The sequence below is a fragment of the Mercenaria mercenaria genome, chromosome 16 (genome assembly GCF_021730395.1).
Source record: "Mercenaria mercenaria strain notata chromosome 16, MADL_Memer_1, whole genome shotgun sequence".
NCBI lineage: Eukaryota > Metazoa > Mollusca > Bivalvia > Venerida > Veneridae > Mercenaria > Mercenaria mercenaria.
The window spans coordinates 32,465,543-32,537,631 of record NC_069376.1 but is presented as its reverse complement, the minus strand read 5'-3'; the positions used below and the strand labels follow the sequence as shown (position 1 = coordinate 32,537,631).

General features: G+C 35.1%; 3 protein-coding genes across 3 annotated transcripts; all 3 read right to left on the bottom strand.

The window, feature by feature from the left end:
* Positions 1–27,083: 27,083 nt before the first annotated feature.
* On the bottom strand, positions 27,084–36,053 carry LOC128549596 (lamin-A-like). Its single transcript, XM_053526604.1, has 5 exons — positions 35,896–36,053; positions 33,827–33,966; positions 32,578–32,679; positions 31,386–31,502; positions 27,084–27,487 (listed from the first exon to the last, which is right to left on the bottom strand). Exons 1-5 carry the CDS (start codon positions 35,942–35,944, stop codon positions 27,437–27,439), a joined length of 459 nt encoding a protein of 152 aa, XP_053382579.1. The 5' UTR covers positions 35,945–36,053; the 3' UTR covers positions 27,084–27,436.
* A 12,115-nt stretch (positions 36,054–48,168) lies between these two features.
* Positions 48,169–61,954, bottom strand: LOC128549291 (sterile alpha motif domain-containing protein 9-like). Its single transcript, XM_053525855.1, has 7 exons — positions 61,909–61,954; positions 61,448–61,652; positions 60,697–60,761; positions 55,092–59,461; positions 53,662–53,809; positions 53,240–53,473; positions 48,169–51,490 (listed from the first exon to the last, which is right to left on the bottom strand). The coding sequence occupies exons 1-7, from the start codon at positions 61,952–61,954 to the stop codon at positions 51,408–51,410; spliced, it is 5,151 nt and encodes a 1,716-aa protein (XP_053381830.1). The 3' UTR covers positions 48,169–51,407.
* An 8-nt stretch (positions 61,955–61,962) lies between these two features.
* Positions 61,963–64,079, bottom strand: LOC128549290 (uncharacterized). Its single transcript, XM_053525854.1, has 3 exons — positions 63,954–64,079; positions 62,493–63,119; positions 61,963–62,186 (listed from the first exon to the last, which is right to left on the bottom strand). The coding sequence occupies exons 2-3, from the start codon at positions 63,046–63,048 to the stop codon at positions 61,963–61,965; spliced, it is 780 nt and encodes a 259-aa protein (XP_053381829.1). The 5' UTR covers positions 63,049–63,119; positions 63,954–64,079.
* Between the last annotated feature and the right edge of the window lie 8,010 nt (positions 64,080–72,089).

The following is a 72,089-nucleotide window of genomic DNA, read 5'->3' as shown; positions in this document are numbered from 1 at the left end:
TGGCTTCCTGGCAGTATGGTTATTTTTTTGAATACTGTAAACCCGCTATAAGTAAATTTTAAGCTTCTAAAATAGCACATTTAATTTGATGGCTAAACCATACAATGTTCGGAGCCAAGGGCAATGAAAAATGTGAATACAGACCCAACCTGCTGGAGTTACTTCCAATGTCTACGAAGAAAATTTGTATATGAGAAATATGACAGAACAAACATAGGGACGGGAGCCAGTCTAAAGAATACGCACATGGGCAATGATTCAATTATAATGAAGTACTTTTCGTGTGACAGGAAAAAATCACCTCAGGGACACAACTCTTGCAACCCTGACAGCGCTTTAGCTCATGAGTTTCCTCCCATAGATAATTTGGTAGTTTAATTTGTTTTCCTATAATGCGTTTCTCTGGAATTGAAATTTTGAAAAAGCATTCAACTGATTGTAAAAGAATCTGTGTCTTGAAGTCGGTCAATGAAAATGCGCAACTGCAAAACAGCGGAGGCCTAATTCAGCAAAGAGTACTGAATAGTGACTAAGGTGGCAATGTACGGGAAAGATCTGTTTTTAAACGACGTTGTGCATTGATGGACTCCTTAGAAAAAATTCGAAAAAAGCCAGTTGTTCTGATAACTTATATTATAGCTTGGCCTTAGTAAAGGTATCAGATTACGATTTCGGATAATTCGTAAATGTTTGTTAAAAGCTTACTTCCGGGTTCGCCTCCTTTCTATGGTATACATATTATAGAGAAGGTATAAATCTTAATTATTTTAATTTCCTCACTTGATTATTGTACGGTTTAAGTTTGCAAGTGAGGAAATTTGTTGCGGATCTTCATCCAGTAGTAACTGCATAAGTACAAAAATGTTTCTGTACTAGAGATCCACGTAGCCTGGCTCCCTGGCTGTATGTTTTTTTTGTTTTAACATTATAAACCTTTTATAAGTAAATTTTAAGCCTCTAAAATAGACGATTTTATTTGATGGCTAAACCATACAATGTTCGGAGCCAGGAGGAATAAAATTTGTTAATACAGAAACAACCAGTCTATGAAGAAAATTTATATATAAGAAATATGACAAAACAAACATAGGGACGGGAGCCAGTCTAAAGAATACGCAATCGGCCTGTTATTACATGGATAGTGATTCAATAATAATGCTGCAACTGGCAAGAATCACCAGCGGAAAGAATGTCTGTTATCATCAGGGACACAACTCTTGCAACTCTTACAGCACTTAAGCTCATGAGCTTCCACCCATAGATAATTTGGTAGTTTAATAGTAATTAGTCTTTGTTTTCCCTATAATGCGTTTCTCTGGAATGGACATTTTGAAAACCTCTGACAAGCATTCAGCTGACTTTAACGGAATCTGTGTCTTGAAGTCGGTCAATGAAAATGCGCAACTGCAAATGTTAAAACAGCAGAGGCCTAATTCAGCAAAGAGTACTGAATAGTAGATAAGGTGGCAATAGGTGCGGGAAAGGTCTGTTTGCAAGACGTTGTGCATTGTTGGACTCCTTATTCCTAACCATTTCATTCTAGGCCAAATATGGAAACATTTTGGAATATTTGCTCTAATGTTCGCGGACAGAGTTTTCACTATTACTACAGAATCTCATAAATGGCAGATATTGGCAATGGATTTTAAGAAAACATACAAATACATAATTACTGTATGTTTATTTTTCTTATAGGTCGCTGTGTTTAGGTAAGCTCTATTGAATTTAAGGGAGACGGTTTCCGACCCGCTTGCGAAAAGTGCATAAACTGGCATTTTACCTGTACTACAATTAATCTGCGTTTAATTCACTGAACTTGGTCTGCATATTTGTATGATTGTTTTTTAAAAGGTACCGCTTGGCCTATTTTACTGGCCTACATATCTAAAAATAAAGACTTAGATGGACCTCTCTTAAGTTTGCTCAAATGTTTTCTGTTGGCCCCTTTTAGCGGCTGCCAGGGCCTAAAATAGTGGAAAAAAATAGTAGAACCCCCACCCCCCGAAAATCAACACATTTGCACACTTTGCACGAACCAGTTGATGGATTTTCACCAAACTTGGTGAATGAGCCTGTCTCACGTTTGCTCAGATGGTGGCTATCTATCCCTTTTAGGGGCCACCAGAGCTAAATATTTATATCAAAACTGTGAAAGACTTTTTCAAGAAAAGGTTGACTGATTCTTATTTAACAAAATTGTTGCTTTTAATGATACAAAGTGTCATAATATAATTATATTTAAGGTTGGCAGGTCAAGGTCAGGTGAGCGTCTCTATAGCCATTATGGCCCTCTTATTCTGTACGTTTAGCACACCTGAACACACAGTACTCAAGGTGAGCTATTGTGACGCGCTGTGTCCCTCATCCGTCGTTGTCGTCAACAATTTAACTGTTAACGAATAGTTTTTCATTTTCTATAGTATCTAAAAGCAAAGTTTTTAAACCTAAACAGTCTGTGTCCAAATAAAGCTACAGGGTTGGATGGGATCCCCTCTAGTTTTTAAAGGTTCCCGATGACCTTAAGTGTGCCCGAGTAGTCCCCTTATACAGAAGAATGACAAGACGGATGTTGGAAATTACCGCCTAGTCTCAACATTAAGTGTTGTCTCTAAAGTCATAGAGAGGGTTATTTATGATTAATTAGAGGAATACCTCATCAAAAATACGCTCTTGTATGAGTTTCAGTCAGGTTTCCGGCATGGGTTTTCCACCGATATTTGTCTTGTTCATCTCACGGATTATATCCGTTTTCAAATGGACAAAGGTTATCTGGTTGGCATGGTTCTTTTGGATGTCCAAAAGACATTTGATAAGTTAATCATTCCATTCTCGTAATGAAAATGAAAGGTATAGGTCTTTCTGAAACTTCCCTGCAATGGTTTTCTTCTTATCTGTCGACAGACACCAACTAGTGGAGCACTCAAGTGTTCTGTCCTCAACAGCCTATGTATCCTGTGGTGCCCCCAAAGGGTTCAATTTTAGGCCCTTTGCTTTTTTTTATTTACGTGAATGACTTTGTCTGCCGATATAAAAGAACGAACTTTTACTTTATGCGGATGTTTTTCAGCAATCCTTTTCTCGGCCAAAAACAAGCGAGACATCGAAGAGATTCTGAGTCATGATTTTGAATTTGTCAGTCAGTGGTTTTGTTTGTAATAAACTGTCTTTTGCATTTTTGGCAAAAACAGAATCTATTTTATCTGTGTCCCCAAAAAGGTTAATTATCCCAGTCTTTCTTGATTAAAAACTGCAATGGCCAAACAATCGAACCCAAAAAATCAGTTAAAAATCTTGGTCCCAAACCCCTTGATCAGTGTTTGTCCTTCAATTGCTATGGCTAGATCTGTAATCAAGAAATCCAGCGCTAGGTTACAATTCTTGTTCGTAAAAAAGAATTTCTCACCCGACACACAAAACAACTTTTAGTCTTTTCCCTTATACAGTTTTCATTTTTGACTATGCTTCATCTGTTTGGTTCAAAAGTTTAACTCAAGAGTTAAAACACAAGTTACAGGTCACTCAAAATAAGCTCATAAGATTTGTATTAAGTTCACACCCTAGGTCAACATATAGGTAAAGAGCATTTTTCAAATTTTAAACTGGTTACTTTTTCCCGATAGAGTGAACCAAATTACTCTTTGTCATGTTTTCAAAATTAAATTTTCAAACCTTGCTCCCTCATATATGAGCGATAATTTTACCCCTGTCAGTGCTGTCCATATTTACTTACTAGGTTCGGGGTTTAAGGTTGGTTCCAACTCTGACAGTCCATGTGAATTATAGTGTCAGATAGCAAGAGATATGCTATTCCTATTGTCAAAGGCTTTAGCAAAAAGTCTTTTGCCTATATGGGGTGCACCCTGTGGAACAGTTTGCCTCAATATATCAGGGATTCTAGAACTACCTTTTCTTTTAAATCCAGGGTCAAGGAACATTTTTTAAATTCTATTTAACTTTTACAACATGTGCTGTAATTTTCAGATAGATTGCTAGTCATAAAAAATGTTTGTTTTTTTCACATATGTTTTTAAACATTTTTGTATAGTCTAGTTAAAATTCTATTTCATTTTAATTTTTTCACGGCAATTTCAGAATAATTCTCATTCATGAGTCTTCCTATGTCACAAAAACACTACATCTCAAGGACCCACAATGGAAATATGAGTTTATTAAAACTCTTTTTTGTGTTACCCTTTGACATATAATGTGGTTTGACATGGCTATATTAATTCATACATTGTTTATTGTTTGTTGTATGTAGATTTTCTATTGATGTCATACTTGCCATGTAATTGGACATTTTGTGTTGAAATAAATCTATAAAACACTCTAGAGGCCATCAGTTGGTCGAAACTTAACAAAACTTGGTTAAAATGTTTTCACTAATAAATTTCGGAGCAAGTCGATAACGGATAAACGGGTTTTTAAATATTTAGGTCACTAGATCAGTCATAGAAAAAAAAATTTTTAACACACCAGATGCAAAATTTTTCCCTAAGTGATCTTCAAAAAAACGGGAAAAAGAATATTTGTCAAAAAGTTTTTCTCTACCATAATGACCGAAACCAAAATTATCTCATAAAAGTTTGAAGTTAAAAAACTTTGCAATATTTCAAATGTCCATTATATCTGAATTCTTAAAAACAAATACTTTTTGTAATATTTAAACAAAAAAACATATTTTATTACATTTGAAATGTTCATAGAAAAAGGATTTTTTATGATAAAGGAATATAACTCTTCTTACACGTGAAAAGCAGAAAAACATCAAAGGGAATAAATATATTGGTTTTTATTTTGGGGTATTTCATTTTCATACACAGTGATTTTGACTGTTACAAAATGGCCAGATATACTGTTCACTGTAAAATAAAACAATTGAATGGTCGTTTAGCTTGCAATTTACAAAACTGTAACAGACTGCACGTTTTAAAGGCCCTGACCGGGACCTGAACCCATTACTTCTACCAATTAAGGCGGACACTCTACAAGGATCTCTAACCTTTGCATTTCTATCGCCTTTTAGCAGTTTTGTCCATATTTTACAATTTGACAGGATTTTAAATTTGTTACAATTTTTCAGTTTAAAGGCTAAATACTCCCGCATCACGAAAATACATTCCCAATCGCTGTCAATCAGTATTATTTTATGGTGGGTTGATTTGTGCAATTTCATTTATCTAAGCGACACAAAAACAAACGTAGTTTTCCCGCCCCACCGAACTTCGTTTTCGCCAAAAGTCGCCCGCGAGGCCTTTCACCAAACGTGCCCTCCGAACGCCTTTAACGGGGGCCCTGAAAAACTTAGCCAAATTTCACACGTCGTTCTGCCAAACGTCCCACCTATGTCTCTCCGCCAAACGTCACCTCGTCGAACGTCGCTCTGCCAAACGCCACCCCGTCTAAACGGTGCTTGTAAGTCACACCGCGATAGTCATCCCGCCGAATGTCGTCCTGCCAAAACGTCGCTCCTTTTGTTTACTTGTCTCTATAGAATTGTTGTAAATTATATTATTTAATTTAATTATATTACATGAGATCGAAAACTAGGTCACTGTGTCAGAAAAGGCCTTCTTAACACTACAGAAGCCATATTTTCTACCTTATCTACATAAATATTTGACACAATGTTTGTCATTTGTGAATTCTAGGGTAAGAAAGAAACTGTGTCAACTGAGATCAAAAAACCGAGATCAATGTTTTCCAAATCATAGAAAAACCTTGTTTCCCATACTATGCTACGGATTTTCGTTATGCTCGCATGATCTGAAACGGGGATACGCGTTTAGTACGATGGAGAAAACGCGAAAATCACAAAATTTACGATAACGGAAACGTGACATCACGATGATGTAAACGCCATAACACAATAACAAAAACGCTTTTAATTACTAAAGTACGATGATGATAATGCGATATATTATCACGTTTTCACCATCATAAAAAATCGTAATATCCGTTTGCGTTATGTAGTATTGTGATTTCTCAATTTCTTTTATCGTATTATGGCGTTTCATCATTTGTACATCGCGTTATCATCATCGTACTGTCGCGTTTTATCACCATGGCACTGTGCGTTATCATCATCGTACTGTCGTTTTATCACAATTCCTATGTGTCAATTTTTTATTTTAAATGCCCAGTTATCTATCTACTTGAATACCATAAACCAGGGAAACTAGAGACGTGTTCCTTGGAACACTTGTGTCGCGTGCATTCGAGCAGCTGTCATAAAATGGTCATATCCAAGGAAAATGGTCATATCCAAGGTTCACATGTTTGACATTAGTGACCTTGACCTTAAGGCCGCATGGTTTGCTTGTGGGTTCTGCATATAGCCTTCAGGATGGAAGCTTGTCACCCAAGTTTCATGATAATCCTTCAAAGGGTTTATGAGAAATAGAGCTGACATGAAATCCAAAGGTTCAAACCTTTGACCTTCACCGATGACCTTGATCCTGAATGCCCGTAGTCAACGCACAACGTCTGCACTTTGTTTTGGAAAGGGGAATACATCAATCATTCATTGATGGAGCAGACATGACAGCAAAGGTTCGAACGTTTGACCTGGACTGGTGACTTTGAGCTGGTAAAATTTAGATGCTTCCTATAAAACGACATTGTGCAGCTTTTCGTACTTTTTCCACCCTAAAATCTATTCAGTTACTAACCATGTTATGAAATCTAAAACATTTCTTAAAAATAGTATAAACACAACACTTTCATATAATGTTAGTATTTTTATTTCAAATGTTAACTAATTATCATATCAACCTATTATTTTCACATAGATGAAATCACTATTTTTGCTTCAATCTGCCTGTTGGGTCCTTCAAAGGTTTTATAATTTGGACGCATCTATACAATTTATTTGAAAGATTTATCAATATTCACAACATTTTCAGGCGCTATTTATCATTTCGAATATTTATTCGTATTTTTACTCCGGAATTATCAATCGATCAGCTGTCGATCTTCATCAATATCCACTACCAAATAGTACGATGATGATAACACGATAGTACGGTGGTGATAACGCAACAGTACTATAGTGATGGTAATAATGCGACAGTACGATGGTGATAACGCGACAGTACGATGGTGATTTTATAACACGGCAGTACGATGGTGATAACGTGACAGTACGATGATATATAATGCGAGAGAACGGTGATGATAACGCGAGAGAAAGGTGATGATAACGCGACAGTACGATGGTGATAACGCGACATTACGATGATGATAACGCGATAGTGCGATGATGATCACACGATAGTACGATAATGAAATTAGGAAATCACGATATTACGATAGTGAAAATGCGATATCCCGATATTGAGATGGTAAAACGCGACAGTACGATGGTAAAAACATGTTAGTATATCGCTATATCATCATTGTAGTATCGTATTATCGCGTTTTCGTTATCGTAGTATCGCGATTACGTTATCTTATTTTCGTGATTTCGCGTTTTCACCATCGTTCTATCGTGTATCGCGTTTAAGATCAACACAATCAAAGACGATGGCCCTAACGGAAGTCCGTACTGTGAGCCACATTTTATACCCATCTTCATCAATTCATATCAGAATATTTGTTTTTGTAAAATCTAGATTTAAAACTCGATCATCTTGGTTAAAAATAATTAGAACGCTTAGTCAACACATAAAATTTGATTAACATGTTCTATCTTGATTACATAAAATTTAATCAGAATGTTGCAGGTTAAACTGGATACTAATGTGGTCATTTGGTATAAGAACCAAGTCAGGTTAGTTTTACATGGCCTTTATGACCATCTACATAAGTGTGGTAAAATATTGATAATAGTAATTCATGAAAATCTTAATAATTGCAGAACACAATGAAGCAGTCATTTTAAACACACATAACGTTTATTCTTTAATTTAATACATACAACATGATAACCAGTCCTGGGTTGGCTAACTCGAAACTTACGATATCGTTGAATTTACGAGGTTATTTACGACAGTGTTAAGGTAACACTAAGGTAAAGCTATTTCGATAACTCATAGCATACCTTTAATATCAACATCGTATGTTGAGCCTGACTTTACGATTACTGTAAATGTGATAAAAGTGCATAAAAATGAAACGGGAATTTTCACATTGTAATTGTCTTATCTTTAACGAAAAATTATATAACAACTTGTAATTATTTCCTTTATTTTTGTGTTGAATTTAGTTTAACTAAAGCAGTTAGAAAATACTTATTAAATTTTCCCCAGGTGTCCGTGCCGGAGGGAACGGTATAGGGAGATTTTGGAACTTCGTGAAATCGTTTAAAAGGTCCTTTTTTTTTTTTGTCTAAAAATTTTCGTATTTTATATTCATCGGATGTCAGATATTTTCGTATTTGAAAGCGGGAACCTAGACATTTTAGAAATATTTTTAAAATGAATTTTGTGTAATAATTGTTGATTCTACGGAAGCGTTGAAAGGGCCATCAGACGTTTAAAACGTTTTATTACGTTAAGACCGCGAAAAGGATATAATTTTATTGTTGATATAATATTTATCGCATTTTTTTCAGACATATCAAAAAACACCCGACCCAGTGGGCCTATAAGCCAACAGTGAATGAAATTCATATGAAATCAATGGCTTTACAATAGGCACCCTAACGTGTTTTCTAGTAAAAAAGTCAAGTGTCCCCATTTGTGATCAGGAAAAGTTAAAAGGTTCTTATGTAATTGCACTAAAACAGTTTGTAACTGAAACCCAATAATACATTGAATATATACAACAGCGAAAAAATTATACACATTTGTATAATATGTTAGGTAAATTTGAATGGTAAAGGCAAAGCGCCGACAGTGTTAGTAAGGGAGGTTTTGTGTCCCACCCTCCTCCGTAGGATGGTTTGTGGGATATATGATATGAAAAACAAACCTCGGTGCGCTGTTTTTATTTAAAAGAAACAATTACTTTTTCCACTCCGTGGTCTACCCCGGGTATTAATAATAAATTATGGTTCATTTGTAATGTGTCTCTCTTGCGATGGTGTCTCGGGTGCAAAAACAGGACTTACTTTTTGGGAGGTGAATGTATAATATTCTTCTTGGTGGAGTCCTGGTTTATCCATACGAGTAAAACTAAATGTAAAAATGTTCAAAACAATTTTCCCTACAATCAAAAATTCCGTCTAATGTTTATATGAAAACAGTTCTTCTTTCATACAAAGACAAGGTTGTTTTCTAAACAGACTGGGATATCGGTAACTCACCAACATATAAGAGCAGAATGCCCTTTAATAAATTTGTTTGCGACGTAAAATTAAAATAAAAATTCATTAGGTTAAAACAAATTCAAATGCATTATAATTAATGGTTACAGCATAAATGAAGTTTCATTAATTGACCATGATACTACATGTCCACGCGGCATTCCTATCGTCTCAACAGCAACCTTCGCGCTTAATATTCTTGAAAAAAGTGAAAATAAACCGCACCGTTGTCCATCAATGACATTTTGATAAAATGAAATACATATAAACTATAATGAAAATCATTAAGTTTCAAATGATTTTGTTTTTGGCACCAACAAATTGGTCAGTTTATTTTGAATCTTAACCCTACTTTTAATCAGATTTAGGTTTGGAAAAAATTTATTTTAATTTGAAGATAAAATAGCCAGAAAACGTTGGTATGTAAACTTTTTTGGTGGAGGATGTAATTCAACCCAACCTCCCAATTCCCAGGTTCCGTAAATTATTGCTCCGGTTATAAGTGCCAACATACGAAATGACGATTGGGAGGGTTGCGAAATTTTAATCGGATCCGAAAGTTACGCGAATGAAAAAAAGCATTCCTTTTTGAAAGTTTGGAAACAGCTATTTGGTGGGTTTTAACAGGACTATTTTATTACATATATATGGAAGTCAGGGCGTGGCGCAACCAATTCTGAAGCTACGCAGTGGGAGGATGTGAAAAGGGGAGTCCTCTTTCCCTTTGTGTGGGTCAGTTGAATCTCCCCAGGGTAAACATTCTGGGAATGAAAGAGAACTTGTGGCTTCTTGTAAAAGCGACTGGCCGGTATGACCTGCGTTTTTATCTATAATGCCATGACAGAACACGTACTAAGCACACGAATTACGCACAGGCATATCGTCATTTTTCGACAATAAAAAATAAAAATTAAAAAATAAAATTTGAAGGATAAGAGAATGAGATATAAGATGAAATGAAGATTCAAGAGGCCTTTTGCACACATTTAATGTTGAACTGTGATAGAGGTATACAGTACATCGTGCATTAGCGGTCACCCACAGGTATTAATTAAACAGCCACTTGTATTAAGTAGCCAAATCTAGAAATTCCCAAACTGACGTTCTTTAGTTTCCGAACGAAAAGCTCCCAAGATATTGGTTTTGATATTAAAAATTATTTGGGGAACACCTTTGACCCATCTTGGCTGTATACAATACTGGACTTTTTTTGAAACAAAAGAGTGAAGATCAAAGTTTATTTTCTGGTATTACAATGTATGACATAATTATTTGAGACAGACATTATGGATATATTTAAAGCTGTAAGACTTAAAGTGTACTACACGAATATACTTTTTTAGTATGATAAATATTTTAAATTTTTACTCGTATAAAATACTCGTACAATTTTGAAGCAATGGGATGTGTAAAATGTAACAAGAATTTATCATTAGGTTCAACACATCTGACCGAATGAGTTTTTTTTTCTGTTGTTGGTTTTTTTAAATTCTAAATTTGAGTAATTTAAGTCGAAGAATTTGACCGGAAAAATTAAACCCCTTACTCTTCTTGGAATGAAGTAGATAACATTTTATCTCTAGTTTGATATAAGACGTTTTCTCCCCCGCAATCATTTGCAATTTTCGTACATTTACCAGTATTAAGGTTCTGTTGTTTATATTATTCGAACGCAGTTATTTAAGAGCTTTTTTTCATTTTGTTTTACAAATGCAATGACACTGCACTTATGTTCATATTACCAAGGTAATGAGATCCAAGCAACTTAAAAGGCAAAAAGACTTAACTTGCGGGCATTCATTTCGCTATTTACATTTAAAAGCAGTTTCATCGGACATTTTTTAGTATTGTTTGACACTTTTTGCATTTTAGTGTGTTTAGATTATGATGCAAAAAGTATCTGATAACATATACTGTCATTTTGTACAGTAAACTTTTTTGACCGCTAAAACTTGATTCAGTATTATATCTGGTAAATCTTTTGAAGATTACTAAAAATTTCCCTTTACTGAGTGTCTGAAACATGAAAGGATCATGAAAGGATATAAATTATGTTAACCCGTATCCGCGTTTTGTTAATAGGGGTAAAACTTTTGTTGATATAAACCTACATTTGAGCACGGTAACATTTAAAGTGCGCGTTCTACAATAGAAATTATTATATGAATGACAGTTGTGAAATATTTACTAAAAATGTAGGACTAGGAGTTACCAAAAATCTGCATTAGGCAAGTCATTATTTAATCGGGATCCCAGAATGTCGATATGCATATGCAACAGAAATGTTTATCAATCACTGACTAGCTAATTACATTTAAATGTCGAACATCTTAATTGAACGACTGAAACTCGAGATATGATATTTCTTCAAAAAATGTCTCGCAAGTAGGAGTCCGAAATTGTGCGTTAATCACACAGCAAAATATATGATATTAAGAAAGTAAACAGTATTATAAAACTAAATAACATAGGAATATCAATTTATTAATATTGACTGAAATTTCCTATACACGTTGGGATTTAAAAAAAATGTTTTGATTGAACATCGGAGGTTTTATACCATCAGTTCAAAAAGTGTTTGCATGTTTGAGGTCATTTGAAGATCTTTGCAAATATTCATTAATACTCGTATTATGTTTTTTTTTACTAAATAAAATACCATTGCTCAATACTTGTATTAAGGCAACTTTATATTGGTTTGAAATGATAGTTGCCTTGCAGGTAGACAAAAAAAAAACAAAAAAAAAAAAAAAAAAAAAAACAAACAAAAACAACAGATTTTTTTAAATCTGTCTGGAAATTACCTCTATATCGATTTAAAAAACAACAAGAATTAGAAAAGCTAGATTATAAATGAAAAATAAATCAGAAAGTTAAACAAAACTTAATTTCTTCAATTTTCTATCTATTTCCGATATAGATAAGGCACCATATTTTTACCTTAAGATACGGCATTACTTAAGGTATCTCGTATCTTACGAGAAGATTGAGTTAATCAAAAAAATTCCTACGAGCAAGAAAAGGTGACGTTACGACTACCTTAAGACTTAAGGGATCTTTGAGTTAGTCACCCCTGGTCTTTGTTCATTACGATGTCAAGTGCATGAATAAGTCAATTATTTTAATGTTCATGAGAGGTAATGAAAGGTGCAACACCTCAACGCCCCCGCCCTCTCCTCTCTCCCCCACACTCCCACTCCCAACACCGGATTAAGCGGAACGCTATTACATATGTATTGAATAGATTCCAAACATTTCTGCACGGTATTTGGAGAATAAGCAGCAGCATTGTCAAACTTCGCAAGCGATCAACTATCTGAATAAAATCCAGCAAGATGCCGGACATAGGATAGATGATGCACTCGTACACTGTCCTGCAACATTAATATCAGAAAGCGATTCTTCGGACATTAGGCCAGAATATCTTAGACGGAAACACTGCCTTGTAAGGATGTTTTTATTTACAGAAAAATAAGTACTAGTACAATGTAATATGATAACATGAAACAGTAATGTCCAAATGTTATATTTCAGTTTAAACAATCGACTGAATGAGGATTTAGGATAAGAGTAACACGTTAAAATATTCGGGATATTATGAAGTGAGTTAAAATTTGAAAAGACCAGTTGTTCTGATAACTAATATTATAGCTTGGCTTTAATAAAGGTATCGGATTACGATTTCGGATAAATCGTAAACGTTTCTTTAAAAGCTTACTGAAAATGAAAGGTATAGGTCTTTCTGAAACTTCCCTGCAATGGTTTTCTTCTTATCTGTCGACAGACACCAACTAGTGGAGCACTCACGTGTTCTGTCCTCAACAGCCTATGTATCCTGTGGTGTCCCCCAAGGTTCAATTTTAGGCCCTTTGCTTTTTTTTGATCTACGTGAATGACATGTCTGCCGCTATAAAGAACAAACTTTTACTTTATGCGGATGATTCAGCAATCCTTGTCTCGGCCAAAAACAAGCGAGACATCGAAGAGATTCTGAGTCATGACTTGAATATTGTCAGTCAGTGGCTTGTTTGTAATAAACTGTCTTTGCATCTTGGCAAGACAGAATCTATTTTATCTGGGTCCCAAAAAAGGGTAATATCCCAGTCCAATCTTGATATAAACTGCAATGGTCAAACAATCGAATCCAAAAATCAGTTAAATATCTTGGTGCCACCCTTGATCAGTGTTTGTCCTTTGATGCTATGGCTAGATCTGTAATCAAGAAATCCAGCGCTAGGTTACAATTCTTGTATCGTAAAAAAGAATTTCTCACCCGACACACAAAACAACTTTTAGTCTCTTCCCTTATACAGTGCCATTTTGACTATGCTTCATCTGTTTGGTTCAAAAGTTTAACTCAAGAGTTGAAACACAAGTTACAGGTCACTCAAAATAAGCTCAAAAGATTTGTATTAAGTTTACACCCTAGGTCACATATAGGTAAAGAGCATTTTTCAAATATTAACTGGTTACCTGTTGCAGATAGAGTGAACCAAATTACTCTTTGTCATGTTTTCAAAATTAATTCAAACCTTGCTCCCTCATATATGAGTGATAATTTTACCCCTGTCAGTGCTGTCCATAATTACTCTACTAGGTTCAGGGTAAAGGTTGGTTCCAACTCTGACAGTCCATGTGATATAGTGTCAAATAGCAAGAGATCTGCTATTCCTATTGTCAAAGGCTTTAGCAAAAAATTTTTTTGCCTATATGGGGTGCACCCTGTGGAACAGTTTGCCTCAATATATCAGGGATTCTAGAACTACCTCTTCTTTTAAATCCAGGGTCAAGGAACATTTTTAAAATTCTATTTAACTTTTACAACATGTGCTGTAATTTGTTCAGATAGATAGTCTAGTCATTTAAATGTTTGTTTTTCACATGTGCTTGAAACATTTTTAGTATAGTCTAGTCATATCCTAGTCATTTTAATGTTTCACGGCAATTCAGAATAATTCTCATTCATTGAGTCTTCCTATGTCACACAACACTACATCTCAAGGACCACAATGGAAATAAGAGTTTATTAAAACTCTTTTTTTGTGTTATCCTTGACATATAATGTGGATTGACATGGCTATATTAATTCATACATTGTTTATTGTTTGTTGTATGTATTGATGTCATACTTGCCATGTAATTGGACATTTTATGTTGAAATAAATCTATCACTAATAAATTCTCGGAGCAAGTCGATCGATAACGGATTATCAGGGTTTAAAAAATTAGGTCACCAGATCAGTCATAGAAAAACAATTTTAACACACCAGATGCAAAATTTTCTAAGTGATCTTCATAAAACAGGACAAGAATATTTGTCAAAAAGTTTTTCTCTACCATACATAGACCGTACCTAATTATCTCATAACATGTTTGAAGTTAAAAAACTTTGCAATATTTACAAATGTCCATTATATCTGAATTCTTAAAAACAAATACGTTTGTAATATTTTAAACAAAAATACATAGTTATTAACATTTGAAATGTTCATATAAAAGGAAGTTTTGTGATCAAGGAAATATAACTCTTCTTAGACGTGTAAAGCAGAAACATCAAAGGGACATAACATATTGGTTTTCTATTTTGGTGTATTTCATTTTCATACAACAGTGATTTTGACTGATACAAAATGGCCAGATATACTGTTCACTTAAAATATAGAACAATTGAATGGTCTGATAGCTTGCAATTATACAAACTGTAACAGACTGCAACGTTTAAGCCCTGACCGGGACCTGAACCCAATGCTTCTACCAAGTAAGGCGGACACTCTACAAGGATCTCTAACACTTTGCATTTCTATTCGCCTTTTAGCAATTTTGTCCATATTTTACAATTTGACAGGATTTTAATCGTTACAATGTTACAGTTTAAAGGCTAAATACCTCCCAGCATCACACAAATACATTAGCATTCGCTGTCAATCAGTATTATGTATGGTGGCTGATTTGTGCAATTTCATTTTATCTAAGCGACACAAGAACAAACGTCGTTTTGCCGCCCCACCGAACTTCGCTTCGCCAAAAGTCGCCCCGCCGAAGGCCTCTCACCAAACGTCGCCCCACCGAACGCGTAACGGTGCCCTGCAAAACTTCGCCTAGTCACACGTCGTTCTGCCAAACGTTCTACATATGTCTCTCCGCCAAACGTCACCTCGTCGAACGTCGCTCCGCCAAACGCCACCCCGTCTAACGTCACCTTGCCACACGTCACACCGTCGATAGTCATCCCGCCGAATGTCGTCCTGCCAAACGACGCTCCATTTGTTTACTTGTCTCTATAGAATTTGTTGTAAATTATATTAATTAATCTAATTATATTACCTGAGATCGAAAAGTAGGTCACTGTGTCAGAAAAAAACCTTCTTAACACTACAGAAGCCATATTTTCTACCTTATCTACATAAATATTTGACACAATGTTTGTCATTTATGAATTCTAGGGTAAGAAAGAAACTGTGTCAACTGAGATCAGAAACGAGATCAATGTGTCAAATCATAGAAAACCTTGTTTACATACTATGGTACGGATTTTCGTTATGCTCGCATGATCTGAAACGCGATACGCGATAGTACGATGGAGAAAACGCGAAATCACAAAACTATAACGATAACGGAAACGTGACAACACGATGATGATAACGCCATACCACAATAAGAAAAACGCGATAATACGATAGTACGATGATGATAATGCGATATATTATCACGTTTTCACCATCATAATATCGTAATATCGCGTTTGCGTTATCGTAGTATTGTGATTTATCAATTTCATTATCGTATTATGGCGTTATCATCATTGTACTGTCGCGTTATCGTCATCGTACTGTCGCGTTATCACCATGGCACTGTCGCGTTATCATCATCGTACTGTCGCGTTATCATCATCGTACTGTCGTTTTATCACAATTCTTACGTGTCCATTTTTTGGTTAAGTGCCCATTTGTCTGCCAGTTATCTATATACTTGAAAACCATAAACCAGGGAAACTAGAGACGTGTTCCTTGGAACACTTGTGTCGCGTGCATTCGAGCAGCTGTCATAAAATGGTCATATCCAAGGTTCACATGTTTGACATTAGTGACCTTGACCTTAAGGCCGCATGGTTTGCTTGTGGGTTCTGCATATAGCCTTCAGGATGGAAGCTTATCACCCAAGTTTCATGGTAATCCTTCCAAGGGTTTATGAGAAATAGAGCTGACATGAAATCCAAAGGTTCAAACCTTTGACCTTCACCTGACCTTGATCCTGAACCCCGTAGTCAGCGCACAACTTCTGCACTTTGTTTTGGAAAGGGGAATACATCAATCATTCATTGATGGAGCAGACATGACAGCAAAGGTTCGAACGTTTGACCTGGACTGGTGACTTTGAGCTGGTAAAATTTAGATGCTTCCTATTAAACGACATTGTGTAGCTTTCGTACTTTTTCCACGCTAAAATCTCAGTTACTGACCATGTTACTATAATAATAACTACAAGATTATCAAATGTGTAACATTTTTTAAAAATATTATAAACATAACACTTTCATATAATGTTAATATTTATACATTGTACTTCGAAAGTGAACTAATTATCATATAAACCTATCATTTTCACAAATAACAGATCACTATTTTTGTTCAATCTGCCAGTTAGGACATTTAAAGGTACTATATTTTGGACGCATTTATACATGATATAAGTAATATTTATCAATGTTACCAATAAGTCAGCTGTCAATCTTCATCAATATCCGCTACCAAATAGTACGATGATGATAACACGACAGTACGATGGTGAAAACGCGACAATACAATGGTGATGGTGATAACGCGACAGTTCGATGGTGATAAGTTGGCAGTATGATGGTGACAACGCGACAGTACGATGGTAATAATACGGCTGTACGATGGTGTTAACGTAACAGTACGATGATGATAACGCGAGAGTACGATGATGGTACCTGGACAGTACGATGGTGATTACGCTGTAGTACGATGGTGATAACGTAATAGTGCGATGGTAAAATACGATAGTATATCGCATAATCATCATCGTTATCGTAGTATCGCGTTTTCATCGTGTATCGTGTTTCAGATCAACACATTCGAAGACGATGGCCCTAACGGACTTCTGTACTGTGGGCCACATTTTATACCCGATCTTGATCAGTTCATAAGAGAATGTTTGCTTTTTGTAAAATCTAGGTTTAAAACTCGATCATCTTGGTTAAAAAGAAATAGAACGCTAGGTCAACACATAAAACTTGATTAACATGTTCTATCTTGTTTACATAAAATTTGATCAGAATGTTGCAGGTGAAATTGGATACTAATGTGGTCATTTGGTATAAGAACCAGGTCATGTTAGCTCTGCAGGGCCTTCATGACCCTCTTGTTGTCTTTTTTCAGACCCGCAGAAAAAGTGAACATGTCAATTTTTCTCGGAAAAAGAATTGCAAAAAAAAGCAAACAGTACAGATTGAGAAAGGACAGTGGAAAGATACTGGTCACGATTGTATCTCAGCCGTTTCGTCTTGGTCACGGAGATAAGGAGACGAAAATCATCGACCCCAAAGATGAAAGTAATAGGGATGTAGATGCTCTTCACTTGAAAAAATTCTTTGAAGAAAAAAAAGGAAACTTTCCGGTAGAAGTAGAATGCAAAGTTAAGCAAAACGTTGACTTCGATGACTTTATCAAAGACTATATTGAGATAATGAATGACAAGGACAAGAAATTAGAGTATGAAAAGTATGACTGTTTTGTCTTTGTTTTTTTGACGTATATCGATGACGAAAAGCTGCATTTCTATGATAAATGCATACCTCTAGAGGAGATACTGAACAAAGTGAAAGCACAGGAGGTAACGAGAGGAAAACCAAAGATCTTCCTCGTCCAATCCGATGATAACTCCTTGCTTGGAGTAAAAACAACCGGCAAAGGTCGTGGCCCGGTTATAGAGAGAAAAATACCACAGGATGCTGACAGATTCATAATCCAATCAACCGTACCACAGGGGATCGGGAATCCTTCCTTGGACACCGAGAAACCGTCCTTCCTTGTTAAAGCCTTTACGCAGGCATTAAGGGAAAACTGGAAGCGGGAAGAACACAAAAGAGAGGACTTCCTTTCCTTGTCAACCGAGATAAATGGGAAAGTGGATGATATGATAAGAAGTTCAGGAGATAACAGGGCCGATGATATGCAGGTCCCACTTGTCACTTCAACGCTGACAAAACAACTGCTATTTTAGTGGTATTGTTTAAGTCAGTTACTTTAGAAGACAAATAAAATTCTGTCAAACTTAGAGTAAACAACATAACTATTCTTTAAATTAACTTTTGGTTCGTATGCGTATTTAGAAAGTGTACACAAAAGGCAAAGCAATAGACGAGTAACACAAACTCTGCATATTGTTGTATTAAGCCTGATATTATGTATATATGTATAGGTAAAATAGTTGTAAATTTGATAATGCCATGTCAAAGGGCGACCATTAGAAAACTATGACGGGAGAAGAGTGTCTGTGTATGGGTTTGGGTAGGAGGTTGCTCTTTTAGATATAGTCCGATTATTTATTTAAAAACTTGAAGCTATATTGTCTGTTTGCTTTGAAACTTTATGGCCTGATCGCTCTAATTCATAAAAGATGACTTTTTTTTATAATGAAGCAATTTGAAGTCACTGAAAAGTATGCATTTTTATGCAAACACTGTCCGTAAAATGTTCAGAAATTATCAAGAGCGTATTACGGTGTAAACTGCTAGACACTATCATTTTAACCTCGGATGTTTTATGTGAAAACTTGTGAACTGATTTAAATTGTCAACAGAAGCTATATATATAGTCTTTCAAAAAGTCCTAGAATAATTGCTGTAAGCGAAACAAGACAAATATTTTATGAAAATTGATGGAACTCGAGCAATGTTATAGCAGAGTTTTCTTTAAACTTAGGCTTAACAATAAAGATGTAAGATAAGGAAAAGTGTGAGTGAAGCGAGTGTTTTTTTGTCTAAAATAATCATGTATATACTGCTAAAAAGAAAAACATTCATTCTATTCTATTTCTTTTATTATTTGAAAGAATGGTATACAGGAAAAAGTATATATCACTGGTTGAAGGTGTGGATGTAAATATCTGACTCTCAGGCAACTGTTTTTACGGTAACTCGGCAGAGCCCCGTTACCACCTAAACATATACTCTGCAGCCAGATGTTCCAAACTGCATCTTTATAGTACTGAAAGATTTTTTATGGTATAACATGTATACTTATGTACTAACATCAGATAATCTATAGGCTATCATAACTATTATACACTTTACCACCATTCATTAGTGCATGCATCACCATACATCTATACTATAAAACAGGGATCCGGACATTTGCCCCCCAGGACATTTGCCCCCCCCCCCAATGAAAAAGCAGACTGCTGGACGATTGTAGGACATTTACCCCCAGGACATTTGCCCCCCAATGAAAAAATGAACTACTGGACATTTGCCCACCAGTTAAAATGCCAGACAGGACATTTGCCCCCCACTGCTTATTTTTAGTATGGACATTTGCCCCCCAATATTTTTGTCCTATATACCAGTAGATATGATTGTGCATTATATTGTTTTATTATCAAAATTACTCAAAAAGGCAATTTTCTGTCCTAAAAACTATTTTATTGATAAAAATTTGATTAATATGTCAATTGCATCCAGGTGTTAAGGTAAATAATAGCCTATTATTGAGTTATAAAAGAGCTCATAACAACATAATATTTTTTAATTTGTGCAATGTTTTTAACACTCAAACTTGTTAATTTGGCAATTATGTACTAAAAAAATGTAAAAACAAAGACATTTATATCTGCAATATGATAATTATTTTCTAATAAGTTCATAAACAATCACTGGGGGACAAAAATATTGGGGGGCAAACGTCCGTTTTAGAAATAAGCACTGGGGGGCAAATGTCCTAGCTACCATTTAAACTGGGGGGCAAATGTCCAGCTGTCCACTTTTTCATTGGGGGGCAAATGTCCTGGGGGGCAAATGTCCGGATCCCCTGCTGGACATTTGCCCCACAGTTGAAATGGTAGATAGGACATCTGCCCCCCAGTGCTTATTTCTGAAACGGACATTTGCCACCCAATAGTTTTGTCTCCCAGTGATTTTTTGGGAACTTGATACAAGACATTTGTCATATTTTATCGGACAATAGCTTTCTTTTATACAATTTTGTAGTAGATAATTGCCAAATTAACAAGTCTGTGTGTTAAAAACATTGCACTAATTAAGAAATTATAACACTGTTATGAGCACTTTTATTACTCAATAATAGGCTATTATTTACCTTAACACCTGAAAGTAATTAACATATTCATCAAAATATTATCAATAAAACACTTTTTTTTTACTGAAAATTGCCTTTTTGAGTAATTTTGATAATAAAACAACCAAAAATACAGTTATATATACTGGCATATAAGACAAAAATATTGTGGTGGTGGTGGGGGGGGGGGGGGGGGGGGGGCAAATGTCCATTCCAAAAATAAGCAATGAGGGGCAAATGTCCTATCTGCCATTTCAACTGGGGGGCAAATGTCCAGCAGTTCATTTTTTCATTGGGGAAAATGTCCTGGGGGGGGGGGGGGGGGGCAAATGTCCTACAATCTATAAAACAATAAGACAAAAAGACGGAATAAGATGTCGTGCGCTTGGGAGATGTCGTGCGCTTGAGATACGATGTCGTGCTCTCAAGATAAGTTGTCGTGCGCACGAGATAAGATGTTGTGTGACCGATATAAGATGTCGTGCGCACGAGATTAGATGACGTGTGCTCGAGATTAGATGTCGTGCGCACGAGATAAGATGTGATGTGCATTATCCAAGATGTCGAGCGTACGAGATAATTTAATCTTAAAAAAATAAATGCATGTCGTAAACATACCACCGTACTAAATTTAAAAAAAATGTATTTTTAAAATTTTGTAAGCTGTTTTGTACAGTGTATGTTTATTTTGGACATGATACATTAGCGTGTATATTTACTTGAAATTTTAATGTGTAGAAATTGATACGTAAACTTTGTTTATCATATTATCTCGTAGTCATTGCTATCGGTTTAATCTTTTTTTATTTAGAAACACTCTCGTTTTTTTTTCCTTTTAGGCAAGATCATATCTTACAGAGATTAAATCTATGTCTCGCATAATAAAAACGGAGGTATGTTGTTTTGTTGATTGTCGGTCTGTTGGTAGACCATTTGTTTTCGATCAATAACTAGGGACTTCCTGGTCTCACAATAGTCAAACTTTATAGGAGGATTGCCTGAGATCAGTAGACGAACCCCATGTACGGGGATCAGTTTATCTAATTTTAAGGTTACGGTGAGCTTGAGACTGAAAATGGTTTCCACTTATAACTAAATAATGCCATGGCATACTGTCTTAAAACTTCATGAAATGATTAACTGTGGTAACTCAATGACTGACTCCTATTGTTTTCAGGATCAGTAGGTCAAAGGTCAAGATCACAGTGACCTCGGTATTAAAAATGGTTTCCGCTTAGTAACTTAAAAACCTTAGGCCCTACTACCGTCAAACTCCAAAAATTGATTGCCTGTGGTCAGTAGATGACTTCTGTTGTTTTGGAGGTCAGTAAATCTAAGTTCATGTTTACAGTGACAATGAGACTGTAATGAGATTGTAAACCATTTCAGTTGCATTACAGTGCTCAAACTTCATAAAAGGATTGCTGTGGTCAATAGAGGAACCATATTTGCTCTGGGTCACATTGATCTCGAGACCTTTCAGAAATTTTGAAACCCTTGTGTCTACTGCCTTCAAACTTCAAAGGATTGTCCGTATTCAGTAGATTATTATTTATTATTATTCCAGATTTATATAGCGCCCTTTTCATGACCAATTTCACGTTCAAAGGCGCTTTACATAGTTCAAATGCAGCCACACAGGGCGCATAATTCATCCTCTACTAGTACAGATACAGAGCGATCTGACCAGAGGGACAGAGTGAGACAAAGCCCCCACGACAGAGAGATCAGAAATCAGATACAGGCTTGTCCGGCTAACTTAGCCTAGCTCGTTGCGAATAGACAGCCTGGTTCTTTAACGTGCCCAGTGTATAGCACTGATACACGCAAGGATTGCCTGGGTTCCTGACCAGTACACCTGTAGTTGGGTGGGAAACACTGAAAAGCGTTTCTGAAAATTCCCGAGTAGCTGCCGGGGATCGAACCCCCGACCTCAGGATTGGAAGGCCAGTGTGCAAACCACTGAGCTATCCGTCCACCTAGATGACCACTATTGCTTTCGGGTCAAGGTCATAGTGACCTTGGGTCAAGATCATAGTGATCTTGGGATTGAAAATTGGACAGGCCATCATGTTTTATTTCCAGGGGATCATGCTTTTTCGTTTCGAACTAGATAAACCGTATTTAGTGTTTCATACATGTACAATACACACTATACTCTAAATTTTGTATATCCAGGAAAAGGGGCTTACATATTCTAAATAGGTAGTAAATTTTGTGTATAATCTTCACTGTATGAGTAAGAAATTTGAAGCATTTCTTTTTTTTGTTATTTGTAGACAGAAAATTGATAAACAGGTAACTTTCTTGTTTATATTTCATGTTTCATTAGTAAAAATGCATACCTATATAATGTTAATGCTTGTAAATATGATGTAAATGCGTACAGTCAATTATATCTGTACATACCATCTTCGGGAAATGAAAAAAGGTCCTTACTGACAGAGGGTATCAACAAAGGTAACGGATAAACGGATAAGTGGAAAGAGAAAAGTGACCTTTATAAACAATTATTATATAAGTTAACTTATAACTTATTCGGAGTTGGTCTTAAACACACGGTTGACTGTTTATTATCAGTCTGTATATATTTATACTGCTTATTTGACTAGTGTATTGTGATGGCGATTGGTTCATATCCATTCTCATTACCTATATATATCTCACTACAATACACCAGATCAATTTTCAGTAAATAAATTATGTATACACCTATTTCATAAAAAAATGTATATATTTGTACTGCTTGTTGGTCTGGTGTATTGTGGTGGCGATTGGCTCATACAGATTATCTCTACCTATAATCTATCCTATCTCACTACAATACACCAGATCAGTTTCCAGTGCAAATATGTAAATACCTCTTCCTTAAATTAAAATAAGTTGAATGCTATGTTACTATCTGTTTAATATCTTCTTTATATGTATAATATCTCACAGTACCTGCATTTTACACTGCTTTGCTTATAAAAGAATAAAAGAATTATCCATTCAGTTATTTACTTTGTGCAGGAAGCCCACAATACAATAAGGTCATATACATAAAATCATTTTGAGTGATCAAGTACAGAGAGATATCCTATAAAGTTAATATTGAGATACTATGAAAAACATGTTTATGTTTAACTTATCAAGAAATAGTCTCAAAAAAGTACTTTTATATTTGCGGTAGATCATTTGCGCCAGTTTTATCTCATTAATGGTATTTAATAGTTAATACAATCATATTTGATTGTCATATCCAGGTTTCTATTGATGAAACATGTTTACAATACAAAACAAAGCAAATTGTGTAGTACAGAATTTTTACACCATTAGAAAACGCCCGTCCTAAACCTGAAAAAAAAAGATGTCTGAAATATAAAACAGACATATACCGGTGCTTTTTGTATATTCTGTGCATGTCTGTTAATTTCAAAAGTATTCACTACTGTTTTCAAGTTCCAAAAACAATGTACTTTGCAACAGTAAGCATTTTCAATCTCGTACGTTTTTTATTATACTTTTATATTACTTATATGAAGGTAATGTTACATATATTAGGAGTCATCTGTAGCACTCTCTGTGGTTAGTGCACTGGGTTCATAGGCTTAAGACCGTGGGTTCAAACACCAACGGAGCTGAGCTCTCCCTTATTAAAACTACCAATAATCTCTCGAATGTTACCTGATACCGAGCCCCGTATCGGGTTAAACAACGAACGTTAAAGAAACAGGAAAATCTTATGGAATTTGGAACCTCTATCTTCCGCAACCTTCAAACACCTAAAGTGACTAACATTCTTCAGGAGGAATGGCCCGACCGATGGGAACTGTAAATTAATGAAATATACCGTAATGGCAGTCGGTGGTTTCCGTATTCTTGTACGACGTTTCAGTATTCTTCGGACAGTAGAGAGTTTGAGATTTCAAACTTCGCCTTCCCCTTCAACGTCTCTCATATACATTTTGGGTAAAGCGTCACCGATATGCGTTTATTTTATTTATATCACACGTTGCTACTAAAGTTTTCCATGTAATATCACGTAAGCCTAAGACTTCTCTTTATTACTATGCGAAATAAAAAGCTTAGTTTCAGGATTTCTGCTTATTAAGTTATTTGATTATCCATATATATAATTAGACTAAATTTGATGCGAAACACTATCAATAGGTATAAGAATAATGAAGTTTTGTATGGCTAATGATTTTAACTAAATACATTGAATTGAACCTGGAAGTATGAAGTTATCAACTGATTTTGAGAAACTTTGAGATTTTGTTTAAACTTTAACTTCTACGGCATATTTGTGTTCCCAGGCGGTATCGATTTTACCAGATGGGTCTTTTTGTCGTATGAAGTGAAGTTTTGAACATCCGAAGATTTGATATCACGAAAGTCGAAACTTCATTCTTTTTACATCTACTCTGTCCACATACTCGGCATCAAGAACTGAAATCTGGATGGAGGCACATGGCATGACAGTCATTTTACTTGAAAAATAAATAATTACACGCGATTATCATTTGGTGGAACATATTATTTTCACATCCAAATAAAATCAATCTGTTTCTGTCGGACACCTGATACGACAATTGCGTTTTAATTATAAACATAAATATCATCTATAATATGTGCTTCAGTACATTTATAGTTATTCGATAACTCCCCCCACCCCCACCTCATGAAATGGGTGACCCCCTCTTCAATGTTGGTGTCCCTCTAACCAAAATTCCTGGATCCGCAGATGCTTTACTTATAAAATAGTATATTAAAATCATATTGTGCTGTCTGAGAGTTTGGCATTATACAGAGTCATACAGAGTGTCATTATCACGTTGATATGATCATTATAGGTTATTAACTTTGTATGTGGATATATGCACGAGTTCTGCAGCGGCAATATTGTCCGCGAAAGAACGAGTGCACATATCCACATACAAAATTGATAACCATTATATTACATATCCACTATCAAATGATTAATTTATATCTAAATTATAGTTCTGTCACGAAAGACAGGAAAAAATACGGAAAAAAATTCTCCGAAAACGCAGTAAACAAATCAAATTGATGCGCATTAATATTTTCCGCGAAAATGACGTTAACTTGTTGTCGCAACGTGCGCGTGGACGTCACGCGGTTCTTTCCATTACAACGTTAAGAAAACATTCCACATCCTATATAAGTCCAACCCATGACGTAATTATAACTTTCATTTCATTTCAGTCTGATAAATTACTACGTGCCAGTATCTAATAGGTCAGATTAATCAAAGTGTAAAAGTAAACAAAATGTTGCATAAATTACAAATTAAACAAACACAATAGCAACAAGAATCTACAGAAACGAGATCCGCAATGGACGGACCGTCAGGGTAGGTAACTAGAGTCACGGATTGGGACTAGTCCGATATGAAAGCGTTCAACGTCATGATATGGAAAAATACTGCACGATCGCGGTCCATTGAAACCCAATGGAAAATATTTTTTGGTAATATGTAATAATCATTTTTATTTCCTCTCATATATGATTTACAATCGTGCATTGTATATTGACTATACTGACACAATTTTATATAATAATCAAAATGTTTGGAGCTCAGCTGCAAGACTAACGAGATTTTACATTGTTCACATTGTTTTATCGTTGTTTTTTATTTTATTGTTTTTTTTTTATTGTTTCTTTTTGTTTTTTTTTCTTTGGTTTGTTTGTTTGTTTTGGGTTTAACGCCGTTTTTCAACAGTACTTCAGTCATGAAACGGCGGGCAGTTAACCTAACCAGTGTTTCTGGATTCTGTACCAGTACAAACCCGTTCTCCGCAAGTAACTGCCAACTTCCCCACATGAATCAGAGGTGGAGGACTAATGATTTCAGACACAATGTCGTTTATCAAATAGTCACGGAGAACATACGCCCCGCCCGAGGATCGAACTCACGACCCCGCGATCCGTAGACGAACGCTCTTACCTACTGAGCTAAGCGGGCGGGTTTTTTCTTTGGTAATCGCTCTGGTAATCGCTCTAAAATCCATGCTGTGATTATATTAATTGAAATGTTTTTTTTTTTTATTTAATTTTCATTTTTTCATTTTTAAAACCTAAATTCCTGCCCTTTCGGACACCTGGTATCAAAATGCACGAAGAAAAAACGATCATAATTACGGATAAATTGAATGGGCGGATTAAAAGAAGTAAGGTTCAATTTAATGTTTGAAATCTCAAGGAATTTTAATCGAACTTCAACTTCATACGTTAACTTCGCAAGAGACGTTGAAGGGGAAGGCGAAGGTTGAAATCTCAAACTCTCTAATAACACAACTCATACGCTTCTGGTTATTCGTTTATTCCGGAGAATGCCGAAGGTGCTTACGGGGAATGCCGAAGTTGCATACGGAGAATACGTAAACAGACGGTCATTTCCGATTGTCAATACGGATCCACTACCAAACTTACATACTACATAATGATTTGTATGGTGAAATATAGATAGTAGTAATTCATGAAAATCTTAACAGTTTTAGAACACAATGAAGCAGTCATTTTGAACACACATAACGTTTACTCTGTAATATAATACATGCAACATGATGATAACAAGTACTTTTCCGTGTTAATTACGATGTCATGTGCAAAGTCAATAAGTTTACTGTCCCAAAGTACAGAAGAGATATTATATAATACACTATGTTTCAGTTTCAAAGTACAGAAAAAGATATTATCTAATACACTATATTTCAGTCAGTTAGTTTACAGTTCAAAGAGCAGGAAAATGCACGTTAATACACTATATTTCAATCAATAAGTTACAGAAAGTATTATTTTATACACTATTTTTCAGTTAATTTACTGTTCAAAGTACAGAAAAGATGTTATTTAATACACTATATTTCAGTCAATGCAAATTTGTCGAAGATGCTTTACCCACGATGTATTCGGCTTTCAGCTGAAATAAAAAAGAAGATAATTATGAAAAATTAAAAATAAAATTAAAGTTATTTGACATACATAGTCAAAATTGTCTGTAAAGATCATCCTTGAGAAATGGAAGGAAGGCCGTCTTAGTTAAAAGGTAGTTCTCTAACACAGTGAAACTATGGCTAATGCCTAATCCACATTTGACCCAGGCACAGTGCAATGAATTAGTCTACGATTTCCCTTGCGTTTTTAGGGCGTTGTAGGTGGCTACGGCGTATGTGTTCACATCATATACGAGAATCGTGCTATTTTTTGTACAGGCTCTCGGGGAAAGGCCGGGAGAAATCCGTACGGACATTGTGCAGAGATTATACGGAAAACCTGCAATTTCAGTGCAGTTGCCCTGCAGTTTCCGCAAGCTTTCCACGGAAATCGTACGACGCCAGCACGGCTTCCGTGCAGAGGCTGCGCGGAGAAAGTACGATGACGTTGCAGCCGCCGTTACGTCTTTTAGCATGAAGACAAGCTGGAGATGTTCAATATATATAACCATCTGAAAAATGTTTTGCCCATATCAAGGCCGCCGCACGGCTATGGTGCTGCCGCACGATGTTTGCTCAATATCCATGCGATTGCACGGGCAGTGAGCAGTAACCTTGCGGTAGCTGTGCGAAGGTCCCACGAGTTTACAATCTTCGTACGTTTTCTATTTGGCACCATGTCCATGGAAAATCTGCGTTGGCCGCACGATCAGCGCAGGGCTCCTAGCGATGCCCGTGCGGGGATTGTGCAATGCCACCTGCGACATGTCTATGGGCTACGGGCTTACGATTTTATTTTCAGATTTGTATAACTTTTTGTTTTTGCTAAAATAGCGGAGGCTGCGGAGCCCGTTCATCCGTACGAAAGTCGCACTGCCGCCACCGCACGGAGGCCACACGGAAAGGAGGATATGGGCAGTCTATGCGCTCTGCAGACGCATCGCAGGCCATCGCAGGCCAAATGTGATCCACGCATAAACTGGGAAAAGAAAATAATTTTGTAGTAGTTGCCTTTTATGGTGGTCTTTAGCACATGTGTGACTGTAAAATAAGTTAAAAACAATTAAAACAACAACAACAACAGTTTTATTAAGATAGTCTCAACTGATAACCATTTAGTTTTATACTGACTATTTTGATGTAGTCGGTGTTTGCGTGTTTGTTTATGGGGTCTGTTGAAGTTTTTGGAATGATTAACAAAATCATCGAATTATACCTGAATTTTTACAAGTATTATATGTTTTTTTTCTATTTTCAATTCTGATATCAAATGATCATATTCATTTTTGATTTTTTTCTAAAACTTTGTAAGTAGCTTTGTATTGATTGGACACCTTTTTCCTTGGAATTACAGTTCCAGAGTTTTGCAATATTTCTCTCATTTGTTAAAAAAACAAAAAAAAAACAAAAAAAACCATGGTGGCATATTTATGCTAACCACATATCCACTTATTTATCTCGAAATTTTTCGTAAAAATGTCACTTATTCAGTTACTATCTGGCAAGTGACAAAACTGCTTGTTATCCACTAAGTATCTTAACAGGACAAAACTGCTTGTTAGTGCCCACTACTGCCATCCACATATTCACTTACGTAAAATAGGTATCTTGAATTTTGTCAGTCAGTTATGATTGGCAATATCCCGTTATCGTCCCCTGTCATTATGGAATAAATGAAAATATATAAAGGGGCATAACAATAATTATTATGCAAATTTATCATTCCAAATCCTATCTATAGGCATAAACCGTTAGGAGTGGTGGTAGGGGATGTGATGGATATACACTTACTCATTTTGTCGCAGGGTAAGAAAAATGCGAAGCCAGATCGAGACTCGAACCATGGGCCTCGGAATACCGTTCCGATAACCTAAGGACTGAACTACCCGACCGCCTACACATTTTCCCCCCGTTTCAATACTCCAGTTATATACCGTGACATATTTTCCCGCCATTTTGAAATTCGTCCTCGAATTTCAGCGCATACATTATAAATCAAGCAATAACAGGCGTCGGAGACTAACCAGTGAAATGCCGTCAGTGTACCACTCATTCATTATGTCAAAGGATGAGAAAAATGTGCAGCCAGACTGGGACTCGAACCCGGGGCCTCGGAATACCGTTCCAATGCTGTACCGACTGAGCTACGCGGTCGCCTATACATTTTTCCCCCCTTTTCAATATTCAAGTTCTATACCGTGACAATTCTGTATAGGGGACGAAAAGTCTAACTGTTAATCGCTAGTTTGGGCAAGAATATTAACTGAATATCATGAAAACTTTCACAATAATTACTTATTTATGTGAATACATTGTATGTGGATGGCAGAAGTGGGCACTAACAGGCAGTTTTCTCCTGTTAACATAATTATCTGGATAACACGCAATTTTGCCACTTGCCAGATAATAACTGGATATGTTACATTTTTAGAGAAAACTGTCTATATAAATAAGTAGTTATATGGTTGGCAGAAATATGCCACCATACAAAACAAAAATTTAGATATCTTACAGACAAGTTGTCAAAGGTATAATTTAAGGACACCTGTTACAGTTTTTCACATATATAAAGATTACATATGTAGAAACAATATAAAAATGAATATTTTTTATCAATAAACATAATCTTACAGCATTGTGAGAAATTCTTGTCTAATCTGTAGCAGAAATGACCCTAAAATTGGCAGCCAGGGGAGATAACCTGTGATTTGTGAAAAACTATCATAGTCTGGCCTATGACGTAGTACATTTAAGACGAGACAGGACTTATAAATTAAGAACAAGAGAGATATCAAATTATATCAACTGATACATATTACAGGTAACCCTAATAATTTTGTACTCCATTTGAATCTAAGGAACTCGTAGTCATGGTTCGAACCATACCTTAGAGTGTGGTCCACCAGCGGTGTTGAGTTGAAAGCCTAGATAAAATTGGTGAATAGGACTACTATAGACAACACTGCAAATACTCATTGTCTCCCTTAAACTCGTGTTGATGTATTTACTTTATTTTAAAGACATTTGTCATCTGTTACAAAATTGATTTATTTGTAATGTACATCTGGCGGTTTATTCCTTTGAACAATGTTAGTGCGAAAAATTCAAGTGACTCATCGGCCATCAGTTGCAGACGTCTTTTTAAGCTATTGACATTCATTTGAATTTTTTTAGATCTCAGAATAAAAGGAACGAAGAACTATAGATAGTAGTGCACATTTTTATTCCTGATGTACTTGTTGATAAAGTTTAGGCTGTAAATACAACATATATACATATATACTTTTTTTGGTTACTGTTAATACAGTTCAACTCATCGAGTGATCTAATTGAAAAAAACAACAACCCCCCCCCCCCCCCCCACAAAAAAAAAAACAAACAAACAAAAAACAACGCCAAAAACAACAACAACAACAACAACAGCAACTACTCTACATGTTCCAGTGACAGGGGTATTTCAACAAGAACTTGTTTTTATGTATAGTGTTTTTTGTACATGTTCCATAAATTCACACTGAAGGTTTTAAAGGGTTAAAACATTTGAAGAAAGCATAGACGGACAAAATGTGCAAATATTACTAAATTATATATATCACCTAGCTTGAGAATTTTGCATTTCGTCAGAAAAAATAATGGAAGTTTGTTTGACATCCATTATTCAAGATTTTTTAGGTTTATCAAAACATGAAACAAATTCAGTGTAGAGAGACCTGATAAGAATTTGTGCAAACATTTCAAGTTTTCTGTGTTTATATGATGGCCTGATTCACCCAGAACGGTCTTCAACTGCCTCAAACTGGCACGAATTGACATTCTTAGATTTCCGTGCAGTACTAAAATGTTATCAGTTTCAAACTGAACGTAAAAAAAACAAAATATAATTACCGTGTGATTTCTGTCATAAAGGTACGTTTTAACTTCCTTTCCTGTTTCCCATGCGTAGACATCAGTGGCAACAAAGTCTGTAGCACTCGCATTATAGGACCATTTGTTCGCTACAATCTGAAACAACGTGACAGTCTTCATGTTTCAATTCCTCATCATGTGCAGATCTTTGCTCAAAATCTTATGTTACATTTTGAGTACCCTCCTCCCCAAAATGTTCTTCCCACAACAACAACAACAACAACAACAACAAGAAAAAGGTCCAATGTTAAAAACAAAACAATTTCCTTTTCATTGCAAAAAACGCTTTCGTCTATTAGAAAAATCAAATAGGTCAGAGACCATCAATTTTAATACAGTGACGGTAATCGTATACTTGGGAATAAGGTAATGTTTAGTACATTCTGAATTATCGGTAATGTAAACAAACAAAAGAAGGAATTTATTTCAAAATCAAACCGTTTCAGTGCTTACAGAGTATTATGCATTTTGTCAATATTTGATACATTTGATGTGTATTGAAAAGTTTCTTGAAACGGTTTTCTCCCGCCATACCAACGGCGTTAACAGGGGTGTGATATCATTCATACAAAAAACACTCAAATAAGTTATAACTATTCATATGTTATGTTTTTGTCCGTTATTTTGCCAGTTCTTGAAAGATGTGAATAGACAGAGTTGTTTCAATTTATGGAAGGCCGTAAACGCCATAATGTTAAAATGGAAGTCTATGGGAAAAGAATTGGTGGTCTCTAACCATAAACTCGGTAAACATTACACTCGATCAACAGTAAAATGAGCCGTAACCTCGATCAATAGTTAAATCAGTCATAAAAGTCTACACAACTGTTGATTGTCTGACCTTTGCATGCATTTTTACTTGAAGAAGAAGAAAAAGGAGAAGGAGGAGGAGAAGAAAGGGAAGAAAGGGAAGAAGAAGAATAAGAAGAAGAGGAAGAAAGAAGAAGATGATAATGATGAAGAAGAAGAAGAAGAAGGAATAAAAAGAGGAAGAAGATGATGAAGAAGAAAAAAGAAGAAGAAGAAAGAAGAAGAACAACAATAACGACAACAATAAGAAAGAAGAAGAACAACAACAATAACGACAACAATAATAATAGTAATAATGATAATAATAATGATAATAATAATGATAACAGGACTTTGTCTTTAAGGTTTTTTTAATACACACCTTTCTCTTTCTGTATGGGGGTATCGAACAGAAATCAAACGTGTAATTTACGCCTGGGTTATTGTCCGTCTTTTGTGTAATTGTCCAACCATTCAGGTATTCCTGTGCCATAAAATAAAAGTTCTATATGTTAGTGATACATGTGTCACTACATAATCGAAATTGATTTGTATGCTGATGATTCAACAATCAAGATGACTATCCCTGAGTGGGCTCACGTCGGATATTATTTTAGCTTCGATTCGGGTAGGTTTTTTTACGATACCTTCAGATTTTATGGATTGAATTTAAGATGGTATGGCGCAGTAAAAGAACAAAATACGAGTAATTTTCAGATACGCAATGTTTCATGCACACATCTTGTAGTTTTGAAAGCAATGAAAAATCTTTTGGTGACTCTGCCGACAGCAGGGGTAATGCACACATCAATTTAATTAATTTACATGTTCTGGTATTATTCAACTTTTCCAAGATTCTATTTCATTCTTTGCTTGACGGAAATATTTAACAAAGACTTAATCATTATATTCTATATTCATATACATAGAAATAAACTCAGAGTATAAAAAGCCGTAGTGATTCGGTTTCTGTGCAATCAACCACTACAGGAAAGCCGGCATAGACTGAACTTTTAACTGTACAAAATTTTGTGACAACAACCAAACATTATAGAACGTAGTACATGCAATGCGTGGTGTCTCGGGTGAATTGCCTGTAGAGAATAATCGTCTTTGTTATTAATAATAGACGAACAGAATTATTTTTAAATATTAACATCACTTTACATAATAATGTTCAATAAGGTATCAAAACACAAATGTTTCATAACCGAACAACATCTTTACCAATAATCTACTGTCCGTTACATGCTCTACCACACTGTCCCGTACGACTTTATACTTGTGTATCCCCTTTATGCAGCCCTTTTTTCGGAACTTTATGTATATATCAGTAATCTGACAATTGTTTTGTAAAGTAATATACATGTTTTATGTGTTATTCAATTTTCATGTAAAACAACCCTTTCGTTCTATGCTTTGGTATTGTTTGAACTTTTTTTTTCAAAATGAGGATTTTTCCACTCCTCTTTTCACAACAAATTATAAGACCTGTATGAGATTAGATGACCAACTGAGAGGATTTCAAGGAAAAGAAGTACAAGGAATTAAATTCGTCTATTCGATTTAGCTCTACTCCTCCCTTGCGCACACAGAAAAATCTAAAACGTTCGTGGAAAACATATACGTACCCTTTCACCAGATAGATTTTCCAGCTGTATGTATTTGCCATTAGGGTCAATCCCAGCTATCATAAACGGACCCTCCGATGATGACTCTACATAAATACTGGACCAGTACGAGCTATCCTCACGCATAATGTCTCTGCAAACTGAACGAATAAAACACATTGATGATAGACCAATACAAACTACACTCATACATCATTTCACTACAAACTGAACCTTTAAATAAGTCATAATAAAACACACAGATGCTGGGCCAATACCTGCTACTCCCACGCACTATTTCTCTACAGATGCTGGTATTCACACGCATGATGTCTCTATAAACTAGCCATTTAAATAAGTCACAGTAAAACAGACAGATGCGGGACCAATACGAGTTATCCTCGCCAATTATGTCTCTACAAACAGAACGTTTGAATAAGTCATAACAAAACAAAAAGATGATAGACCAGTACTAGCTACGCCCAATCCCCCGCATTATGTCTCTATTAGCTGAATGTTTAAATCAGTTATAGTAAAACACACAGCTGAGGTACCAAAACGTCTTTCCACACGCATAATGTCTATACAAACAGAACGTTTAAAGAAGTCATAATAAACACACAGTTGCTTGATCAACATAGTATTCTATACTAACTGAGCCTTTAAAGAAGCCATAATAAAACACTTAGATGCTGTATCAACACGAGCTTTCTTCATGCATTATGTCTCTACAAACTGAACAATTAAATAAGTCACAATAAAACACATAGGTGCTGGATCAACACGAGCTATCTTCATGCATTATATCTCTACAAACTGAACAATTAAATAAGTCATAATAAAACACATAGGTGCTGGATCAACACGAGCTACCTTCATGCATTACGTCTCTACAAACTGAACAATTAAATAAGTCATAATAAAACACATAGGTGCTGGATCAACACGAGCTATCTTCATGCATTATGTCTCTACAAACTGAACAATTAAATAAGTCATAATAAAACACATAGGTGCTGGATCAACACGAGCTACCTTCATGCATTATGTCTCTACAAACTGAACAATTAAATAAGTCATAATAAAACACATAGGTGCTGGATCAACACGAGCTACCTTCATGCATTATATCTCTACAACAAGTCTTAATACTGTCTTTACGCATTATGTCTCTAAAAACTGAACGTTTATATGTGTCATGATAAAACATATAGATACTCGATCAATACAAGCTATCCTCAAGCATTATAGTCTACAAACTAAACGTTTAAAAAAGTCATTATAAAACTCAGACTCGAGCTATCTTCGTGCATTATGTTCTACAAACTGGACGTTTAAATAAGGCATAAAACGACACAGAGATGCTGGACCAGTTCAAGCTATCAACAGGATAGTATGTGCTTTTTCGCTTTCATATTACATTTAGAAGTATATATTAGATAAGCCAGTAAGAGACTTGCTTTAGACACACATAGCCTGAGAAGTCGTTATAATCCAGTTATTTGCGGGATGGGTGGAAGGGAGAAGTAATATGGATTTTGAAATGACGCCTATTCACGAGGAGGGGGGTGGGGGGGGGGGAATAATGTGAGAGGGGAGGAGCAATATGGACCTCGAGATGGCATCGAACTACGTGGACGAGGAGGAGTAAGGTGGATTTTGAGATGGCACCTCACTAACGAGGAGAGGGGAGGAGTAATGTAGATTATGAGATGGCACCGATCCACGAGGAGAGGGGATGAGTAATACAGATTTCGAGATGGCACCGAACCACGTGGAGGAGAGTAGTAATATGGACTTCGAGGTGGCGCCGAACAACGTTGAGGGGAAGGAGTAATTTGGATTTGGACGCCGATCCACGAAAACTCCAGTGATAAGTATATTTACATTCCTTTCATTTTATATGTTATAAATATAAAAATTTAAGATAACATGTTGTTTAAAAAGACAGCTTTTCTAGGCTGTACGGATGTATTTATGATTATTGAAGAATAATATTAATTTCCCTAAACAAATCTAGATGTCAGTTCTTTGGTGCAGTTATTAAAAGTCACATATTAAATACAATTATTTCCATATATTTAACTTACCTGCGCAAGAAAAAGTCACACAAAGTAAGAAAAGAACGTGCAGTTTCATTTTTAATGCTAGAAACACAAACTCTTGAATATTTTTGACGACGCAGTTTTAATCATATATTGACAACAACAGTCAAAATCATATGACGGTGCTTTATTGAATTATCGGAGAAACATCTGGACACGTATTTTAGAACGGAGGTCTGTATCAATCTTGTTTTTGTCACGTGAAGGAATGGAATTCAATGACAATTATAGATCCATACATATAATGATGTAAACAAATATAATTTCTTTTGTTCATGCTCACCTTATGTTACATGCGTTTCGATCCAAAGTCTAGAAAAACATCATGTTTTAGTTATCCTGAACGAAAGCATATACACACTTGAAATAATGTTTTATTCCAGTGATGAATGTCGTGATTATATCAATTAAAGGCAGCGGCTTTCAGACCGTTCGACAACAAAAATGATTTTTTTTTAGATATCTGGAAATTAATGCTACGTTTCTGAAGAATGCTTTGAAACTTAAATACTGACAGACTATAATTATGGTACGGAAACACATGAGAATTAGTAAATTTTACTACTTTTTACGATGAAAATCAAAAATTGCCTCGATTATAAATATCTATATTTAACACGCACTGAACGAGGCTACTGGTTTCAGACCAGTTTCCGATAAAAAATGAGGGTTTTCATTATATTTATTTTTAAATACAAAGTGTTTACAAAAGTAATCTACAAATTGTTAAACCCTAGTCTTTACTCTTTGCAAGGATGTAAATAATACCGGCCTTATCTGCGCATGCGTCCAAAAACAGGGGCTCCAAAAGGGCAGTCTAATTAACGTTAATTGGTTTATCTACAGTACCAGTTTCCGATAAATGGTTTTTAAGCAGCTTTAAAATTGTTTTGACTGAAAATCTTTTATAATTTTGATTTTAAATTATGAAATTAACCTTTACAACTTTTCCCCATAAATCGTAAAGGGTGTGACTATCTTCCGTTCCGTTACGTACGGTACCGTACAGCACCTGTACAATCATATTATGCAACACTTCAGACAAGCACCTTTCACATCGTGTATTTGTCTAGCTTGTAAGCAGTAGTTTATTTGATTACTTTATACATTGTACCCCCGGTATATGGGAGTTTTATATTGATTTTAAGTCATTAAGCTGTGTTATATAGATTTTAAAAAAGTAATAAAAAAAAAAAAGATAAGTTAAAGGTATTAGAGCACTAATAGTAATGTTTACAAAATGGCCTTTGCTTGGTATTTTCTGAAAGGTAACCGTATTTTGCACTATTTTGCAATTTTTAAACAACTTTTACCGTGCCGTTTTTTATAAATTTTGTTTAACTTATGGTATCTCCTCGAGCTCAAGTGGAGACAAATTTCAAAGTGATAGCCATTATCCAAAACGTTTGCAGAGAACTCAATTTACCATTAATTTTAATAAAAGAAACATCAAACTATTGGTAAACAATTATAAAACACAAAATAAAAATGTCAGTATCATTTTTTTCTATGCTGCCTCAAGTAAATGGATTTAATGAGACAGAATTCATATTTCAGCATTGAAAAAATAAGGTCGAATGCTGTGTTTCTGTTTTGAATTTTGCTTACTCCATTTCAAAATAACCTTAGGGCAGACGTGAAACCTACCTAAATTCCTTCCACAATATATAATCTAAGAGTGAAAGCAAAATAAAGAACTTTCACCGCGTGTAACTCAATATTTTTAAAGATGTGTAACTCTACCCCTTCTGTTTAAGTAGTAAATTCACTTTGAACACCAAGAAATTGCTTATAAGATTCATCTTTTTCCATTTTTGTACAATAAATCAGTAATAGGTCTTGAAAGAAGTAAAATCTTACTAGAAAAAAGGAAATAAGCAAAAAAAAAAAATTTTGGTCCCTGTGGGGCTTGAACCTACGCCCCCCCTAAGAATTGCAGTAAATGTAGGTTTATGGTAGGAATTGAATACTCTTCAAAAAGGAGGTTCTCTATTAGTGATCCAGCGGAGGCTGGGATTCGAATCCACGACCTCTCACACCTGAAGCGAGCGCTCTATCTTGTAACTAAATACCCATGTGGTGCTGTAGCAATATAATTTCCTTAATATTTTATCTAATTATAAAGGGAGAGTAATTCTACAACGGAGTGCAAATCATAAGCTCAGGATTTACGTCCCTGGAATAGGACAAACATGGGTTTGTCTTCCGTTCCGCGCATGCGTGTCATGTGGAATCCCTCAGATGTAAACAAAACAGAAAGTTGATTGCTTAATAAAGAAGGTAGAATTTCTCTGTAAACACTTGCCATTGTTGAACGAAATTTCGCTCGATGCTTGCTTGTGAAACAGCCTTCCAAAACATATAGTACTCCCTTTATGAAGGGTTACATGAAAGGAGAAATTACGAGAATTCGGATACCAGTATTGGTAACGATACCGGAAAACTTTCATATTTCATTTTTCAATTTTCATATTGCGGCTGCAGTCCGGGTTAAATCTTCCTAATATGACTAAACTTCAATTTGAAAGAAAGATCATTTTAGCCATTATCTGGAGGTCAGTGCCTTTAAAGACCAGTTAAGGACATTTTGCACGTTCTAATCAAATCTTTTACGATTCATGATTTAATTTAACGATGAAATGTTTAAAACTTCAAAATATACTTGGAAATTCGGCAAATAGAAAAACGGTTAGATCGTGTGTCTGATTTTGTGCTAGCCTTATTTGAAAAATCTGAACCTCGTACTTGTAAGTTTATCAAATGGGCGTCTATAGGAAAATCACAACTTTGAGAATGTTTTTCCTAATAGATTTTTTTCTACATTGTAGATTTTAATGAAACTTCTTAAAGTCATTAATATAATATGGTGAAATAAAATGTACAGGTCCATGTGCTTTTGAGAGAGAGGCGTACATTAAAAACTGATTTAGTGCATTATTTGGAAGTAAAACATTTTTATATCATTTTCATAGACTTGAGTATTGTATAATCACCCCTTGGATATGGTGTCTGCTTTTTAATTTTGGAAGTTCCTAGGATATGCGGGCTCCATAATCTCAAATCCCCTTTCTAAATTCCAGTTTGTTTAGTTCTGTCTATTGTTTTCTCGTTTAGGGCAAACCCATTTTTTAACTGGGGACCATACTCAGCTTTAATGGAATTACACACCAGTGTTACATTAAAGGTTCCATGTGCACCGCCGTATGAACACATCTGCGAATGTCTCTAAATTGTTTTTTTTTGTACTTTTAGCATGTGTAAATGTTGAGTTCTGCTCAACCCGTGGCTAGAGGGCATGGAAGGTAGCATGCGTTTCCACTAGCGTCCACGAACAGGCTGAATCAAACCGAGCCTGCAATATTTTCGTTTATGTTTTGTTTAGAGACCTGTGGAGTTTCCACTTTTTCTATTTAGGTAGTAACGTAGCTGTTTTAAGAAATTTACTGATGGGCTAAAATTGATATATTAATAATATCTGTCATGCGTTTACGAATCGGATAGAAATATCCGTTCCGAGCGCACTTGCGTATTGGGCAGTAATGAGGCTTGCCAGGGTATTTCCATCCGATTCGTAAACACATGACTGATATTTTTTCTTGCATATCGTCTACATGTTAGCATTTTATTCTGGCAGATTATTTTTCTTGCATACCGTATTTTACAAATAACAGGTAGAAATATTTTCTTGGCACTCTTTCATATAGTAGAGCGCGGGAAATTAACGTCCGTAAGCAGAAAGGACGTCATGAGGTTTTGCGTTACGCACAATAAAAAAGTTCACTTAAGGTAGTTCTGCACGTTTGGATCGAAATTTTATCTACAATGTAGAATTTAATTAAACTCTGATTTTTCAAAACTTCAGAATATACCTAGAAAATTCAGCAAATGGAAAAGATAGGGTCGTGTGCTTGATTTTTTGCCAGACTGCTTAGAAAAATCTGGACCTCATGCAAAATCATAACTTTCATAACATTTTCGCGAATAGATTTTTTTCTACAATGTAGATTTTGATGAAACTTCCCATGGTTGTTAATAAACATATAGACTATAATTTGGTGAAATAAAATGTATCGGTCCTTGTGCTTATTTTTGAGATATTTGACCATGATTAAAGTGGACCAGACATTTCACACAAATTTTTTAACGTGCCGTATGTTTTACTATCATATTTTGACTTTAGAAATACAGCAACAGTGCCATTGGAATAAATTAACTCACAGGTTTCAATTAATTTATAAATTGATTTTCATTTTCGTAGGCCGAATTCAGGCTTTATTCTACGTTTTCCGGATAAATAACGTTACGCCATAAGTTTTATCGTTTGTAGCGTAACGTTATGCTCTTATGGCGAACTTACTTTTTTTGAATCGAGAAGTATACTATAAGGAACGGAGAGAAACTATCAAGGTTCCTGCTTTTTTCGTATTTTTACATAAACAATATATTATCAGTGCATGAACCACTAGTTGTCATTAACAGCACGAGAGTCATCTGGCATGAAGGAAGGGGTGGGGGGGGGGGGGGGGGGGGGCAGATGGGTTTTGCCTGCATGGGTAAAATCAGCGGAAATGCCAGTCTGGTGTGCAAGAAAAATGATTATTCAACGTAATCCGGATAAATTATATAATGCCGTTACTTCTTGTTTATCAAACGTGACATTATGCCATTACTTCTTGTTTATCAAACGTGACATTATGCCATTACTTCTTGTTTATCAAACGTGACATTATGCCTTTACTTCTTATTTATCAAACGTGACATTATGCCTTTACTTCTTATTTATCAAACGTGACATTATGCCATTACTTCTTGTTTATCAAACGTGCAGAACAACCTTAATACATCAATATGAGTGCAATACAGATCGGTTGTTAATTTTTATAAAGTGTTTGTTTTGATATTTTCTTATTTTCATTTTAGCAAAATTCTGTGGATTATTTTTTTACGAACAAAACTATAAAGAAATCAATGAAAAGAAAAACAACGAAATTTAAAGAGACTATTTTTAGTTCACTGTAATGTTTAAAACAAGAGGGCAATAGTGGCTCTAAATCGCTCAACAGTGTTTTATAGCTCACACAGTTTGAGTCATTGCCAAACTACTGTTAAAACTGGCGTAAAAATTCTAAACGTTTTCCATATAGCGAAAACTAGTCCCGGCCCTGGCAAAACCGAAACATTTTTTTGTGTGTGCATGAAACAATTATTTCAATTTAGGAGGCGATGGCGTTAGTGTTCACAACTGATATTTTTAGATTTTGTGTTTCTGAACAAGAAGGCAATGATGGCCATAGATCGCTCAAATTTTGTTACTATTATATTACTCTTCCTCCCCTCACATAGTCATCAAAGTAACATTTTGTCAAAATTCTATTCATTGTCAACTGGCCTACACTGAAATTTTCAAAGTTTTCCATATTGCCATTTCGGGAAAAAGGCCCTACTCTGGTAGCTGCATTTTTTTTGAACACCGAAGAAAGAGTTCAATGAAATCATTTAAATGCAAGAAGTGTTGTGTTATACAGTTTTCTCTATTTTTAATTCATAATGGTATTCTAAAATTCCTTTTTACAGAAGCTTTAAGACTGCCTTTTTTCTATCTATTTTGCCGGTTTCAAGGTAAGAAGGTATTGACATATCAACTCGTGACACTCGAAATGATTGAAATGACTCGGAGACTAGCGTAGATGTCATTAAATACCGGTGCATATCGTAGTATTACATGCATTCATTTGAGTCGGCATTTCGTCACGTAAATTCTCTAAGTGACTTGAAGTAAAAAAAGTAGACTTTCGCTTGAGCTGATCTGTAAACATTTGAATTTCCTAAACTCTCCATAATTCTATGGTATAACGTTAATGAAAAATAGCAGTTTTCAAACGAATTTAGGGACCGCGATCTTTTTTTTTATGCTAGGATGGTGCCGAATAACTAAGCAGTACTATACAACGACACCTTTTCCTCTTGGAGTCGGTATAGGAAAAGTAGCAGCTTTTTGACCGAATTTTGAGACTCAGTTGTTTCTGGAATGACCAGATTTTGCTTTATAACCACTGAAAACCCTTTAAAGACGCAATATTTCTCTCGGAGAACATGAGCAATAGCAGTCATAACCGAATTTCAGGACCGTTTGTTTTGTTTTCAAATTATGCTACGGTTATCATGATTTGCCAAGCAGTAAAGACTTTGAGATACAACCACTCAAACCTCGAAGAACGGCATATCAAAATGGTCATAATTCTGTAAGAGGGTGGAGGTGGTACGTTAAATAGCGGTTTGATCCAATTTTAGACCCGATGTTTGCAATTGATGCTAGGATGGCCCTAGATGACTAAGTACTAATAAATGTTATGAAACAACTGAACAAAACTGTTAAAATTGTTTTTTTTTGGTCATTCAGATTTCGCTCGTGTGTTAATATACATCCCTAAAGGCACGGGGCTCACCTGAACCTTCTCATAGGTAAAATTATTCTGGTTAAAATTACCATATTTCAGCACTTTCTAATTGAAAAGCATCACATAAGATCTAGTGTTATGAACTACTAAGTAAAAATCACGTGTAGTTTCTTTCTTGTGTTATATAAAACTTTACCATACTAGGCCGGATGGAAGCTCGAACACAGGGGTGCCCGCGAAATCCGATGAGAGTATTTACTCCCCCGTCATATGTATACATGAGCCATGCCATGAGAAAACCAACATAATGGCTTTGCGACCAGCATGGATCCAGACCAGCCTGCGCATCCGCGCAGTCTGGTCAGGATCCATGCTGTTCGCTTTTAAAGCCTATTGGAATTGGTGAAACTGTTAGCGAACAGCATGGATCCTGACCAGACTGCGCGGATGCGCAGGCTGGTCTGGATCCATGCTGGTCGCAAAGCCACTATGTTGATTTTCCCATGGCACAGCTCACATATGTAGCAAAACTGAAAAAAGTAAATAACGATAACAACTGTGAGTTGTTTATTAATGGATAACAAAACATTATATATTTTCATAATCTCTAATTTTATTAACGTATAGCATCTTCCCGCAAGATTAACAGAATGGCCGCTAATGACAAATCTGGAACCGGTCACAAGTATCTTCCACTTCTGATCAGAGAAGTACAATGTAACAAGGCTTTTATAAAACAATACTAAAATATAACAAACACAGCGGTGGTAAATCTAAACATTTGTACGATTAAGTACACGTACGATTATAACTGACTAGTCATTAGTGTGTCATACAATTAAAATACATGTAGGTATTAATGACTTTATTGCACCTTTAATTAACTTGAAAAGTAAACAACACACTAACTGTATACTTATAACCTAGCATGTGAATACATCATAAATATTTACCCTCTATAGAAATATGTGGTGTCAGTATGATAAACTGGGGTTGGGGCCGAGGCGGTAGCCGAGTTCCCATATCCATAATACTGATCCCGTATATATTCCATGGAGGTTCAATAACAAACCTCAAATAATTGATTTGCACCTTATTCTTAGCCTAAACCGACACCCTTCACAAAAATACAGGCGGTCATCATGTGATCATCCTCCATGCGGAACCTTGTAAGGACAAGGGAGGTAAAACAATTAAGTATATGAATACATTAATGCATGTAAATACATTCGAATATTTCATCATCATTTATTATTTCATGCCGATATCTCTTCTAGTCCACATTACTATATAGTTTGTTGTTGTATAAACAGATATACTGAACGGCAGGCCTCCAGAATTTAGTTTTTATTTCGAAATTTAGAATATGCTCTTATTCGTTAGTAATTGTAAAAATATACTGTTTTAGTGAACTTTGTGCTGTATTTCTGTAGGAAACAGCCCGTGATGGATATTAAAATGCATTTTGTTGAATGAAAAAGAGGTAATTTAAAACTACTTTATATCATAGAATTTCATGTACTTTGCTATCCCCTGATAAAAATGCAATTTTGACATTCGTCTGAGGGTATGCTCCGTTAAGTTATAGATTCATATAGTGATTATACTAGAAATGATATACGTAAAACATCATTTTATTAAATTGAATAAAATACATTTAATGATTGAATGTTGCTGATTGTCAATGGAAGCTTAGCCATATCGAATATCTACCACACGGTTGATGCATTATACGGATTTTTAAAGCAGCTAACATTTGGATTGTTACGGTGGTATGTTTAGGACATGCGTTTATTTTTTAAGATTAAATTATCTCGTGCGCACTGCATCTTATCTCGAGCGAACAACATCCTATCTTGAGCGATCAACATCTTATCTCGTGCGCACGATATCTTGTCTCGAGCGATCAACATCATATCTCGTGCGCACGACATCTTATCTCGAGCGATCTACATTTTATCTCGTGCTCACGACATCTTATCTCGAGCGACCAACATCTTATCTCGAGCGATCAACATCTTATCTCGTGCGCACCACATCTTATCTAGAGCAACCAACATCTTATTTCGTATGCACGACATCTTATCTCGAGCGATAAACATCTTATCTCGTGCGCACGACATCTTATCTTGAGCGATCAACATCTTATCTCATGCGAATGATATCTTATCTCGAGCGATCAACATCTTATCTCGTGCGCACGACATCTTATCTTGAGCGATCAGCATTTTTTCTCGTGCGCTCGATATCTTATCACGAGCGATCAACATCTTATCCCGTGCCCACGGCATCTTATCTCGAGCGATCAACATCTTATCTCGAGCGACCAACATCTTATCTCGTGCTCATGACATCTTATCTCGAGCGATCGACATCTTATCTCGTGCGTACGACATCTTACCTCGAGCAATCAACATATCATATCTCGAGCGATCAACATTTTATCTCGTGCTCACGACATCTTATCTCGAGCGACCAACATCTTATCTCGAGCAATCAACATCTTATCTCGTGCGCACGACATCTTATCTGAAGCAAGCGACATCTTATTTCGTGCACACGAGATCTTATCTCGAGCGATCAACATCTTATCTCGTGCCCACGACATCTTATCTTAAGCGATCAACATTTTATCTAATGCGCACGACATCTTATCTCGAGCGGTCAACATCTTATCTCGTGCGCACGACATTTAATCTTGAGCGATCAACATTTTATCTCGTGCGCTCGACACCTTATCTCGAGTGATCAACATCTTATCTCGTGTGCTCGACATCTTATCACAAGCTGTCAATATCTTATCTCATACCTACGACATCTTATCTCGAGAGATCAATATTTTATCTCGAGCGATCAACATCTTATCTCGTGCGCACGACATCTTATCTTGAGCGATCAACATCTTATTTCGTGCGCACGACATATCCTATCTCGAGCGATATACATCTTATCTCGTGTGCACGACATCTTATCTCCAGCGATCAACATCTTATCTCGATCGCACGACATCTTATCAATATATATTTAGGCCCTTTGTGTGGATTCAGATCATCAGTAAAAACATGCGACTGCCACCGTTTTTGATTTTGTTTCGATTATACTTATAACCGTTTTACGTGTTTGCAGGCTTATAATATAAATTCAGAAACTGATAAAAAAGGCGGCAAAATTTAGTTAGTAATGATGCAAAGAAATAAATTTAAGTCCGTGACAAAAAAAGAAAGAAAAAGATTTAGTATGTAGGCCTCGACAATATATTAAAGAATTACCTTGTTTTCCCTTAATTCATGCATGCAATTTTATAACTTTCTGCGCGAATTTATCAGTCGAACTGCGATTTGTTGCTATTCTAACATGCAGAAAGCATCACTGATTATGTTCATTTAATTTTGAAGAAAGGATGACCAATTATTTGCACTGCTCTCCCAAATGAATTGATAAACTTGTACATGTACTTTGGGAAGTTTAAATTACATCGGAAAAGGCGGAACCCTAATTATCAACTTGTGCGTATGTTTTACTGATGATCTAAATACACGCAAAGGGCCTTAATATATATAGATAAGATGTCGTGCGCTCGAGATAAGATATTGATCGCTCGAAATAAGATGTTGATGGCTCGAGATAAGATGTCGTGTGCACGAGGTAAGATGTTAATCGCTCGATGTCGTGCGCACGAGATAAGTTGTTGGATAAGATGTCAATCGCTCGAGATAAGATGTTGATCGCTCGAGATAAGATGTCGTGCGCACGAGATAAGATGTCGAGCGCTCGAGATAAGATGTCGTGCGCTTGAGAGATAAGATGTCAAGTGCTCGAGATAAGACGTCGTGCGCACGAGATAATTTAATCTTAAAATTAATTGCATGTCTTAAATATACCACCGGAGATTTTGAACATAAAAGGCAGTAAATAAATAATCTGTTATCTGTATACAAAAGCATTTAATCATGGCATACAATCATTGTATAGAATAGTAGGATTGTGACTTTATGCAATTGCTTAAACAAAGTATTGAGCAATTTTATTAGGCCAGTGTTCCTTGATTTTTCGTTCTCAGATTTTGTTCTGCTATATGTTCATGAAAAAAAGGAAAAGCATCGATTTTGCAGAAATTGTCAAATGTTCCGAGCATTGCGATTACAGAAAATTTAAAAGATACTTTGTAAATCATTATAAATATATATATGTTTTGTTGGTTATTGGAATTTCAGTAAATTTCCAGTGTAATTCTTACAAAGATATATTCTTACTTTCCCTCAGATTATGTTATTTTTTTTCAGAAAAAAATGTTTAAAACAAACTTTTGTTAAACCTCTGGCCTTGGTATTATGTATGAATGAAATACTTTACCTTTCTCTCTTAAACAATCACAACCAAAAAGTACATTTTTAAAATTTTAAAATTATTACAGTTTTTTTTTTTAAATAAATAAAAATTGATCGAAATATGACATTAATATCTGTTCCAAAGCTCATAACAAAAGTAACGCATTATTTCTGAATACTGCCTCTCTCCTTTTATGACAACCCCCGTGATAGATTTAAAAATATTTTTGAGAATTACCTTGTGCTTTGTTAGAAATCAGTGTCAATAAATATATCCGAAAACACGAAAATACACATGAACATATGTGTCCCAGTACACAAAAGTATCTCATTTGTTTCATCAACAGTATTATAATACAAATTTTTATTTTATGCTTATTGGTGAAATACTGGAAAATAGCAGTGAGATATAAATCGATATCACTCACAGTGCCGAACTTTTTTTTCCAGATAAATTATCTCCCTTGAAATATATATTCTTTAATTACCTCCCTTTGCTGCCTTTAAAATTACTGGATTATACTAATACTCAAGCCATACACGAGTCATGAACTGCTAGACAATCCTATATAGAACAGGCTAGCTATATAATTAAATTTGCAAAAGAAATAATGTTACCTTTGTCAGCTTGGTTGCTAGGCCTTGCCATAATTTCATGTAGTTACAGATATATGTGTGTTTCCTCTACTTTTTTTCCATTGGTTCACTATCGTGTGGTAGATTTTACTGGCGACAGCACATTTAGTTGGTTGTTGTCTTAGTTAATTATCACAAGACATCAACTCAACCTTACGTAATATGCCAGCATTTACTTTCCCACTTCAAGCCCAGCCAGTTGTGTTCCAACTTCCATGCATTTTGTTATGCTATGCAGCTCCTAGATCAATATTTCCTAGCTATTTCTATTGAATCCATGATGATATTTAATTCTGCAGCTTGATTTTCCATGGACATACGCATATTCCACAGTTGTTTAGATTTTTCGTGTTGTTTTTTTTTTTAATCTGACCTTCAGCGCGTTGTTTTGGTAAACAAAGCAAGCTTCCAGTTATTCAACGAACTGACGGATTGACCCGAAAAGATTTAATTATGCTTCTACTTAACTACTGGCATTTGTCAATGTCTCTGTTAGCCGCGGACTGTGTATTTTTACACAAAATATTTAAATGCAGTTTTTGTTTGTCGCCTTCTGTTTTTAAAAACAAAATGGCGTCGTGTTGATTTAATAAACCTAATCACCAATATTCGATATTAATGTGCCTAAGTGTCCATGGTAATTTAGCGGATGTATCATATGTAACACGGTAGCTTAAATAAATTCGAATTTCGTCATAAAATATTGGATTTATATGAACATTTATGCACGTAATAAACAGAAAATTCGTTGATCTTCACAAGCTAGCATAAAATAAAAAGAAAATTTGTTTGTTTGCAGTGAGATATCGAAATATATCATCACCGATAAGGGAGACAATTCTGATATTTTCACTCAGGCTCCGCCTTCGTGAAAATATTCAATTGTCTCCCTTATCGGTGATGATATATTTCGATATCTCGCTACAAATAAACAAATATCCTCTATTTATTTTATGCTTTTCAATGAAATACTGAAATTTATCGGTGAAATAAAATTGATATTTTCACTGTTTCAAACAGTGAAAATATCAGTTTTATTTTTCACTGGTACGGAACTACACTTGAATGCGAAAGAATATGAATTATAAATAATGGAAAATTTCATGAAAAATATACTTCAGTAAAGACATAGATATAAATTAATATTTACAGGATCATGATGATATACCTTCCATCATTAAATAATCTAAAAGAAGTCTGGAAACGTCATAGGACTATTTGAAAGTTATACGCTATAGATATCGTGACGTCATATCCTCTATATCATATTAAAGATCATTATTGTAATTGTTCGATATTTTATAGAAAAAGAAACAACTAAAAACCTTACAAAGAGATCAAAAATAAATCCCTATTAATGTTATATCAGACGTCTGCACATTCTTGTTGTAACAGAACAAATGATCCATCATAAACAAAATCAATATTTTTTTACAGGCATACTATACATACTACACACAACTCTATCAACAAATTTAGACATTTAGACATTGTTTCAAATCAAGCAAATCCTTATCACATAAATTCAACTTGAATATATAATCAAATTCATGTGATAATAAAAATAAACAAGTTTACTTTTAGTTTACTCATAAATTATCATACAAATTTAATTTGAATATATTATAAAATTTATGTTGCATGCTTATTTTAAGTTTACACATAAATTATCACATATACTAAACCTGAAAAAGTAATTCAATTTATGTCATACTACAAACCGACAAGTTAATTTCAAGTTTAAACATAAATTATCACATGAATTTAACTTGAATATATAATACAATTTATGTGATTATACATAATACAAGCGTATTGTAAGTTTACATGGATAGTGTGTAGTAACTATTCACATTTCAGTCTTGTTTAGCAAGAAGTCGTGTTCATTTTTCGATAACAATAATGAATGAAAACATGAAATGAGGCAAGTTCAGTGACTCAACAAACATAGTGATTATGCTGTAAATCAAACAGAAACAAAAGCTTACATTCAATGAAATGGCTAGACTAACAACTAGACTGATAACGAAATTATTTTTTTTGCAATACTGCCTAAAGACAAACTAATTTATAAATCTCCTCAGAACACAGGTCATAGTGTTTACCAAGCTTTTAAAATAACTATATTGTATTATCAATGCATTTTTGATAGTCTATGCCTTCAGTATACTCAATAACTTAAAAGCGCCACATCTAAACATTTGAAATAAAATGGTGTATGTAGGATATTTATGAATAATGATCATTAGAAAAACGGTATTTAAGTAGTGATTATTTTACGCTACACAAAGTGCGACTGCATCAATCTCAAATTCGGCTTACTTTAATGCGGATGTACAGAGTTAAGGTCGTCGGGAGAGAATATCGATATCCGTCAAAGTCATAACGCCATTTAAAGATAATTCTAACATGACTCGGTTTGGTTTCCAGTTAAACAAAGAAGGAAATCAAGCTCTGTATATTCTGCGATAAACAACGGTTGACGATAAGAGAACATTATGACGTCAATTATAACGTCAAACTGCCACATGACGTTCGATAATTACTCCTCGGTAATGTGAGGTCCAGCATAATATTTATTAAAATATGTCAATAAGCATGTCAGAATGAAAACAATCAGTGCATCAGAACTCTGAACCGTGGTAAATCAGACGATAAACCACTCGAAGGCCTTGATTATTTGTTAAATGAATTAACCAGTACTTCCAATGGTACAAAGTTAAGTTGATTTTTACGTTGTGAACGCCAACGTAGATGACGCCCAGTGTAATTATGGTGACTATCCTACACAAAAATAACTGGATCGTGTTGATCTTGTTGCGTTATACCGTTTCAATAGAGTATTTTGCAAAACACACTATTTTAACAAGAATAAAAAATGATAATGACGTTAATAAAAAGACGTTTAGTTCAATAAAAAGTAAGGCAATTTGGAAACAAAACTGGTTGTTCATGATGCTGTTATCAACTTCAGCATGTATCTATTTCGTTAATTGCACGCTCTGAATTTTGTATGATTAATAAATAATTTATAGCAAAAGAGTGTTTTAATACTATTTATGCACGATGGGCAGTTAAACGTCAGCCCAGTGAAACTATTTGTACGACGTATTACCGCCCAAGTATATAAATAGTGTTAAAACACTGTTTTGGAATGAATTATTTCCATTCTAATATGCCCTTAATTTAAAACAGAAGATAAAATATAGTAGCCCGCTTAGCTCAGTAGGTAGAGCGTCGGTCTACAGATCGCGGGGTCGTGAGTTCAATCGTCGGGCTGGGCGTATGTTCTCCGTGACTATTTGATAAACTACATTGTTTCTGAAATCATTTGTCCTCCACCTCTGCTTCATGTGGGGAAGTTGGCAGTTACTTGCGGAGAACATGCCTGTACTGGTACAGAATCCAGGAACACTGGTTAGGTTAACTGCCCGCCGTTACATGACTGAAATACTGTTGAAAAACGGCGTTAAAATCTTCCAAATCTTTCTTGGTCGCAACAAAAACATTGACGTCATCGCATATTAACGTGAAGTCATTCTAGCGTAAGAGTGTTTTAACAGAAGAAAGCATATAAGAATATGAATTGTATCACGAACTTCATATGCACAGAATAAACTACCATATTGCATAAATTTTGATGCAAATAATTAGTGAATATCGAAATATTTGCTTACAATATGCAAGAGTGAAAAAAACTGATATTCATTGATGAGGAACTTTAAAGACCTCGAGTATACACATTATCTTTTACTTAAAAAATTTAATGAAACAAGAACTTAGTACAATGTTTCACCGGATATATTTCTGAAGCTAAGCAAGGTAATCTGACCATGTTATCGCCGCAATACAAATAACAAAATAGCTCCAGTGTGGTGTGGGCGAGTGATTAAGTTTTGAAAATTTATGACTCTTTGATAAACTGTTATCTTTGAAATAATTTAAGACAGTAATAAATATTGCAACACAACAAGAACGCCATATTTATAGCGTACATTTCTACTACATCCTGTATAGAATTAAAGTTTATAAAACTATTTGCACAATCTTATCCTGCGTCAGGTACAAGAAATCACCTTATAGTCTTTATTGCCTTCTATTCGATCACATTAAACAGTCTGCAGATCAAATGCATTTATTTTTTCCTGTGTCTTCTCTTTTTAGGCGGCTTCATCCAGGGAGGACGTCTAGTTCTCCCTTTTTCAGCTGCGGTATTACCTACAAAGACTTGGTAGTTTATAACACATTTGACATGAATGCAAACCAACTTGTGATTATAATGATCAGAAATATCTAAGTGACGACAAAAACACAGAGATTTTTCATAGAGCCAGATACCGACCATAGGGAAAACAAAACGCGTCCCAAGCAGCCATTATTTGGTTTTACAAATCAAAGTTTAAACAGTTTTAGAAGTACATCAACCAAGGAACATTTCCGTGAAATTATTTCAAAGTCAGTCAATGGTTTAAAAGGAGATTTGGTTTAAAGGTTTTTCTATTTTTAGCCATGACGGTTATATGCTTTGACTTAAAGTAATAATAGAAAAATTGTGGTAGAATGTCATCCGAGGAACATTTCTGTGGATTTAAAAAAGGACCATAACAACGGTTTAGAAGGAGATGTTGCTTGGTTACTTTTTTTTTGCATAGCCACAAATAGTTATAACTTGGACAATCTTGGTCACGTGAATCATTTATACATATATGAAAACTGGCGGTTCTAGAAAATCGGAATAATTTGCATAATTTTGGTATCAGGTTACTGTGTGCAATTATCTTTAAACCAGACGAGCAGTTAAGGTAAAGATTGCGTTTGAATATTTTTTTTTTGCACTGGCGGCCATGTTTGTCTATGAATCTGAATAATTGAATGTACTTTGTAAAGGGTTAACCAAGGAACATTAGTATGAAATACTTGTAAAATTGGGCAAAGAGTTTGTGACAAGATAAAATTAATTTTCCACTACATACCCGTACATATTTGGAAAAGCGATTACATCCGTTGGTGTCAATTTTGCAGGATGATTTATAAAAACACATATAGGTAAAAGCGAGCACAGACGGCCATGATTTTGACGAATAGGAATAACAAAACAATATTGGTTCACCGTCACCTGAAAATTACTTGTTTTTAAAGTTTCCACTACATACATAAAGGAAAAGTGACCCTGCTCTCTAGCTCTCTAGCGAACGTGTTGTTTAACGAATCAAAATAATTTGAACATTCTTGTAAAGGATATCCAGAGTATCATTTTTGTGAAATAATGAAAAGATTAAGTCAGAAGATAAGAAAATTGTTACTATATATATATATATATATATATATATATATATATATATATATATATATATATATATATATATATATATATATATATATATATATATATAGACTCTATATATATATATAGCAAAAAGTGACAACGGCCGCTTGCTACTACTTTTTTTTGACGAATCAAAATGATTTCAATATTATTGTAGACTGTAACCCATGGTATACTTTGTGAAATTATTTAAAAATGGACCAGCAGTACAGGTACAGATATAATCAGTAGATTGTTCTCCGACAGCCCCTATGAACAATCAAATTGATCCGTTTGAAAACGTTGAAAGGTCTCCATCCAAGGACTATCCAGGCTAATATTCATCATCCTGCTTCAAAGGTGTCAGATGAGTTACCTTTGATCAAGTGTGAATGAGGAACGGTCGGACGACTGTCGGGTGACAGATTGTGTGCTCTCTGAATAGCTAACACAGAGTAGAGAAGAATACGTACTTAATATAGTTCAAGTTTATTTCCGCTTATATCAATATATTGGGAAAGCTGCTTTTAACTGTTATGAGGCAACAGAAATCAAATAGACGACTTAAAAACCTTGTGGATATACATATTTGTTCGGAGAATATCTGCAGGTTTCTGAAAATCCCACTTCAGATACTGTTTGACTGATTATGCAATAGTTACCTGATTCTCGAATATCTGTTGGGTCAGTTCCAACAACACCAGAGCATTCTATATCGCCTGTCTCTTCCTGTTTTGGTCCAATCATTTGGCCGCATGCACCTTGTGATCCCCCACTTTGATCAACTGTAGATTCTGTACGATTACTTTCAAGATCATCATCATTTCCAGCAATTTCAATACTGCTTGGTTGATCGTCATAATCTACTACAGGCGCCGAAGCAACCATTTTCTGACCTAATTAACAAAGTAAATGTTTTTCAAACATTTGCCCTCAGACAACTGCATCTTTCACGTTTATTCTTTTTTTATAAAACAATGAAAACGAATCGGTCAAATATGTTTGAAAATAGAACAAATTAGTAGACATTTTAATATATTTTTTCTCTTCTAATTTGACAGTGTTTTCTTATGATAGTGTGTACCTTTTCGTCCCTTTTCGTCGACATCAAACGCTGTTGGTCCTCGCCATGTAAAGCCTAGAACAAACGTAACCACACGATTGCTGAGGGCTATACAAGGGTAATAGGCGTTTATCTTAAACGTTTTAGTGCCATGTTGTGGATACTCTACCTGTGTGATTGAAGATGGTAAATTACATAAATCAGCAAAACGCCAAACGGTTGTGTATGGTATATAAACAATTCTTTAATCGATAACTAGTAATACTGCAGTCTGACTTAAATTCGTTTGAACATGTGCATGAAATTTCCTCAAAACACTTACAAATACATCACGGCAAAATATGCGATTTGAAAGTGCCGAACGATCCTACTAAATTTGTAATTTTATATACGATACAGAATTATCATTAACCTATAAGTAAGAAAAATTTAGCATAATTGTATTTGATTATAAATGAATTTTGTTCTGGTCTGTTTGGTTTAGACTCTACCCGAAATAATCTATCTGTCATATGACGACTTTTCTAGCTTTTAATGATGAAGATGCATGATATCAAATCCAAGCATGGTTCGGGTTGAACTATGGATCTTCCGTAAGCTAGCTCTATGGCATCCTCACATGATGAATTATACACCTCAAGCGAGGTTTCGATTACGATTTGACCCCTATAGTAAGGGATACAAATCGCTGTACAAATATCACAATTATAGTAGATATGATCTGTTACTGCTATATACTAGGAATGGCAACGGTTAACCGGTGAACCGAGTACTCGCTCAGTATTCCAAGTATCGATTACAAAATTAAGTAATCGAGTACTCGAAATAAATAGTAATAAACAAAGAAATAAAAAGAAAGACTAGAAACACGTCAATTTTAACGTGGCCTTTTAAACGACACCAAAGTGTCTAGCTGTCATCTTTTTCGATCCATTACCCAGAAAATAGAAATAATGACCCCTGACAGGTAAGTGATTGCAAAATCATGATCGCTGTAAATTGCAATTTTGCCGCTTATTTCAGTACCGCTTATATCATAAATTATTAGAAAATCACACCACACCTGTGTGCAAACCTTAACATTAGCGTTATATCGTAAAAAACATATCCTTTATGATTTAAAAAGTAAACCTGCCCAATTTGCAACTGTTATCATCTGTATTGGTTTTACTTTCTCGAGTTTTCCCTTTAGCACAAAATACTTATTTACAACTGTATCCAACAACAACAACAATAATAGAATGGTTTTGAAACATTAAATCACTGGTTACGGGATCCATGGTGAAACAACTAATGATCTCCCTTTATATATATACGATTCTCGCCTATTCCTGTTACGGAAACCATTTTTAACGAGTAACCGAGTACTCAATCAAAAAAACAAATCAGCAAGAACTCGAGTACTCGTTGCCATTCCTACTATTAATAATATTTTAAAACGAAAGTGTTACCTTATGTATAATATGATAACCTGATCCATCTACAAAACCTTCAAGTCTCTCAAGTCTCTCAACGACAAAGCTTTCCTTCCAGAAGTAATCCCTGTACACGGGTCTACGCCTTCGACCAGTGTCCTTTTTCATTTCGACCCACTGTCGTCTGATGGACTCTAGATCAACAATGTCATTTCCAGGAATACCTTTGGCAAGAGCAAAATAATTCTTTGGTTTATTTTTCCGGATCTGGTCCGTGGTCTTCAGAAAAAAATTATTATTAAATGCTGACTCCCATTTCTCCATCAATTGAATGTATGTCGTTGGCCCTGACATATCTTCTAAGTTCATATCTAATCTGCTCTTTAAAGGCCAATGCAGCATGGCATGGTATAAATAAGATTCCAGGTAGGATCTTTCCGAGGTCTTTGCCGAGCTCTGAATGTTCACCAGTCGTGTACTGTATGCCAAAAGCTTTTTGTAGTCGTCCTTTGAACACTCTTCTGCTCCTTCCTGTTGATTGGAAAGACTTATGATCTTTGTACCGAGATAAACAAGTAAGTCTCGTTCATCAGCCTCCGACAGTTTTGTGCGCGATAAATTTTCTTCTGCTTCTCTAACTCGCTTTTCCAAGATTTTCGGATCTTTTTCTTTAGCTTGCTGCAGTGGTTTTAGGCCAATGCCGTATAAGAACTTGTAGTGTGAGGTATTCCCCGGAGTTCCATAAAACCTTTCAAATCTTTCTCTAAGTTTCAATAATAGCACCTCACTCTCTGAGTAGATTGAGTACAGTTGGCGCTTTACTTGATAGAATCGTTCCTCTAAGCTCCTTAAAGACATGGCAACATGTCGCTGTGGCTTTTTTTCGGATCTTATATCATCAAGTGAAGGACAAAGCATCATAAGATTAGCAAACGAAGACCCTTCGAGTTCAAAATTCTTGTCGTTTAGAAATCGAAGGAAATTATCTCGGTTAATATAACATGAAAATTTTGAAAATTTTTCCAAAAGATTCAGAGCTATTTTTACTTCCATCTGGAAACAACTCCAGTTTATGTCTTCTTCATACTTTTTGGATAACGACTGACCTTCTCTGAACTTTTGAACAGCCGTTAAAGCATTCGCAACTATTTCTGCTGCAACTTCATCTGGAATTTTGTTTTTGATATACGGACTTGTTTCAAGCAAGTAGTCCATTTTTCCTTTAAAAATTTGGCCATACGTGTCTAGCAGATACGAGTTTTGCGGTCTTATACTCAAAGATCTTTTGATGGCTGTTTCAGCAGCATCGAATTGTCTAATATGTATGTTGAATCTTGCAAGTTGTTGACCAACCATAGCATCATCTGTAATATCAAAACAGCGTTGCAAAACGCGAAGAACTCTTTGTATAGCATCATCTTCCTCTTCTGGCTGAACTATATGTTCCAGTTCAAGAACCAAATCTGAGAATTTTAGTTTTGCTTCACCCTTTTCGCTATCAAGTAACTGCCTTGTTTTAAACAAGCTGCAAACTATTTTCACAAATTTCTTTGACATTGGATTCCCTTCTGTAGATTGTTCCTCAACGAGTTTCAGTACGTATTCTACAATTTCTTCCAGCGACATTCTTTTAGTTTTCATTATATGATTTAGAACCGCTTTTGCCAACAGCTGTGATACAATGCAAATCCCACTTTGGTTAAATGTTTCATGTTCCCGCTTTGTCAGCAAAAGCTGCATGGCGTCCGTCAGTTTTACGTTCCATGTTTGTCTTCTTAGTTTTCCGAGCCTATCTAATTCTTTTATGTGATGTGCTATCCCAAATGGTTGACGCATTATCAACTCCAAGTCAAACTGATCATTCATCATCCTATCAAATACGTTTTGTGGTACTGAATCATCACTTTCGTACGTGCTTATAAGTGCGAGACATTTTAGTACATCGATTTCTTTAGTCGAGATCCCTTGCATTACTCGTTGAGTTGTTTCTTGGATATACTTTTCATCAAATGAATTCCGCATGCAGTTGAAAGCAATTAGTGTTCTCACATCCATATCACCCTTCATTTCCATTTCTTTAAATTTGTTTTCGAACCAGTCCTTCTCTCTGTGAGTCAATTCGTGCTTTAAGAGATGTTTTCCTCTTGTCTTAGAATACGTAATCGACATTCTATTAACAATAATGATTAGACAAAATAGCTTTCCAGGAGTTGCTGTTTTGTATGCTAACTCATAAAGCTTTGTTTTGAGCAACATAACGTTTTCTTCGCTTTCATTATCAATAAGAATTATGAAAGGCTTTGTGTCGTCGGCATCTTTAAAACTTCGGAATCTGTCTATCTGGTCAACGGTTTCTTCTGAAATGGTTTTGACAACGCAACATCTGTATGCTGCATCAGGTTCTAGATTAAATTGACTAAATTCCCAAATAAGGTGCCTGCCAAGAGTACTTCCACCTGCCCCTGGATGATGCTCGATCTCGTGAATTTCGATTATTCCTTCTCCTTTCTCATTGTTTATCTTTTCCTTGATTTCAGTTCTGTGCATGTCAAACTGGCATCTTCTCCCAACCTGATTACCGTAATAGAAGTTCCACCACGTCACTAGACCTCCTTTGTAAAACAGCTCTTGGGACTCGTATCGTTTGGCTTTTCTTTCACTTTCTTCCATGATTTCTGCTTCGTGTATACATTGCTCTCCACTGAGTATTTCTATTTCAGTTAACTTCAGTTCATCTTTTTCCTTCAATGTCATCTCCACAAAGTGCCCTTTACTGCAAGGAAGTCGGCAAATCACATCTGCGTTTGCACGAAATACCGTATTCATTATCCGTGAAATTTCATCCCATCCCAATCCCGTTACAAAACACGTGTCTGCAGTGGACTCATCAAACATTCTGGTAACTTCCTGTTTCAAGTAAGTGATATTTTCATCTTTGTCACTTATTACTAGGCACTCTCCTCTAAATGTTGACAATAACGCATCTCTCGCAACTTCGAAGAGAGGTTCTTGGTACTGTTTAGGAGTATCAAACACTAGAAATATCAAAATTCCTCTCTCTTTAGGTATCATTTGTCTAAACTGGGAAAGAGAATTCTTAACGCCGTCGGATCGTTCTCTCATCCAGTCACTCAAGCACTTTGCAGGTAACTGAATTTCGTCATTTCCATTACAGTACAACCATGTTGGGAGGTGGTCTGATATATCAGTCTTTTCATACTTTTGTTTTCCAGGATGCAAAATATTTTCAGCTGTTTTTACTAAAAAAGAAGACTTGTTTTCTTCAATCTTATTACGGAGTCTAACAGAGGAATCAAAATCAAGAACAAGCTCGGCAGCCGTAAAGGCTCTATCAACATCTAACTGTTCTCTGATTTCTCTTTCCCCAATGCTATCAGATATCTTGCCAGAGATGATTATGGGCACAAGTTCATCTTTAACATATCTATTACCCCTAGTAATTAATTTCTTTAGTTTGTTTTGAAGATGATTACCTTTTTTCTCATACACCAATGCATCTTTCTCTAAATACTCTCTGTGTTTCAATATTTGAGCACATGCATCACGTACTTCATTCAGTTTTGATGAACTGACAGGGAGTATTTCATTGCTGTCACACAAAAACCATTTCAAACTTTGAGATCCTTTGGGTGGGTATTTGATATGCAACAAATCTGCATTCAAATGACATGAAAACGGGACCACGTCAACCTCTATCACCGATTTGTCATCTTCAACTGGAACAATCTGAACTGGACGAACACATCTTATTGCAACTGAAACATTTTTCTCGAAGCATGTTTTCAATGCCCTCGTGATTTCTTCGTTCAAATTCATATGATATAGTGTACTCTTTGGAATCCCGACAATTCTACCCGCACCATTCTGTATTGGTTCTACTCCAAAATGGATCGTGCCATTTTTTCTACCATTTATGCAAGCAGCAGTGAAACGAACAACATCCTTGGTAATGAAATAAATATAGTGCTTCTTATCTGGAATCAGATTTACAAACTCGTGTTTTGGAGTCAGCAAATTGCCAGTTGCGGGCTTAACTATACCATACTTGTAAGATTTAGTCTCTACTGGCGAATCAAACGTTCTTAGTGTTTCTGTTGCGGCATTTCCAGTAAGGTTTACCTCTGTAGCTGCGTTTCTTATTTGACGTTGTATCATTTGCAAATCCATCTTTATACCTTCGCCATATTTGATTGAACCTAAATATAGCGTAAACGTCCTTTCCAATTCCTCTTTCGTCATCTCGACGAACGTAGTTGCCGATATACTTTCATCAAGTATTGCATTTCTAAATATATCACCAAGGGCTTTTCTTCGTTTACTAAAGTATTTACTGATGAATTCAGCAAACTCCTCACATGAAAGGTCGTGGAGATTTACATCTTCACCTGTTTAAATCAACATGTATCTTATTAAGAAAATTACTTCTGTTTATACAATCTAAATTTATTCAAATAATAATATGTACTTTGGAAAATGTGTCCAATTCATGGGTTTTAGCATATGTTAATCATAAAATTAGTGATGTGTTTCTATCCAGCTGTCATATCAATCTCAAATTAACATCTTTATTTGTTACTTTCTCTTGATTTTTTACTGAAAATGTACTAGAGAAAGTAACATTTGTTTTTCTTCAAAACATAGGTAAGAAGTTAAAAGGCTTTGAAATACATGCACAAAAAGATATATTGGTAATATTTAAACCAAAAGTACATAATAATTAGCATTTAATATTTCCAAATAAAAGAAAATTTGGGGATAAAAGAAATGTAAGTCCTCTAGGATATATAGAGCAGAAATATCAAAATGACATTATATATTTTATTTTATTTTACATGATCTGTGAAGAGGATTTCATTCAACAGGAGATAACAGTTACAAACTCAAGATCTCTGCATTACACACAGTCATAAGCATTCGCTGTCGATCAGTATCATAACTACGATCGACTGTAATTCATTTAATGATGAACATGTATCTTAATGGTTCAATGGTTCCTAGATATAAAGTCCGTTGTTTACATTTTACTCGTTACAAGTGCACGGTCTCCACATATACAAATATACTTTCCAAATTCCTCTTTCATTAAGGGTAAGCAACATCTAATTCGCAATGACTATCTAACAAAATGCCCTCTAGATCATAGAAGTGCATATTTTCGCTTACAGTTACTGTGTTGTAATAAGGGTTAACAACATTTATCAACGTTGCTAAGTAACGGATCTTTAAATCTTACTAGTGGATTCTGTACTAAAATGTTTCCACTTTCCTGAACAAGTATAATAAAAAGTTTATTTCATTGAGTTAAACGACGAAGCGACATAACTATATGTCAAATGACGACTTTTCAGCATTAATGGTGGAGGAAGACCTAGGTCACCCTCCGTGCATTATTTCATCACGAGCGGACACCTGAGTAGAACCACCGACATTCTGTAAGCCAGTTGGATGCCTTTAGAACGTGAAGAATTCAACGCCCTGTGTGAGGCTCGAACCCATCTCGATGAGGGACAAGTAATTCGAGGCCAATGACCGTAACCATTTTGCCCTGGATGCCCCACAAATAATATACGGAATATGACTGAGTCAAATGTAAGAGATAGCGTCAGTATAACAAAGTTACCTGTTGAAACATCCGTTTTCGAACTTTTCGTTGCTATATTTGTCTGCCAAGCTATTCCTGTAAAACTGAAAAAAATACCAATATATGTAAAAAAATCTATAAGAAGACACTTTGGAAGTATAGAATGCAATAAAGCAAAGTTTTAGCACACACATTCCGAAAAATCATATACACGCCACCTTTATTTGACATAATCAATTCAATAAGCCAAGTCTCTTTGTCTGTAATTGACTGCTGTATATTTGATTTATTTTCTCTTTTTCCTTTAATAATATAGCTTTCAGATTATATTTATGAACTGTTCTTGTAATTTGATTCATTTAGGATTGTATTGTGAAATGGAAGTTATTCTCTTGTTCCAAATAACGAACGAAATCCAAATCGAAATGTACTAACATTTTCAGAGAAAATCCTCCGAATATAACGTATATCTAATCAAAATCTGAGCACTGGAAAAGACATGTAGACGAAGTATGAAATTTCACTACTATACAACCTGAAGCCAGTTTTGATCAATATTAAGTATGGAAGTTTAAATAGTGTACCCATTTTCAAGATGGATTACGTGTTTTCCGTATGTGATTTCGGCATCTCCGTCTTAGACGGAAAACGTATGCTGGTATGATCTACATTATCGTCTGAAGAATGCCAAAATTGCCATACGGGAATTTATCGATCGTCAGTACGTGCCCACTAGCTTAATGAGATTTTATATGTATAGACTTGTTTTCGTTTTCAGGCACATTCTTACCTAGAGTCGCAGGACATGTTCTGAACTCGTGGAAACACTTTCAGTAAACACTCCCTTATGACTGTAAATTCAAATAATTCTCCTAGTATCTCCTCTATATAGATGTGGATATCTTCAGTAGAAACACCTTCATTTGCGCACTCAACCAAAGCTTCATGTAATGCTTTTTTAATTTCTGCCTCCGCCTTGTCAGTGAGATACTGCTCTGAAAATAGTAAATTTTGAAATGTCAAATAGCTTGCAACCTGTTTGTTTCCATTTATTTAAATTTAAAACAAAACCTATCTATTAAGTCCCGATACACATTAACAAATTAAAGGTAATTAGATATGATTTCTTTGTGTTAGAACAAGTGTAGGTCCCTCCAATTGTTTTGGTATAAAAATTACAAAAATGTTTCTCTTGTCTGCAAACACACATGAAGAAAGTTTTTTCCCGATTTTTTGACCATCGTCTAAAACCTTTCAATAAAGTCCCCCAGCTGGGGGGGAAAACTGTCTTAAACATCGGCCAACTTATGATATCATCTTTGTCCCGTGGTTTACCATGTGAAGAACAAGCAGTCGCATTTGTCCTTCGTTTGAATATTCTTGCTCAAAATCCCTCTTTTTGGGTATTTCGCTAATTATGCTTTGAGTGTTCAAAATTTTCAAAAATTCAGCAACGTCCACACCTCTTGATAACTGACGAATCCATTTAGTCAGACCAAATTTTATCATCAGTTCCATGTCCCTGTCAACTTCAAATAAGACAAAAAGGTACTTTTAAAATGCAATGATATAAAACTTTAAAATTATACAAATATCAATCGGACAGAAACTATGATTTTTCTTTGTACGTAATTGCCTGTAATGACTTTTCTTTTTTCATACATTTGTTGATTTTTAGAACAAAAACTTTTGTTTCCCCGAACAAAAAATGAAAAAAAAAAATCTTTTAAAAATGATCAATTTTCTTTCATATATTTAAAGGTAAAACACATTGCTACTTATGTTTGCATGTTTCGCAATTTACAGATTTGCCTGTGAATGTTTTGTAAATTTACCTTGATCTGTACTACACGACTCTGCTAACTTCAACATATAAATTTCATTGTTTATTTGAATTCTGTCTAAATTGCTACACGTGCGAACAAGTTCTCGTCTACGCAGCTCGTTGATACTCTTGACCATGTTTTGGTTAAAAGTCCTGTCTATAGATTTAGAAATTGTCAGTATTAATTGGCTAGATTCTTTAAATAGTTTATCGTCGTTGAGTTCTGCTTTAACTTTGTGAGACAACTGGTTTCGCTTATCTTTAAGCCCTTCAATAGACTTTTTATCTCCTTGATTAATTTGACCAGGGAATGTGTTTAGCAATACGATAGTAAGTAAAGAAACATCCATGGAGCTCAGTGTTGGGTCTGGATCTGCCAGGATTTGTTTTTGATCAGGAAACAACCGAAGTTTTTCTAGTATTTGTTTAACTGTAGGTTCTTGCAAATGTTCTTTGAGTGTAACACCCTTATCTTTCAGGTATTTTCGTGTCAATTCCCGCATACTTTCTGATCCAATGCTCAAATTCAGTTCCATGGCTCTGTGAAAATGCTGCGATTTTTCCATGGCTTCAAGCCGCTTAGATTTCCGTTATACGATATGTCCCGCTGTTTTCCTTCTCCTTCACAATATTATTTCTGCAAGTAATTACAATACGCTTTTTAAAATCAATTTGATAACTTTTTAAGAACTAGAAACTGCTATTGTCTATAGCTTAGAAAATAAGAAACATACGATAAAATGTATACTGTGAAATCATTAATTTTCGTGGGGGACTAATTTTCGTGGATTTCGTTGCTGAGTCAATCCACGAAATTTAATCCCAACGAACAAATGAAAATCCCATTCATTTTATGTTCCAACGTTGAAATCCACGAATTCACATCCCCACGAAATTGACATTTTGACCAAAACCACGAAATTTCATGCCCACGAAATTAAATGATTTTACAGTATTTGAGTGAGTACTTGCTTTTACATATAAATAGACAAAACCCTTCTCTTCTGATATACTTGAATGACAAGAGAATTCGTCTGGTAGATTTAAAGTACAAGTTTATAGAGAATATAGATATTTAAAACTCCAGAGAAAGCCTACGCAAACACAAACGATTAATTTATCGATAGGTTGAAAATAAAAATGAGACATGCATGGGTAGGAACTTATTTCATAAGCTAAATCAATACTTAAAGTCGCTGCCATGCCAAAGTAACCATTACATAAATATTACTGAAGCTACAGCATACAAATGAATATGAGCTGACACGATATCATTTATAAATATCTTCCGATGTCAAAAATTAAAATGCCTAGGATTGCAAAGTTTAAACACGTTTGATAACGCGCAGTGTAACAACTCGGTAATCTGCCAACTAGCGATACTCTATTATACAGTGTATCCAGCGAGGTCAATCGTCAGTTACAGTATTTTTTCATTACACAACATTACGTATGTTAATAGTTTTGATACCTCAATACATGTAGTTCGCACTTACGACTTTGATATCCTTTTTAACAAAACATTAATCTAAATACATTTTTGTATCATATTTAAAACTCCAAACAACTGGTAACCATGTTTGATATTCTGTCTTGCATAAATTAGCTAAATATAGGCACTTCGGTTTTTCTTTTCAATCAATACCCGTTACGTAACAATTCAAAACAGCTATTCTACCGAAGTGAATAAGGAATACGCTTTCAAAAATGTTTGGAATATAGTATGGTTAGTATATAATGTATTGAACACTATATACAATGATTTTTAATTCATTAATTGAAAAATGTCTTCACTTCTTACTTTAAGCTTGACATAATAGACGTTATGAAGTGTACTGTATCTGATAGTTTATCAATGTCCATTTTCGGAAAATATAGACGGAAAATATAAACAGGTACACATGAATACAGTCAAATTCATGGGTCTCTATCAAATTTTGGTATTTCAATGACATCACGTCTGCTCTGTGTGATTCGTTGGTCAGACTACAGTTTTCGATTCTCCATCAGATAAACAAACTGTTAAATCGGAAATTTCTCTAACATGCTTTACAAAGTTTAAGTTTACGATAGAAAATAATTTTAACCATACACTCATTTTAACCAACCATCACCTCGGAACTTCTCTAGACAAGAGTATCCCTACTTCAGGTCTACAAGCAGAAGATTATCACTAGAATATCGGGGGACTGGGGTGGGTGTGGCAGCCAGAGCAGTTTTATGGCACTCTTAAATATCTTTTTACTTAAAAACTTAAGCTGAGTTGTGTATTTACTAATTTACTTAGGAACGAGGGACATAGTATTTATTTACAAAGGATAAAGATAAAGGAGTTCACTTTCCAATCATTTTTGTACCCTACTGGTTTCCCAGTAGTTTCCGGACCGAAATCGCTATTTTTTGCCAGTAACTTTCAAATAAAACATAATAGAAACATAAAATTTTCACAGAAAAAAGCTAGGTTCTTCATTAACACCATGCAGAATTCGTATTACACTTGCGTTCAAAACACAAGTGTAGATGAGGCCTAAAAAGGGGCAATTAATTCCATTAATATCTTGGTTAGTCCGAGTAGTTTTCCGGACCATTCTTTGTAACAGTTGTAACCTTTCTCTAAAAGCAAACATTTCCGATTTCGTTATATGTATTCAAATTAAAACATAATTCTATGGCGTGATGACGATTTGAAAAGTATATTTCAAGAATTTAACAAATACAAGATTTAAAATACGCTCATTACAGTTACTTCTAATTACGTTTGAATGACGTTTGCAACGTCACGCTAAACTGACGGAACGTATTGAGCGGACTGGTAATAGATACTATTACAAAAAAAGAAAGTAAGAACTTTTGATATAATTACAACGTTAAAAAAATAAAAGAACAAGACCGGTCACGAAATTGGTAGTCTAACGCCCTGACCACTCGGGCATGGACGCTGCTGCTAAACATTTGTTTGATAGACGGTAGGCCTATCGTAGGCAAATCCCTGTCTATTTTGGTTCCTATTTTTAATCGATGATTTAATGTCGTAGTATAGTGAATAGGTCGATTTTTTTCTGACTTCCATTGTTTTATTTTATTACTATCAGAATGTTTTTGCTGTATCGTCTGTAAATGGGAGCATCAATAACTGATGTTTACCTTCAAGGGGCCTCAATTTCTGCGCATGCGCACTGTAACTGGATTTCCCCTGCAGTTGACAATCTCTTGTGTCAACATTACATCGTAGTAAGTTAAAACAACCGGGATATTCAAATAATAAATAAATTCGGTAATGCTAGATTTTCGCTGCTAGGTAAAAAAACAAAGAAAAATATCAAACAGGGAATGCCACGCACCAAAAACGTAGCCTCCTCAAAACGAAACACCCAGCACGCAGACGCGTGCACCACACACACATACACACACCCAAAGCCAACACATAAGGACAAAACGAACAACACACACGCACACAAAGCCAACACATAAGACGAAACGAACAAACAAAGGAACACAGTGGGGCACCGCCTTGGAACGGTCAGTGGCAAAAACACCACTGGGGAGCTTAAACCGGTTTATGGTGCACCTAACCTCACTCTTACCCCCACCATGTTCCAAAGACATGGGACAGTGTAAATAAAAGTAATCCCCTCCAGGTGAATCTCTTACACACGTAATGGAAACAAAAAGGCATGGCATGTAAAACACAAAAATGCTCGTGTATAAATATATAAAAAACAAACCTTAAGAACCAAAAACATATGTACTCAATGCCTTTTCAGAAGACAGAGCAACAAGAGAAACACCCTTAAGGGCCCGACGAAACAGGCCAGAAGACAAATATCAAAACAGTTCAGTCCTGGTAGGATTTAAAAACTGCTTATCATAGAGTCCTCCCCCTCTTCCGTCAGACGCAATCAAAGAGGGAAGCGTAGTGTCCAACTGTAAACGGGTTGAACACTAAACATGCGGTATGTCTCAAAACAGTTGGGTCGTAACCTCTTTTAATAAAACGTTTGATAATCTTTCCAAATATATTTGGAAAATTACCGTGACCCAAGATCTTACGAAGTTTGTAAACCACATCCCCATAAAAAACGGGTTTAGAAATACCATCTCGCAGAAGTGTCTTTAAATTACTATTGAATTTTAAAACTAAATCAGAATTACGATAAAAAAATTTAGCAAAATATTTACGCAATTTGTAATAACGGTAGCCTTGCTGAAGAAGTTTACCTGTAATATATTGATTACGATCATTGAAATGCTTGACATGACTACACGCTCTGGCAAACCGAATTAATTGAGAAATATATACCCCATAAGATGTAGCCTGAGGTACATCCCCATCCAAATGGGGAAATTTACAATACTAAAATTAAAATCATCCCTCTTGTCATAAATTTTGGTATGTATAAAATTGTCATAAATAGAGAGATGTAAATCTAAAAATGAAGCATCAGGCAACAAAGGTCTAGATGATATGATATTGTTACCCAGATGCTTTACGACGGCGTAAAGTCTATACAGCACGAAATGTAAAAGGTCCGGAAAACTACTTGGGTCCGGAAACTACTGTGAAACCAGTACTGCAAGCAATAGCATATACAAGTTAAACTGTGTAGAAATAAGAGAAGCAAAAAGGAATACTTACTAAGAACTTACCAGGTTTGTAGACTGCTAGACACAAACGTGGAATTTTGATATACTATTTCAAATACATATTTTAATTTATTTGGTTAAATGTCCTACAAAAAGTCAGGACTAACTGCACTGCAACAAAATACAGGACTAACGCAATACAAAAAGACAACGAAAAAAGTGGTCTGTAAAGGTAAATTGTCTCTTTAAAGACTTGACAGTAACTATGTATAACATTCTAGGAAATCCTTGCTGCAGTTGAAACCCGAACAGAATTCCCGTTGTAATTGGTTTGTACCAATTCACTTTTTGTCAATAGTGAAGCAAGTTCCACAACTTATATAAACCACTATCGACACCTCATTCCTAAAGGAATTCGTCGCCACGAGGGTATGAGGAGAGAAGTCAGCCTCCTTTTTAATTCTAAGCGCCAAGCAAGGGAGAGACTGATACCAATTTTCAGGTCTTTGGTATGACGACCTCGGCTATTACTATAGTCTTTCGAACAGAGAATCGCTTAGAGTCGTGTAGAGTATGCAACAGTAAGGCAAAGAAGGAGTGCTAATAAAAAACAAGAGTATTTAAATATAACGCTCTAGATGGAAATAATCTAAGGTTCCGGGATAACTGTTAGTTGCTACATAAGAACGTATCATTCAGTGTGTACATGTAACTCCGATACTTTGATTAAAACAAGTCTTGTACTGATAGATTTGAGTAAATTACTCATCAATGTTGCTTAAGACTTTAATATACATAATGACACATCTTTCCGTTTTTTATGTCACAATTTCGTAACGGTTGACAGGTGTCTTTTAAAACAGAAGATGCTTTCTTTTGTCTAGGATCTAGCTTTATCACAGATTTTTAACCCGAACATCTTATTAAAACCAAGCTTCTTTGACACGTTCTGACGTTCCATAACTGCAAAAGTAATCCAGGTCTAGAAAGATGACATAGTGTTCAAATTCTTTTGAGTATACGATAATCTTCCTTATTGTTTCTAGTAGAATTATAATCTTACGGTTAAATGTTGCTTCGAATCTTTGCTGTCCAACCGTTGTACAGTTGGGTGCAATATTTTCATGACGCTATATTTTAAAATGGTTTGTAAAAGATTATATCTATTAAACGTTTTTGTCTTGAAATCTTTCAACATTTTGCAGAAATTCATTCGCATCACCGCTGATTTGCAAATCTTCTGCTCCGTTTTATGTTATTTAACTGAATGGGATTTTTTTTTGAAAAAACAAAACAAAACAAACAAACAAACAAACAAAAAAAAAAACAACCTTTTTTCTCATAACTTTATTTCCTAAATACGGATCCTCACTGTCTAACAATTGGATGGCCCATGTAAGCTCTTCTTAAAGAGCTGTTTATAAAACGCCCTTTGTATCGAGCTCTTTTAGATCTATGTTGTATGTGCTGGCTAGCTTTAAGATAGACATTTCATAAGCCGCTATGTGCGAGAAATAAAAACCCATAATTGCATATATTAACATTTATTTATTTTATTATAGTTCTGTCATAAGCCCTCTTAAAAAGTGCTTAAAGTACAGAGCGTTTCAAAGTTAACAATAAAATGAATTAAAAATAACAAAATAAAAATATAACAATATAGTCTACATCTGAAAACATGAGATCAGCAATCGTACGAATGTGTCTCTGAATCAAATAAAAAACAAAAACAATTACTTGAAAAGGTTGTAAATTATTCCTCTCAATGTTATTCAAAATGTACAGGTATACTAAAGATATTTAATTTTATAAAGCCCAATTTCCTTTTATGGACATATTTATACGTTGAAATGTTTAGTGTCATAAATCACAGTTTATAACTGAAAATTTATCTCCATTTTTGTTTAGCCTCATCTTACACATAATGTAAAACATCGTAAACTAATGATATATTTTTTTTTGTAGTTTGTTCAGTGAAAGTGGGCGGCAAACAAAATGCACAAATACACTTTGGATATTACAGAGTCCTTAACATAGTGTTGAGTACATATCATTTAGCAATTTGACTAAAATTTGAAAAAAGGCAGCAAGCAAGAATATGCATGTGTTTGCACATGTATCTGCATGAGCAATTAATATAACGTCAATGAAGGCCGCAGTTCTATGTACATTTAAATCTGAAATTGTTGATTATTCGCTGAAAGTAGTATTTAAACAAGGCTTTGATTTATATGTTTGACAAATTTACCATATATGGCAAATATCCTACTTAACATTCTAATTCAAATTAAAATACAAAGTTTTAGCCTCGCAAAAATATCGGGCTTTACGGTATTTATTTTATTCAATTTCACATTATACAATCGATCCTAGGAAACAATGTCGTTTCCCTCTATAAATTGTATTTGTTTAATGGGCATATATAATGGCTTATCGGCAGTTACAAGTATAAAATTATACTTTTCAGAGTTAAGGTGAGTTACATAAAATTCCAAACAAAATAACTATTCATGTTGTCCTTGTACATAAAATATGTATAAAGTGAACTCATCTGCAAAATTGTGGATTAGTATATCACAAAAAAACGTGCAATATGCATAGCATGAAATATATTGATTGATAACTCGACGCCTTAACTTGCACCACTGTAATTCACATCCTGAACAAAACTTTAAAGTGTTAAATAGATGTTAACTATTCCTCATGAATAGCCATTTTTTGAAATGTAAGGTTGCAAGTTATATTTCACGTATAGTGCGATCAATTCGTAACAGAAAATGCCAAAATACTTCAGAAAATGGGAAAAGCACCAGAATTGGCGCAGCTATTTATTAAAGCATTAAAAACATTTTTTTCATGGGACCCATTTGATATCTGTCAAGATGGCCGATATGGCGGCCATTTTCCAAAATGGCCGCCAAAACTCAATATTTACCTTAGAAGATTCTAATGAAAGGTCATTATATTTACATTCACCCCAAAATGCACTAAATATAAATGTATATAATAAAATAAATCCTAAATTTGCATCAAATGCAAAAATAACAATTCAAATAATGTTAGTTTCTTTCTGTTTCCATGGTAACGGCAAAAATCTAACCTTTAAAACTTAGTTTAATATTATCATTGTGTAGTCTTCATATTTTAAAGAATATTTTGTTTTAATATATGTAATTTATATTATTTCACTTGAATTCCCTCCACAGCAGCATATTGAAACATTGTTGTTATTCCCTTACCAGTATTTAGCCAGATGGGGTTTATGGGTTGCCCCTGTATGCATGTCAATACGTCAGCCATGCAGAGGGGGATACTGCAATAACTTTGAAACTACAGCAGAATTTTTCATGATACGTGGTACATGGATAGATCGCTATGCAGAGAATGCCAAAATCATTTAAATTTGTTCCTATGGCAACAAATGTTGTTGCTATGGCAACAAATAGTGCACGAATATGACTCAAAGTGTCATCCTGCATTTCTTCAAAACAAGGAGAGATTGTTTCTTGAGAAATTTTACACAGACAGAGGGACAAATTGAGAACATGCTTGTTATCTTATTTTCTCCTCTTGTACATCATTTTGTCCGTCTGTATGTCGGTCCATCATTTGCAAATGGCGGATTCTTCAATAACTTCAAAATTGCTAATTCTAAAGACTTCTTTATGAAACCTTGTTTATAAATGGTAAGTAATATGGAGAATGTGAAGGTCAATTAACTTAGTTGCTATATAAAATTGTAGTTTCTTTGACACCAAGTACGACAACTACCCCTTTCAGTTTGGGACTTCGAAATGCAAGAATAGATTATAGCGACGGACTAGTACGATCAAATGAAACAATGTTCCTTATTATGCACCCGCAGTCACAATGTCTGCGTAATAAATTGCTAACTGTGTAACAAAGAAGAGTAAGGCTGAAAATATAAAAGTTGCTTTCATGGACAACACTTAGTAACTATTCTGTGAAATATATTACTCTGAACAGTGAGCTGAAATCTGAAATAAGGTACATGTCAGATACTCTTGTCAGTACACACAAGCACGAGATTGTCGACAACTTTAGTTAACTTGCATAAGGCAGTGCAGAGCATTTCAGCACGTTTGACAAATTACGTCTTCCTCGACAGACATTATCGAGGTTGCAAATGCACTTGAGGAGCTATTGGTACGAGACTCGGGTACTTGAGACAAAAACTATTGGAAAGGTTCCAGTATATCAAAGATCTCTCTGGTCAGCCTTATTTATCTTGACTAGGAATTTTAGGAAAGTGATAGAACACCTGACACCCATATGTGCCCGACCTAATGTAGCAGACGATGCAGGAATGCACATTATAGCCCTAATCTATATGTGAACAGATGGTTGATCAAGCTACTTGACATGTTTTGCTGTAAAGAAGAGTATCGAAAGCCTCCATTTATACCCCAGAAATATAATACGAACAGTTTGCTTGTTTGCTTGTAGGAAGATGTAGAAAATGCATTTAAAAGCTTGATTCACCGGTAAGCGCGAGCTGTACTGGTTAGTTTTGTTTGACAAGACAGTGTTATTCTTACATTGGACTGCTTAACTGGAAGTACAAATGGTAAATGGATATATTTGTCGTCTTAAAACTAGTAATTTAAATTGGTATTAAAATTGTGTTTCGAATGTACCTGTGCTCATTAGAAAAATCCTCAAGTACTCACATTTAATTTAATTTTAATTTCAGTAAAATGTCCAGAAATAGATATTAGAGCACATTTTTTCTTGTAGAAATGATAGATTCTGCTCTTAATTTATACCCCCGTTACACTCAGCCACGTTCCCACTACGTCGCAAAAACTAGCAGGACGCAGTAAGAACTTGTACAATGTAGAAGAAATACAGTAGGCTCCGATAAGAACATGATAATTAATAATTATGGTCTCCACGAGTGTAGAGAACGCGGTCGAATTTTGGACATGTTCAAAACAAATGTAGTGAGAACGCGGTCTAATCAGGAAGCAGGAAGGACGTAGTAATGATTAACTAAAACCTA

Excerpts from the sequence above, each read along its gene's own strand:
- LOC128549596 (XM_053526604.1), bottom strand. The coding sequence starts at position 35,944 with ATGAAACTGCACGTTCTTTTCTTACTTTGTGTGACTTTTTCTTGCGCA. Across the intron at positions 32,680-33,826 it reads AAAATCTATCTGGTGAAAGG|GAATACCTGAATGGTTGGAC; the intron begins GTACGTATATGT and ends TTTATGGCACAG. Across the intron at positions 27,488-31,385 it reads TTTATGACAGAAATCACACG|CTGAAAGCCGAATACATCGT; the intron begins GTAATTATATTT and ends TTTTTATTTCAG.
- LOC128549291 (XM_053525855.1), bottom strand. The coding sequence starts at position 61,954 with ATGTTTAAGACAGTTTTCCCCCCCAGCTGGGGGACTTTATTGAAAG. Across the intron at positions 59,462-60,696 it reads GAAAACGGATGTTTCAACAG|GTGAAGATGTAAATCTCCAC; the intron begins GTAACTTTGTTA and ends TGATTTAAACAG. Across the intron at positions 53,474-53,661 it reads CGACGAAAAGGGACGAAAAG|GTCAGAAAATGGTTGCTTCG; the intron begins GTACACACTATC and ends TTTGTTAATTAG.
- LOC128549290 (XM_053525854.1), bottom strand. The coding sequence starts at position 63,048 with ATGGAAAAATCGCAGCATTTTCACAGAGCCATGGAACTGAATTTGAGC. Across the intron at positions 62,187-62,492 it reads GTCGTGTAGTACAGATCAAG|TTGACAGGGACATGGAACTG; the intron begins GTAAATTTACAA and ends TCTTATTTGAAG.